This window comes from Macaca nemestrina, chromosome 4, assembly GCF_043159975.1.
Source record: "Macaca nemestrina isolate mMacNem1 chromosome 4, mMacNem.hap1, whole genome shotgun sequence".
In the NCBI taxonomy this organism is placed as follows: domain Eukaryota; kingdom Metazoa; phylum Chordata; class Mammalia; order Primates; family Cercopithecidae; genus Macaca; species Macaca nemestrina.
In genome coordinates this window covers 91,706,853-91,778,941 of record NC_092128.1, presented here as the reverse complement: position 1 = coordinate 91,778,941, position 72,089 = coordinate 91,706,853, and the positions used below count along the sequence as shown (strand labels likewise).

Here is a 72,089-nt window from a genome sequence, read left to right as displayed (position 1 = left end):
TCAGAGTGCGTTTTTCCTAAACTCGCCTTCCCCTGGAACACTCCTCTGTGACCCAGTTGCTCTACCTCTGATCTGCTGCACCCCAGAGGCTGTCACAAGTGTCCCTCCTTCCCAGGAGTCGAACACACAATAGAGAAAAGGCCCTGGCTGGGAGGTTCAGCCGCCATTAACCCCTACCAGCTGTGCCTGTGGGGAGCCTTCTGGCCTGAATGTCCTTTCTCTGCGGCTGCCTTCATGCCACTAATCTAACCATTGTTGGGGAGGAATGCTGACAGGAGAAAAGAAATTTTTCTTGTGTCCATGCAAGTGTGTGTATCCATGTGTAAGTGAAGGAAGAGTGAAGGCTAATTTCTATAGTTGGCATGAATGGAGGGATTGCGAAAAAACCTAGTTAAAATGTGTTTACTTGCTTAAAAGCCTGAGTCAATTTAAATAATTTCAGTAGTGTGCTCTATTTTTTTTTTTTTGGGAGGGGGGAGAAACTAGTTACTATTATAATTTTCTTTAAATCCCCTGAGATGTTTGGGCATGTTTAAGACTTTTAAAATTCACTGCCGGCAGGGGAAAAAATTGAATTGAAATTCTTAAAAATACTGGCATAAAGTTACAGACGCACAGAATTACTCACTTCTAATGGACCTTAAAAAATCAGGGAAAGAGAACTGGTTATACAGGTCACATTTCCTTCAGAAAACCATTCACATTTAATGCTTAGGAAAGTTTTAAAAAATCTTTAGGACTGAAATGGGAAGAGGTTTAACTTTATCAACCACAATAGACAGCCACTATTTCAAAAAACAAATTTTGTCTTCAATAAGCTTCACACTTCAATAAAGGAAAGTGATTGTTTCTTTACTTTTAAAGAAGACCTGTGCAGACAGAGCAGACTTGACGTGATAAATTTGCCAACTTAGAAAGGCAGGCAGGTAATAATCATGACCATAATTCTAATGACATTGCCAAGCAAATATCCAACTTATTTGAAAAGTTTATCTAATTTCAATCTTTGAGGATTTCATTTGCTTTTTCAACAGCACTGGCATTGAAGAGAAACTATTCTTAAATTTAGTGCTCCATGTTGTCAGTTGATAAAGTTCCGTAAAATACAACAGTTGGCCTATTTGGAATCAAATTAAGAATAATTCATGTAGAAATGTATTTTCTGGGTAATTAGACTGTATCATAGTAGGGCAAATGTCTGATATAATAAAGCTCTACTTTGCATCTGTTCCTGTGTCTAGACTATGGCAATTACTGGTCCTTATAACAGCAGCAGCAAGATAATGCTCTACTCACAGGTTTTAGCCATTAAAATTCAGGATTATGTTTCTTTGCCCCTTTATTACCTCAATCATTTGATTGTGACAAAATAGATTTAATTTAACGAAGTTATACTTTTCTAAAATTGCATGCATACATTTGCACAAATGGTGAGTGCAGTATCAGGTACATTTGCTTTCCAAAACATTAGAGGTAAATATCCTGGCACTCCTCTCATTAAGGTGCAGTGTGCTTGTTAAGCCAAAACAACAACAACAATAACAACAACAACAGATAAGCTCATATCTTCAAGCACTGTACCTGTTTCTTAGACACTTCTTAGATGCTTGCATTTCTCAAGAAGGAAATCATCTTAGAGAAAAATGAATGTGATGGCATATAGATTGATGGAATAGATGAGAATAACAACGTAGTGTTAATTCCATTCATTGGCTTATTCATTCAGTCACCCATTCAACAATTATTTATTGAATTTCTCCAGTAAGCAAGAAGACACAGTGCCAGGTTGTTTGGGAGACACAAAGACGAATCCCACACAGCCTGCACTCAAGAAGTTTCCTAAAATGTGAGAATTGCTGTGTTATAGAAGTACTATACCATTAAGTAGAAATGTCATAATGCTGTCTGAAGGTGGGTGTTCCAGTTAAGTCATTGCAAAAAAGTCTAATTCTCTCCTCCCCATATGTATTCTTTAAAAGTAAAGAAACAATCACTTTCCTTTATTGAAGTGTGAAATCGATTAAAGGTAAAATTTGTTTTTTGAAATAGTGACTGTCTTTTAGTTCATTAAAAGAGGTTGGTAAAGTTAAACCACTTCCCATTTCAGTCCTAAAAGATTTAGTCATAAAACTATAGCAAGAGTTTTCCTACTCTACCTCAGCCCTGTTTGTATCAGTAGAGGTTCTCACAGGCAAAAGAATATAAATCAAGCCAAGCATACCTTAAAAAATTATCCTTAGGATTTCTCCATATTATCCCAGCTCTTTGAATATGAACTATGTCCCCAGACTCTCTTATCTTTTGTAGAAAGACTATTGGGTGCTTGGAAGACTTTAGAGTAGAGAAATCACTGAAGGGTCTGAATTTGTCTACTGCTTAGTAAATGGCAAAGTCCTCGCATAGTGGTGATGTACCTCTAGGTACAAACCTCCTTTCTCCCTTATCTAAGAGCTGCAGGAACAAGCAATGATTTCTACATATAAGGGATTTGCTCCAATCTATTTCTCTCCTCTATATAAAACTACACTCTTTCAATCCTAAATATTGTAGAAATAATAAGGCATTGCTTCAGAGATTTTCTTTGCCTGGATCGATCAATCAATCAATCAATCAATCACCAAAGACAAGGTCTTCAAATTAACCCAATCCAACAAAAACCAAAAAAAAAAAAAAAAAAAAAAAAAAAAAAGAACAAGAAAATATGAACAAAGCCTTCAAGAAGTCTGGGATTATGTTAAATGACCAAACCTAAGAATAATCAGTGTTCTGAGGAAGAAGATAAATCTAAATGTTTAGAAAACATATTTGGGGGAATAATCAAGGAAAATTTCCCTAGCCTTGCTAGAGACCTAGACATCCAAATACAAGAAACACAAAGAACACCTGGGAAATTCATTGCAAAAAGATAATTGCCTAGGCACATTGTCATCAGGTTATCTAAAGTTAAGATGAAGGAAAGAATCTTATGAGCTGTGAGACAAAAGCACCAGGTAACCTATAAAGGAAAACCTATCCAATTAACAGCAGATTTCTCAGCAGAAACCCTACAAGCTAGAAGGGATTGAGACCCTATCTTCAGCCTTGTCAAATAAAACAATTATCAGCTAAGAATTTTGTATCCAGCAAAACTAAACATCGTACATGAAGGAAAGATGCAGTCTTTTTCAGACAAACAAATGCTGAGAGAATTTGCCACTACCGAGCCACCACTACAAGAACTACTAAAAGGAGTTCTAAATCTTGAAACAAATCCTGGAAACACATCAAAACAGAAATCCTTTAAAGCATAAATCTCACAGGACCTATAAAACAAAAATACAATTTAAAAAGCAAAAACAAAAAACAAATAGCATGATGAATGGAATGGTACCTCACCTCTGAATACTAACATTGAATGTAAATGGCCTAAATGCTCCACTTAAAAGATGCAGAACTGCAGAATGAATAAGAATTCACCAAGCAACTAACTGCTGCCTTCAAGAGACTCACCTAACACATAAGGACTCACATAAACTTATGGAGTGGAAAAAGGCATTTCATGCAAATGGACGCCAAAAACAAGCAGGAGTAGCTATTCTTATGTCCGACAAAACAAACTGTAAAGCAACAGCAGTTAAAAAAGACAAAGAGGGACATTACATAATGGTAAAAGGCCTTGTCCAACAGGAAAATATTACAATCCTAAACATACATGCAGCCAACACTGGAGCTTCCAAATTTATAAAACTATTACTTATAGACCTAAGAAATGACATAGACAGCAACACAATAGTAGTGTGGGACTTCAATGCTCCACTGACCACAGTAGACAGGTCATCAAAACAGAAAGTCAACAAAGAACCAATGGGTTTAAACTACACCTTGGAACAAATGGACTTAACAGATATATACAGAACATTCCATCCAGCAACCACAAAATACACATTCTATTCAACAGTGCATGGAACTTCCTCCAAGATAGACCATATGATAGGCCACAAAACAAGCCTCAATACATTTAAGAAAATTGAAATTATATCAAGCACTCCTTCAGTGGAGTAAAACTGGAAATCAATTTCAAAAGGAACCTTCAAAACAATGCAAATACATGGAAATCAAATAACCTGCTCCTGAATGATCATTGAGTCAAAAACGAAATCAAAATGGAAATTAAAAAATTCTTCAAACTGAGTGACAATAATGACACAATCTATCAAATCCTCTGGGGTACAGCAAAGGCGGTGCTAAGAGGAAAGTTCATAGCCCTAAATGCCTACATCAAAAAGACTGAAAGAGCACAAACATGTTCTAAGGTCACACCTCAAGGAACTAGAGAAACAAAAACAAACCAAACCCAAACCCAGCAGAAGAAAGGAAATAACCAAGATTATAACAGAACTGAATGAAATTGAAACAATGACAACAAAAAAACAAAGGTAAATGAAACAAAAAGCTGGTTCTTTGAAAAGAGAAATAAAATTGATAGACCATTAGCAAGATTCATCAAGAAAAGAAGAGAGAAAATCTTATTAAACTCAATAAGAAACAAAATGGGAGATATTACAACTGACACCACAGAAACACAAAAGATCATGCAAGGCTACTATAAACACCTTTATACAAATAAACTTGAAAACCAAGAAAAGATGGATAAATATCTGAAAAATACAACCCTCCTAGCTTAAATCAGGAAGAATTAGATACCCAGAAGAATTAGATAACAAGCAGCAAGACTGAAATGGTAATTTAAAAATTACCAACAACAAAAAAAGTCCAGGACCAGATGGATTCACAGCAGAATTCTACCAGACATTCAAAGAAGAATTGGTACCAATCCTATTGACACTATTTCACAAGATAGAGAAAGAGGGAACCCTCCCTAACTCATTCTATGAAGCCAGCATCACCCTAATACCAAAACCAGGAAAGGACATAACCAAAGAAGAAAACTATAGACTGATATCCCTGGTGAGCATAGATGCTAAAATCCTTAACTAAATGCTAGCTAACCAAATCCAACAACATATCAAAAAGATAATTCACCATGATCAAGTGGGTTTCATACCAGGGATGCAGGGATGGCTTAATACACACAAGTCAATAAATGTGATGTCCCACTTAAATAGAATTAAAAACAAAAATCATATGATCATCTCAGTAAATGCAGAAAAAACATTTGACAAAATCCAGCATCCCTTTATGATTAAAACTCTCAGCAAAATCGGTGTACGAGGGACATTCATCAATGTAATAAAAGCTATCTATGACAAGAGCACAGCCAACATAATACTGAATGGGGAAAAGCTGAAAGCATTCCCTCTGAGAATGGGAAAAAGACAAGGATGCCCACTCTCACCACTCCTTTTCAACATAGTACTGGAAGTCCTAGTCAGAGCAATCAGACAAGAGAAAGAAATAAAGGGCATCCAAATTGGTAAAGAGGAAGTCAAACTGTCACTGCTGATGATATGATCCTTTACCTCAAAAACCCCAAAGACTCCTCCAGAAAGCTCCTAGAACTGAATAAAGAACTCAGCAAAGTTTCCAGATACAAGATTAATGTACACAAATCAGTAGCTCTCCTATGCGCCAACAGCGACCAAGCAGAGAATCAAATCAAGAACTCAACTTTTACAATAGCTGCAAAAAAACAAAACAAAACATAACTTAAGAATATACCTAATCATGGAGGAGAAAGACTTCTACAAGGAAAACTACAAAACACTGCTGAAAGAAATCATAGATGACACAAACAAATAGAAACATATCCCATGCCCGTGGATGGGTAGAATCAATATTGTGAAAATGACCATACTGCCAAAAGCAATCTACAGATTCAACTGAATTGCCATCAAAATACCACCATTATTCTTCACAGAATTTGAAAAAAAAAAATTCTAAAATTCATATGGAACCAAAAAAGAGCCTGCAAAGCAAGACTAAGCAAAAAGAACAAATCTGGAGGCATCACACTACCTGATTTCAAGCTATACTCTAAGTCCATAGTCACCAAAACTGCATGGTACTGGTATAAAAATAGGCACATAGACCAATGGGACAGAATAGAGAACCCAGAAATAAACTCAAATACTTAGAGCCAGCTAATCTTCGACAAAGCAGCAGAAACATAAAGTGGGGAAAAGACACCGTTTTCAACAAATGGTGCTGGGATAATTGGTTAGCCACATGTAGGGGAATGAAACTGGATCCTCATCTCTCACCTTATACAAAAATCAACTGAAGAGGGATTGAAGACTTAAATCTAAGACCTGAAGCGATACACATTCTAGAAGATAACACTGGAAAAACCCTCCTAGACATTGACTTAGGCAAGGATTTCATGACCAAGAACCCAAAAGCAAGTGCAATAAAAACAAGGATAAGTAGCTGGGACTTAATTAAACTAAAAAGCTTTTTGCACAGCAAAATGAACAGTCAGCAGAGTAAACAGACAACCCACAGAGTAGGAAAAAGTCTTCAAAATCTATACATCTGACAAAAGACTAATATCCAGAATCCACAATGAACTCAAACAAATCAACAAGAAAAACGCAAACAATCCCATCAGAAAGTGGGCTAAGGATATGAATAGATAATTCTCAAAAGAAGTTACACAAATGGACAAGAAACATGGAAAAATGCTCAACATCACTAATGATCACAGAAATGCGAATCAAAACCATAATGCAATACCACCTTACTCCTATAAGAATGGCCATAATCAAAGAAGCAGAAAACAGTAGATGTTGGCATGGATGTGGTAATCAAGGAACACTTCTACACTGCTGATGGCAATGTAAACTAGTACAGCCACTATGGAAAACAGTGTGGAGATTTCTTAAAGAGCTAAAAGTAGAACTACCATTTGATCCAGCAGTCCCACTACTGGGTATCTACCCAGAGGAAAAGAAGTCATTATACAAAAAAAGATACTTGCACACGCATGTTTATAGAAGCACGATTTGCAATTGCAAAATCGTGGAACCAGCCAGGCGCAGTGGCTCACATCTGTAATCCCAGCACTTTGGGAGGCCGAGGCATGCGAATCGCCTAACGTCAGGAGTTCGAGACCAGGCTGGCCAACATGGTGAAACTCTGCCTCTACAAAAATTAGCTGGGCATGATGGTGGGTGCCTATAATCCCAACTGCTTGGGAGGCTGAGATGGGAGAGTTGCTTGAACCCAGGAGGTGGAGGTTGCAGTGAGCTGAGATCGTGCCACTTCACTCCAGCCTGGGTGACAGAGCAAGACTCCATCTCAAAAAAAAAAAAAAAAAAAAAAGTGGAACCAACCCATATGCCCATCAATCAACTAGTGGATAAAGAAGAATACAGTAAAGAATATGTTTAATAAAAAAAAAAAAAAGAAACTGTGGTATGTGGAATACTACTCAGCCATAAAAAGAAATGAATTAACAACATTCACAGCTACCTGGATGAGATTGGAGACTATTACTCTAAGTGAAGTAACTCAGGAATGGAAAACCAAACATCATATGTTCTCACTGATATGTGCGAGCTAAGTTATGAGGACACAAAGGCATAAGAATGATATAACAGACTTTGGGGATTTTGGGGGAGGGTGGGAGGCAGGCAAGGGATAAAAGACTACAAATAGGGTGCAGTGTATACTTCTTGGGAGATGGGAGCACCAAAATTGTGCACCAAAATGGGTGCACCCAAATTTGTGCTTGTAATCACAAAAGTGTTTAAACAGGCAAGTAGCACACCGTGAAACATGGAAACACTACATTAAAATGAACTAGTACAATAATATTCCATATAAAAATATTTGTCTATAAAAAATGAAAAATTAAGGACTTTTCATTATAGAATTTTATTGAAAAGAATTTAATCTTTAAGTCTTCTTTAAATCATAAGTTGCAAACTGTATGGCAGCAGGCAGAATTCAGCCCATAGGTATGCTTTATATGTTTTTTGTTTGTTTGTTTGTTTTTGAGACAGGGTCTCACTCTGTCACCAAGGCTGCAGTGCAGTAGTGCAATCTGGGCTCACTGCGACCTCCGCCTCATGGGTTCAAGTGATTCTCCTGCTTCAGTCTCCAGAGGAGCTGGGATTACAGGTGCCCGCCACCATGCCCGCTAATTTTTTCTTGTATTTTTAGTAGAGGCAGAGTTTCACCAGGTTGGCCACGCTGGTTTCAAACTCCTAACCTCAAGTGAGACACCCACCTCAGCCTCCCAAAGTGCTGGGATTATAGGCGTGAGCCCCTGTGCCTGGCTTATATGTGTTTCTAAATTAATTGCCAACAGTTAAAAATAGAATGAATTCCCATAAAAATTAATGCACATTTCTGGCTCCTCTTGAAAAATCTGAAGACCCTGGATCACTGGGTCCTCTGGCCCTCACTGAATTATGACAGGCTGCACCTTTAAGACAAGCTTTGGATTTTTCCATCACTGTTGTTGCCCTACTGCCCTAGGCTGTGGGTTTCCAAATCCTGCATTACATAGTAAGGTCTCTTTGTGTATTTTTCTTAGGATTCGAATTATATGAATTTGTCAAGCTAATATCTTCCCTAGAATATATTCACTGCTTAAAATCATTTTCAATTACATTGTTTACTCATGTGTTCTTAGAGACTCCCGTTTTTATTTTATCAGTGTTCTAATCATCAGGTTAGTAATTTCCTCCAAATTTCACTCCTCTTAATTGGTCAGCCTCTTCTTTCTTCAAAAATATATGAAAATATTCTAGTACAAACACATTTTATCTATTAAATGAATAAAAACCAATTGAAATAGATGATAAACACAAACTCATGTAGACAATCAGCAGTGAAAGTTGTATATTCAATATTAAAAGATTACAAGTTGTATGTTCAATATTAAAAGATTACAAGGCTTCATCATATTCCTCCAGCATATGTGATTTGATTATAGACACTGGATCTCGTTGGTCTAAAATACATTTGTATGATGATGGTTTCCACCAATGACTGGGCCACTTACGTTGTGTGGGTTTAAAAAAAGTAAGAAGATAATGCCACCCCAGCATGCATTGAATTATGTTGGAGACAGCTCAGTTTAGCATGACTTGGAAAGTATTATGCCCACCCTACTACTTCTAGCGTCCTTCAAGCATACTCCTCTGGACATTCGTTCTTGCACTTCTCCACTTGTCCTTGCACTTCTCCACTTGTCCTTGTGCTTCTCCACTTGTCCTAGAATGTTCTCTCTTCATATATTCACATGGTTTACTTCCCCCCTTCCTTCAATCTCTACTCAAGTGTCTTTTCTTTAGAGAGACCCTCCTGCACCACCGTCAAATAGCAGCCCCAATACTATCAACCTACTTAGCCTTTGTTACTATTCTCAATACCATTCATTGCTACCTGACACATAGTTAGGAATATCTGTTTCTACTTCCATGTCCCCTTCTGAATGTAATTTTGTGAAGAAAGAGACTTATTTTATCCCAGTGCTTCAAATAATGCCTAGAACATTGTATAAAATATTTGAGGGATGAATTGCTTGATAAGTCTCTAAGTTATTGCAATTCTATTACCTCTTGTTCCAACATTGGACCTTCAAGAGAGAGTTGATGACCATCCTTGTTCATTAAAAGACAGAGACCACGACATTTCCCCACATGAGTTCAGTTTTGGCTGCAGGGAGAAGCCTAATAACGTGGGATGTGGGTATTTCTCCTATTTTCTATTTGTTATCTGTTTTTCCTATTTCCTAACTGTTTTCAAACTCAGTGCTCTTCACATGTCATCCTCTTCATCACATGTGGATTATTATTCACTGAGCTACTTTTTCGCAAATGTGATTTTATATGATAGTTGGGTAAAGAAAATGTTGATGCATCATTCTAACATCCTCTTTGCAGTGGTTAGCACAGAAGGGGAGAAGTGCCGCCCCCCCAGACACACCCATTCATACATACATCCCACCTTTGAAGGATGGCTAGCTGGCTTCCCTCTTATCAGAATATCATGCAAGGAAAGCCAAGTGGTGAAAAAGAATGGCAAGAGAATTTCAATTCTTTTTCTAAAATACTTTAACTTGTACTTGTCTGTGCTGTGAACATATACAACCCCACAAAGGTGAAACATTGAGGATTCAATGGCTAGTTTTTCAGAAAATGTTGACACAATAGCTACATTCTGAGAAATCAAGAGCCTATTTCTAAAAAGCACATCTAGCAGCAGATTCAAAAGCATGTTCAGTGAAATCACCAACCTTTTTACCCTCCCCTGGAGCCCCTTCAGAGCAGCCTAGTTTATCAGTGAGCTGAGCTGCCAGGAATAGATATATCAGAAGGTAAAGTAGACAACTCATTTTCATTCAAAAGTGGTGATAGCACAGAAGTAACTCTCACCCTCACTCAACTTATTCTGTCATCCTTAACTTGAGAAAATAACTTATTTTTCCCTCAAAGAAAATACTCTCTCTGTCACATGTTATAACTAAGCAGGCTTCTGAAGTGCTTTAGAAAAATACTATTCTGAGCATATTCAATGTACAGAGTCCTTAAACAGCTTAATACACATATAGATTACAGAAGATTTAACATATTGCTATTATATACCATTCATTTGGGACAAGACACTTATGAAGTCTGTATTTTGCTGCAATGACACATAAATTCCCAGATATGCTCTTCCACACAAAGAACTGATAAATGTATAATTAATTAAAGTAAATGTTTTAGAAGTTCCTTTAGAAAAGAGAGAAGGCATATGTCAACCAAGTAACACAGGTTTCTATGATATGTTGTGAATTGGCAGCAAAAACTCAAGTGAAAAAGAACGTTGACATCATGTTCCCTGCAGAATTCCTTGACACTGTGAGCACAGAGACTCAATTGTCCTCTGACATCTATGCTTTGATACTTTGGAGTCCCATTCTGGGTGGTACCATCATGTAAAAGATCCACCTCGTGTCAAAGCATTATTAAGTTAGAATTTCCAAAAATACTTCCCTTTCCCCCCTAATTTTCTAATTTTATGAACATGTCTACAAAAAAGAAAACTAAAAAAAAGTTTGAAAATGTATGAAATTTTTGTAGTTGCTTATGACAAAGTGGAATATTGCCTTATTTGTTATTTCTACAGGATGATAGCTTGTATTCCAGGAACTGGATGGTACACACTATTTCCTGAATGTCCATCTGATATCAAAATAATTTGGATCTACAACTGCGTAATTTCTGTCCAGTTGCATGCATTGAATAGATAACTTTTACATTATACATCCATACCAGGTACTACATAGAAATATTATATTTTAAAAAGTAAGGTTGGTTGTCAGTTTTCAAAGCAAAGATTTTAAAACCTTCTGCTTCAAAGAAGAGTGTAAACCTTTGGAAAACTAGTATCTTTTAGAAACCATGAAGTCTAAGAAAGAAAAAAAATACAACTATTAAAATGCACATACACTGCTGGCTGGCACTGTTGTGACAGCCAGCAGTATCAGCGTCAGTCAATTATCTTCACAAATGCCTCTTGTGCTAATGAGCACTCACAAAAATCAGCAGACTTTTCTGGCAAGGAGAAAAGATCAGTTTCATTGCTTGCAGAACTAATTCAGGGTACAAAAGTGAAGGCTCCGCCATCGCTGCCTCTTTTACTGCTCCTTTTGTAAAGGCTTTTGATGTGCACTGAAGAGTTGGGCCTGTGTTTGGGCCTCTCCATCTCCAGTTCATTGCCTGCCATTAACATACATATCCATATGAAAAGTTCGCTAAGTCACTAACAGCTGTCCAGAAAAGAGTTTGAGAAGGAAGGCGAAAAAGGACCTATTCCTTCTCAAAATGCTGACAATACTATTTAGCCCCTTTTTGGCAATGATATACCTTACTTTTTAAAGCCGCCTTTCACTCAAAAAGGGACTAGGCATAATACAACATTCAAACACATAGTGATTTTCATTTTGAAACAGTCATTTGGTGTATTCAGGGGAAGAAAAGTCTATAGTTACCAGATGCAAAGGAAATCCATCATTCAGGATACATATGTATATGGCAGACACACACACATACACACACACACACACACACACACACACTCATTCTACGTTGTTTTTGCAGGATGTTAAATAACCTCACATCTTCCATTTAACCCAGAGAAAAACCCCCTGCAGCAGATGCTCGTGAGTGGTTTTATGCCCATTGCCTTCTTCAATTTATGGGACTGACAGTTATCTATGGTCAATTTGTTATCAATGGATAGTACGTTACTAAAAAAACATAGTATCAGAACTGTGCCATACATTTTAAAAAAAATTTTTAATACTTTCTCTCTAGAGGGGTTGATTAAAAAAAAAAAACAAAACTCCTATCAGGAAAGAAAAAGACAAACTATAGACATTTGTAGATCATGGTTTTGAAATAGGCGATTTGTATTACACATTTTCAAGTTTGATAATACCGTTTCAGATAGCTACAGTACTGGAAAATTTTCCCGTAACATCTATGGTAAATATTTTCTAAACAAAGTGATAAGGATCAGCAAATACTCATCTTACAAGAGGGAAATAGTTAACTTTCCTTTAAGAAGATGCTTAGGCCAGAGTGGTAAGAAATAAACAGATTTTAAATAGATGAAAAGGGGTGCTTCCCAATCATTTGGTCTGGGGCTTAGTTTTGTCAAACTCAGAAAGCAAGCATGTGATGGATAAATGGTTTTCCTCCCAACCCTGGGAGTTCATGACCCTGAGGCCATCTCCCGCACGTATTGCACCCAACCCGGCCTGAGCTTGAAAATGAGGGGAGGCGAATCTGTCAATTACTGAGGTTTAACATAGTTTACAAGAAGGACATTTTTTTTCTTTCTCTTTCCCGTCCTTCCTTTTTTCTTCTTTCTGAATCAGAACCAAAATCTTAGGGGAAATCGACTAGCTCCCAATTCCGTAAAGATTTTATTCCTGTAAGGATCCTCCCACCATGCAAAAACAGCTTGTGCTATATAAAAACCAAGACTGTAATCCCACTTGTTGCTTTCCCCGCCCTTTTCCCCCCAGTTTCTGGTCTCTTTACAGCAGCATCTCTCCCAGATCAGTCACTAAAAATCTTTAACTTTGCCTATTTTGATCTGAAAATTAAAGCTTATTTATTATGCATCCTGTTTGTTGTCCTTGAAGAACCCCAGCATTCATTTAAAGGGGTCCAGAATGACTTCTTAAACACATTTCTCTCTTTGCTGCAATTAAACAAAGTGGAGCTGTGATTAGTCCTCCACAGGGGGGAAAGAAAAAGACACCCTTGAATCAAAATGCGGGGACCTGGCTGGGCATTATTGCCTCACAATGCAGGAGTTTATTGCTGAAACCTGCTTATCCCAGAGCTCTGCACTCCATGGGAACTTCAGTCAGGTGGAAAGTTATTCTCTTCTCTGCAGCTTGAAGTATCGTAAGACCCGCTAAAACCCCTAAAGCTCTTCCTAGTAACTGAGACATTTAGGATAATCTTTATGAGAGTTTTGCATGAGCTTCTGCTTTTTGTTGCACTTAGAAGGAGAGTTACTGATGAGCTTTCACTGGCTTCTCCCTTTATTTTTTATTTATTTATTTTTTTAAATCTAAGCCAAAAAGCGCCTGTTTAAGTTAAGTACCACCTCCCTCCAGCCCTTGGGAAACCACTCAAGAGGGCTTTGCTTGGCTCTGTGTTCATGACACATAATGAAAACAATTTTACACTGTGGAGGGAAGTATTGAGCAATTACTGATGTAACAGCCACCTGCAGTAGCGAGCCCTGGCTGCAGCATGGCGCGGTTCATGAATATTTTATGGTGTGGTGTTATTTTGAATGGCTGGGGCAGGTGAAGGAGGCGAGGGTGTAATAAGTAACTCTGCTGGAGGCTGTGTAGCTGCTCTGTTTCCCCGCCGAGCCCACAGTGGAACACCAAGAAGCATCCTGACCCCGCCTGGATCGAGGCGAGGGCAGTTGAGGCAAGAGGCTATGACAAGTCACGGTGGGCACCCTTTACAAACCCTTGTCTGCCGATTTTACACACGATGTCCGGCTTGAAAAGCCTTGGAATCAATCTTGTCTGATTTAATTTGATAAATTAAGTGTGGATAAGGATTAAATGAGAATTTTGTAATGGAGAAAACTTGTTCTTACTCTTTAATCCAGTTAAGATAGTATGAGAGAAACCCTATAAAATCTAAAGTGGTTGCTAGAGAAAGCAAAGTTAAAAAAAGAGAGAGAGAGAGAATTGCCTTTTCACTTGGTAACATTATGTCCACATAGAAGTTGAATGAACGTGCTACTTTTTTTGCTTTCTGGTATTTGCATGTGAAATACATGCAATCCAGATACACACATATCTACCATCATACATGTATATTTTATGGAGGACCTAGAAATACAGGAGGGAAATAAGAATTGTAACATGTTTTACATAATAAAATATCGCTATTGAGATCATTAATGAATAGGTGGAATATTTTGAGTATCACTTTCTTTTTCAAACGTTATTTTTCAAACAGGAAATGTCAAGATTTAAACTGAGTATCATAGCATAAAGAATACATTTCTAGCATTTTGGACTTGGCTTCCTCCTGGCATACTTAAGATTTCAGGCACAAAAATCATATTGTATATGACCAAGATATAAACAGTCTAAAAATTATTTTACATAACAGTTATATGTCTATAGAATGGAGCTATATAAACAAATACTGGTTATCTAGACAATTGATGGAAATTCAAAACAATGCTGTATAAGACTCCATTAAAATTCTTTTTTTAATTTGTAATTTTTTTAAAGAATGATAGAGTGTGCTTTTGAGAAAGCGCCTGAGAAGGTTGTACATTAGACTTCAGGCTGATTATCTTTTCCGTGGAGAACATGCTTAGAAAAAAGATACAAAAGATTTACAGACTCCTTGGGCATAAATTGGCATAGACAACAGAAATTCTGACCAGAAGCACTGAAGGAAAATGTAGCCGAGTCGACATTCTGAGAATAGTGTGGGGCAACAGAGGAATTGCTACAGTGACAATTTGAAGATTATAAAACATACTCTTTAATCTTTTTGTAAGCGATACGTTTATAGGTGTGCTCATAACATTTCATAACATTACATAACATTAATTTAGAGCTTGTTCCAGAATGAAACAATGTGGGGATACGTTAAAATTTTCACTTTAACATTCACCTTGTAGTAAAATATTGAAGTATCACTCCTTCCAGTGGTTGACAATCCCATCTGCACTTCAAAAATTATAAAGTCAGATGCCAAAGATGATAAGTGTGTATACAATCTGGACATGAACCACTTTATCAAATGGCAGTACATTACCTAAATTCTAATATTATTTAGTATTGGCATTATTATCTAATGTGTCCATTGGAAGAATTATCTCAGCTTGCTTGACTTACCATTTATTGTCTATACATAAACTACAATGACAGTTCTTTTTAAATATTGATACTTTTCATTAACAAAGAGGAAACGATGACATCAGATGATCTTGAGAAAACATGTCATTGTGAGCCACCTCTCTCCACAAATTGTTGAATTCAAGAGCAATGCATAAAATACCAAATAGTGTTAATAACAGTAATAGTGATAGAAATTAACATATATTCAAGAAACTCCAAAATATTTAGTTTAATCTGACTATATGTACTTTTTCTGCTTCATAATATATGTTAAAGGTGCCGTGATTAGCAATTTTATAAGGATCAAATTATAAACATGCAGTAAATTTTAGTTTCTTATAATTAGATTTTCACTTTAAGAGATGTTAAACTCTGTATGTAAACGACATTATTTAAAAGCCACCCTTGTAAAAGAAAATTGCTGTTTGACAATTCTATAGAATATTTAAGAAAGGTAATTACACTGCTCTGGTTGTTAAAGATGCAGGTGTTGAAAAAAGTCACTGTTTCTGCTTTTGCATAAAACTCCGATGAGGAAGAGAAAAGAGACATGATGACATGACTCGACTGCCAAATCTTCATCATCAGAATATTGGTTCGCATTGTCTCCTTCTCCTCTCACAAGTAATACAATAATAATCAAAAAAAAAAAAAAAAAATCCCAGCCAATCCACCAAAGCTGAGCAGCTGTGATGAAAGAAAGCAGATATCTCTTTAAAATTCACAGGGGCTCTGTCTGCTGTTTTCAAATCAGATATTGAAATAAAATGTCAACAATAAAACATGGGGCCATTTAAAAAAATCAAAGGCTATACAGTAAAAGAGGGACCAAAAAGTGAATCACAGTAAAAATTTGTCTTGATTGACCCAGTTTCACAGAAATGCTTAAGTCTTTTTTGCTCATTTATTTACTCAAATAGAGTTAACACTCAGATGCGAATGTAATTTTGAAATTACAAATTTAATTAAACCATGAACTAAATTCTTTAATTCAACTTCTTTTGTCTTATAATGTTAAGAAATACTGGACCTTGTGAAGCCCTAAATGTCTGAATTTTATTGAAGAGTAAGACAGTTTTCATGGACTGTAGTATTTTAGACACAGAATTTACATGCATGCACATGTGTGTGCTCTTGCAGACACACACACATTCTGAGTGGCCAGTGTTATTGGAATGGATGTTCTCAGGGATATTGAATCCCTTAGCTTGACAGCAACCACAGGGCCTTTTCTGCATTTGAACATATATAAAGGCTTTGAAAGACATTTGTGTCATCATCTTTTTATATTGAATGAGGAACAGAAGTTAACAGATCATGGGTCAATAAAAATTATACTGTAAAAAGATAAGAACACAAAGGTTTTAGCTGTCGGGCGCTTCATTCTCCTCTTGGCTTTTCCTAGTGCTTTAGAACAGATGCTGAGTTTCATTTGAATTGAGAAAGAATAGGCAGGTGCCATAATATTATTTTTTAAAGTCCCCAAACTATTTCCATATTTAAAAAAAAAAAAACCACTTTGGAAAAGAACAAAAAAGTCACACCACTTTCTTGTACCCTTCCTGAAAGGACACCCAATTAGTCTCATGTTCTTAAATTTACTGGAGATCTTTTGTGTCTATTCTTGTTCCCATCAGAAGGTTTCCTTTTCTACGTAGTAGCTGAAGTCTTATCCCTTCTTTTCACCTTTCTTCAATGTCTCCAGCCACTGAGATCCTCCATCACTTACTGCCTATCCTTTAATTGAGTGGACTTATGTTCTTACTTAACCCTTTCAAATGTATGCGTAGACTACAGTGCAAACAGTGCCTCCCAGAGCTGTGCCATACAGTAGCCCCTTAATACATGATCTCTGCTCCCTAGCATAAATTCTAGTGTCTTCATGGCAAAGGGCATATTTTTCAAATTCTCAGCCCCTGTCTTGCTTCTTCAGTGCCCTTCCCATACCTGGTAGTCAATGAAAACAAACTCGCCAATTTGGAACTACTCCATTTCTCCCCACTCCATTTTTATATAGCAGCCTAGCTTCACAAAGTGCTTTCTGCAGATAACAGCTACTTAATTCCCTTTAGAACCTTGCCAGAACAGCAGGGAAATATTTTCATCCTGATTATACACACAAGGGAACTGAGGCTCCGGAAGTAGGCACATCTAAAGCTGAACTCGGTCTCCTTGCCTGACAATCCAGTGCTTTTGCTGCTCTCCCACACTGCCTCTCCCTTTGATGCTTGTTTTCACATTGCTGAATCATTGGAATTTGACTTAAAGTTAAGTGAAAAGCGCCTGTGTATTGGTCATGGCAGGGTTTGGGACACTGCTTCTCCTAGGCTAGGGCAGGGAGTCTGAGGCAAAGACAGCAAAACAAAACAAAAAAATGGCTGCTGCTATATTGCCTTTCTTGAAAACAGGCTGGAGTCAGGGCTGGGCAGGAGGTGGGGAAGGAGGGAATAGGGTGCCCTTGTGGTTGATAGACTGAATGATTTGAGATCCTTTTGAAGCAAGTCGGTCTTAGTGTTCCCCAACTACCTCTTAGTGACACCTATCGTTGAAGAAAAAAAATTGCTATGGGCATCTAGGCATAATGGGAGTAGCTTTAGACACTGGGTAGTTTACCTGCTCCTGAACAGAAATACTGTCTGACAAACTTGATGGGCAGAAAATTTGAAGCTTCTTCTATGGTACTCTCACAAAGGAAACTGGCTTTCACCTAATGATGAAAACATGTTGGTTATGATTTCTCCTTTGAAGTCCAACTTCCCCAAAACAAGTCTTCAGGAAATAGCATGTAGGTGTCATGAAGTTTTTATTAACCTGTATAGAGCAGCTGGCCCCCAGGATTTACTCTGAATCTTTTTAAGACAGAGCAGCTGCACCATTTCATGTGAAAAACATCTTTAGTCTACACTATACCAAAATTCTAGAACATTCTGTCGTTTTCTGGGGAATGCAAATTCTACTTCATTTAAATTATCTCACCTCACCTTTACCCTCACTCACAGTCACAGAGATTATTTGTGTTCTTCAAACATGAAACTGGTTCCTGCCTTAGGGTCCTCGTACTTATTCTTCCCTTCCAAGGGAATGCTCTTCCCTGAGGGATTTGACTCATACCATCTTTTCGTCCAGGTCTTAGCTTGAAAATCACTCTTCACAGAGAGGACCATTTATAATTGTTCCTCAATTCTCAAAGCATCTTATTTTAATTTTCTTATGAATGATGAGTATTTGAAACCTTTTATTTATCTTTTTAATGCCTTTTTCCTACTGCCCCAAGACAGTTTTATCTGCCTTTTTGACTGCTGATTCCCAATGCTTAAAACAGTGCCTGTGCCACGTACCAGGTACTCAAAACCATTTGCTGAGTGTATGCTAATGAACTAATAGCTTGAGTGAAGACTTCACATAGTATTGCATTACCTTGCATTTATTTAGCACTTCACAGTTTACACAATGCACTCACTTATCTCATTCATTCTCCTGATAATCCTGTGAGATGGGCCAGGAGACATGAACTATGCCCCAAGACACCTGAGGTTCTGAGAGGTTAATGAACTGTGTTTGGTACTGGAGAGCTGATATCACACCCTAGGTTCTCTGATGACCCTGATCTTTCCACTACCCCCGGAGAAAAGATGGACCTAGGAAGAAATAAATCAGTGGGGTCAATTTTGTCCCAGGTTGTAGGTAAATCGAATACCAATGTCCTCTATAATTTTCACTGAAAAACAATACAACAAACTTGAATAATTAATGGATACAAAAATATGAGGCATAAGGTAGAGATGGTTAATGACTACAAAAATACAGTTAGATAGAATGAATAAAATCTAGTATTTGATAGCACAATAGGGCGACTATAGCTAACAGTAACTTATCATATGTCTTAGAGAAATGAAATAGTGGAATTGGAATGCTCCTAACACAAATAAATGATACATGTTTGAGGTGATGGATACCACAATCCCCCTGATTTGATCATTACACTTTGTATGCCTGCATCCAAACATCACACATACCCCAGAAATATGTACAACTATTATGTATCCATAATAACTAAAAATAAAATTTAAAAATAACTTGACTAAATATATACCCAGACATGATGGATACAGAGAGAGAGAGAGAGAGAGAGAGAGAGAGAGAGAGAGGATAGATAGGTAGATTCATACTTGACTAAAATCTAGGTCACATTGACTTCACAGGTATACTTTATTCAATAAATAGCTAAACTTGTATTTATTGAGTAAATGTTTAATGATTCTTGATTGCATGCTCATTCTTAAGGTTTAATTAGAAGATATAACATATTAGTCTAGGGCAGAATTTTAAGAGGCACCATAGCAGAATTGCTATAGCTTTAGCAACAGCATATAGCGTATTTAGTACAACATATAGCCATGTTGTACTTGCCAATCCAGCAAAGGACACTGTTAGTGGGATATTAGGCATAACATTTCTTAATTTCTGGTGTTATAAAATAATAAAATGTTTAAAAGATAGAAATCTAAATTCTAAGATGTTTAATGAAAATTACTTCTGTATAATAAATAATGATACGGACTCTTACAGCTGGAAGGAAACTGTAATTTAAACCTCTCATTTCACAAGTAAGGATGCAGATGCTAAAGAGATTAAGTAGTTTATCCAAAGTCAACACTAGGTTGATGGTAAGAGGTGAGTCTCCATCTCAGGTATTTTTTGCTTCTGTTCCAGTGTTCTTTCACTTCAACAAATTGTGTCTCAAATATCCAAATCAAAGGAGTTTGAACTGAACCATTATTCAAAAATAAAAAGCTTGACTCTTTAATGTAAATGTAACTACTCATTATCTCTTAAAAAGTGAGGGATCAATTCTTAATGATGAACAAACACTTTTACTTCTACTTACCACAACTATGTTGTATGAAAGGGCATGATTCCCAATTTTTGATGGAAAACTGTAAAGAAAAAGAAACACATCTGTGTCAATCAACACTTCTATTAAATTTCTATTCCATTCCATCTTAAGAGAAAATGTAGCAACTTTGTGGATTCTCTTGAAGCAGAAAAAGCATTCCAGAATAACGAAGTATTTTAGATACCAAATCAATACTTGCCACATTTGAGTGATACAATGATTAAACATTCCATTATAAATAAGCAAGAAACATAAAGTATTCTCTAGATAGTAAAGAATGGGTGGGACTTGATACTTCTGTCACCATCCTTCTATATTGTGGGAATTTATAATGCAATAGCCAACACTATGTAAAGCCAGAGAATGTTATTTTTCAGCACCACGTGAGATGCATAATGCTGTCTGATCTGTTTAAAAAAAGACTATTTAGAGGCAAATGCTATAGCTCAAAATGTTATATAGCATTTGGTGACGGTGGGTAGGTTTATGTCATAAGAATGGGGAAACCCTGTTGATTCAGGGAGAAAGATAGTGGAAGATTTTTCTTGTTGTTATAAATTAAGTTACTTCAGACTTCTGACTAAGCAGATTATTGAAGACCAATACATCCCACAGGAGATGATAACCTGGACATAAAATGAAGAAACCCATAAAGAAAAACTGATCAGACTCTCGATGCAAGGGTCCCAGCTTTATTTCAACCTATCAGCCAAGGTGAATATGAAGGACTATAAAGGGAGACTTGGTCATGATTAGGGGAAGGCACACCCTCAATTATGTAAGGAAACAGCAGCTATCAGTGCAGTTCTGTGACATGCGTTTCTATTTAATAAGTAGATTTATTTATAGTAGTATATAGTATATTTTCACTCTAAATAACTTACCAACGCAGTCACAAACCCTTCATTTTTGTTAAGAAAATGAAAGATGCAATAAATGTTAAGATATTCACTCAGGGACAACATTTAAGCAGTCTTCAGTCATGGTCTTGCAGAGCCGGTGTGGTCAGATATACTAGCCTGTGGTTTAGGAAGTCAGCATTAATTGGGTTTGTTCCATATCTGTGATTTGAGAAGTAGCAAAAAAAATCTGACAAGAAGTTTACAATTAAACTTTAGATTATAAATTAAGTGACCATTTTTCATGTGGTTTTGGGCAGATTAATCTTTGCTTCTTGCAAGAATTAAACAAGAAGGCAGATTTGCTCTGTGAAGAATCATAGCATCACGGTCAAGAGCACAGGCTTTGGATTAAAATCAAACCACATTTGATTCTTGGTCAACAATTATGTATTATATGATATTGGGAAAATGATTTAACCTTTTTTTGATGCCTGGCACATACAAGTACTTCAGTTATTATTACTAAGAATGACAAATCAGTTTTATTAAATATAAATTAATCAAAATTGCATGTAAGTCCCAAGAAATTTGTGAGTTTGTTACTGTAATCAGAGTTAAATAAATGCTTGCTATGAATGACTCACGAAAGAGGTGAGTTTTAGAGTTTTATAGGAGAAAAATGTAAATTCGTCTTTTTTTTTTGAGATGGAGTTTCACTCTTGTAAGCTGAGGTCTAGATGGTTTTTGCAGTAAATTTTTTAAACAAGCAATGCTCAATAACAAAAGTTATTACACAAAATTTTCTAAATATTAAAAAATTAATAACACTATTGAACTCTATAAAGCTAAAATTAGTTGTATATCAAATCCATAAAGGCATTTTGGAAAATAAAAATTGAAGGCCAATCTCAGTAATAAATATATATACAAAAATTCTAAACTAATATGATCAAAAGTACTCTTACAGTATTATAAAAGGATAAAAACACAACAAATCGGGTTTATTTCAGGAATGCAAGGTTTATATAACACTCAAAGATCAATGTAATTCATATTAACATAATAAATGAAAATAATTTTCTTATTAAAAAACTTTAAAGCCTACTCATGAAAATTCTTAGCAATATCTGAGAATATAAGGAAAATCTCTTGATCTGGAATGCATTACTATTTACGAAAAAGGAAGAAAAGCCAATAGTACCATCATAATTAATGGGAAAATATTCAATTCTTTCCCTCTGTGTTCAGGAAAAGTATAAGTATGGCTACTGCCCCCACTTCTGGTCAACATTTCATGAACTTAAATATATTGCTTTATAGAAAATTATGCCCAAACCTAATGACTTAAAACAACAGCATTTTTACTATATATCATAATTATTTTTTACTATATATCATAATTCCTTACCGAATGAAAGTCTCAGAGTAGTTTCATTTTATTTTATTTTATTTTAAATTACATAACCATTTATTAGTCAATTAGGCTACATATAGTTTTGCACCATAGCCAATAACAATTTTGTGCATGATGTTTTGTCTGCATTTTCTATTTTTATTTTTTTATGTTTGAGTCATACAAAAGTGGAATTAGTAGGAGAAAGGGTATGAATACTTTATTTTTTATGTGGCAGTTCAGGGACCCAATAGGGCAAGGTAAAAGCTGCCAGTTCTAGTAATGCCTATCCCCAAAATTGGCCCGACTTCACCTTTGCCATGTTCTATTGGTCAATCAAGTATAAAGGCCATTAGTAGATCAAGGGAAGAAAGGCAGGAAGAAGAGAATTAGATTCAGTTTTTAATTGGTGGTTATCTTTCATTGTCCTGCCCACAGAAAGGAAGAAATAAATCTGTTATTAACTGAATTTGACATTATCATCTGTATAAAGTCCAAAAAAACTACAACCTATTGGAATCAGACAAGAAATTTGGCAAGGCCACTAGTAAAAGGACACTATACAAAAATCAATTGTATTCCTATAAATCAACCAAAAAACATAAAAGATAAAATACTAAAAATATCATCTACAAAAGAATAAAATATATAGAGTACTTGGTAGCAAAACATACTAAGGATATTCCACACTAAATACTGCAAAATATTATTGTGATAAATTAAAGAATATCTACATAAATGGAGGCATATGCCACGCTGATGAATTGGCATGAAGACTGAATCGTATAGAGATGTCAATTCTCCTCTGATGGATCTATAGTTTCACTGTAGTCCTAATCACTCTCCCAGCAGTATGTGTATGTGTTTGTGTGTTTGTATTTTGAAAAAGCTGATCCTAAAATGTATGCAACATGTAAAGGGTTAAGAATAGCAATTTTGAAGAATAACATAACTTTAGAACCTGAACTACCATATTTAATAGTGACTAACAGACAGGTATGAATGCAAGAATAGACAATAAACCAATGGGGAACAAATTAGAATTCAGAAACAGACCCAAACACATCATGACACCTGATGTTTGACAAAGCTGACACTGCAGTGCATTGGGGAAAGGATAACAATTATTTTTTTCAATAAATGGTGCTAGGTCAATTGGATATCCATTTGAAAACAAATAAGTGTTGAACTTTTATCTCACACAATCCACAAAATTCAATTCTAGTTGGATTGTAGATCTAAATGTGAAAGGTAAAAAAATAAAGCTTTTAGGAGAATACTTAGGATCATATGTCATGACCTTGAAATAGGCAAAGATTTCATAAACACCAGCCATAAAAGAAAAAAAGAGTAAGTTAGATTACACTAAAATTAAAAACTTCTGTTCATCTAAAGACACCATTATGGGAGAAAAAAAGCAAGCAACAGAGTGGGAGAAATTATTTGCACCACATATATCAGACAAAGGATTTTTACCCAGAATATAAAGTACTGCTGTGAAATGACAATCAAAAGCAAATAAGCCAACATGAACATGGATATAACTGAGTGGTATGAAACAAAAGATAACCAAGTACCCACAGGAAAACAGAGAAATGCAAATACAAACTGCAAGAAGACACCTCTACATGTTTACTAGAATGGCTAAACTTGAAATACAGGCAACAAAAAGGGCAGTAAGAATGCAAAGCAACTGAAAGTAACTTACACACATCTAATGGCACTGTAAATCAATGCAACCATGCTGATCAGCTATTTGGCAGTATCAACTAAACTGAAGGTATACAGGCATATCTTATTTTATTGTGCTTTGTTTTATTTCAATTCTCAGTTACTGCATTTTCTACAAATTGAAACCTTGTGACAATCCTGTATTGAGTAGATACATGGTGCCTTTTTTACAACATGTGCTCACTTGATGTCTCCCGGGTCACATCTTGTTAATTCTCACATTTCAAACTTTTTCGTTATTGTTATGTTTGTTACGGTGATCTGTGACCAGTGATCTTCAATGTTAGTATTATAATAATTTTGGGGTACCACAAACCATTCTCTTATGAGTCTGTAAACTTAATTGATGAATATTATGTGTGTTCTGACTGCTCCACTGACGAGTCATTCTCCCATCTTTCTGCCTCTACTTGGGCCTCCCTATTTCCTGAGACACAACAATAATGAAATTAAGCCAGTAATAACCCTACAGTGGTCTCTAAGTGTCCAAGTGAAAGAAAGAATTGTACATCTCTCACTTTAAATCAAAAGCTAAAAATTATTAAGCTTAGCAAGGGAGGTATGTCAAAAGTCAAGACAAACTGAAGGCTAGGCCTCTGGCGCCAAGTAGCCAAATTGTGAATGCAGATGAAAGGTTATTTTTTCCTTTCTTTAAAAAATTGTTTTAAAAATTGATATATCATAGTTGTACGTATTTTTAAGGCACGTGTGATATTTTGATACATGTATGTAATGTGTAAAAAGTTCTTGAAGAAAATTAAAAGTGCCACTCCAGTGAAAGCACAAATGATAGAAAGCAATACAGCCTTATTCTGATATGGAGAAAGTTTGAGTCAAACCAGCCAGAGCATTATTTTAAGCTAAAGGCTAACCCAGAGCAAGATCCTAACTCTCTTCAATTCTACAAAGGCTGAGAGAGGTGAGAAAGTTGCAGAAAATAAGTTTGAAACTAGCATGAGCTGGTTCGTGAGGTTTAAAGAAAGGCACCATCTCCATAACAAAAAAGTGCAAGGTGAAGTAGCAAGTGCTGATGTGGAAGCTGCAGCAAGTTATCCAGAAGATAAAGCTAAGATATTTGAAGAAGGTAGCTACACTAAACAACAGATTTTTAATGTAGACAAAATACCCCTCTTGGAAGAAGATGCCATCTGGGAGGATTTCATAGCTAGAGAGAAGTCAGAATGTGGCTTCAAAGCTTCAAAGGACAGGCTGACTCTTTAGTGAGGGGCTAATGTAACTGGTGACTTTAAATTGAAGCCAATGCTCATTTATCATTCCAAAAATCCTGGGGCCCTTAAGAACTATGCTAAATCTACTCTGTCTGTCCTCTATAAATGGAACAACAAAGCCTGGACGACAGCACATCGGTTTGCAGCATGGTTTACATAATATTTTAAGCCCACTGTTGAGACCTACTGCTCAGAAAAAAAGATTCCTTTGAAAACACTACTGCTCATTGACAATGCTCCTTCTCACCCAAGAGCTCTGATGAAGATGTACAAGGAGATTCATATTGCTTTCATGCCTGTGAATACAGCGTATGTTCTGCATTTCAGGAGCCAAGGAGTAACTTGGGCTTATTATGTGAAAACTCCGTTTTGTAAGCTGCTGTAACGTGGTGATTCCTCTGGTGGATCTGGGCAAAGTAAACTGAAAACCTGAAAAGGAGTCACCATTCTAGATGCCATTAAGAACATGAGTTAGGAAGGAGGTCAGAATATCAACATTCACAAGAGTTTGGAAGAAGTTGATTCCATCATGGATGAATTTGAGGGGTTTAAGACTTCAGCAGAGGAAGTCCCTGCAGATGTGGTGGAAATAGCAAGAGAACTGGAATGAGAAGTGGAGGCTGAAGATGTGACTGAATTGCTTTAATTTCACAATAAAACTTGAAAGAATGAGCAGTTGCTTCTTATAAATGAGGAAAGACAGAGGTTTCTTGAGCTGGAATCTACTCCTGTAAGATGCTGTGAATGTTGTTGAAACGACAACAAAATATTTAGATTATTACATAAACTTGGTTGATTAAGTAGTAGCAGGGTTGGAGAGGATTGACTTCAATTTTGAAAGAAGTCCTACTGTAAGTCAAACGCTATTAAACACCATTACATGCTACAGGTAAACATTTCATGAAAAGGAAAAATCGATGTGGCAGACTTTAATGTTGTCTTATTTTAAAAAATTGCGCCAGCCACCCCAACCATCAGCAACTACCACTTAATCTGTCAGCAGCCATCAACATTTAGGCAAGATCCTTCATCAGCAAAAAGCTTATGACCTGCTGAAGGCTCAGATGATCATTAGCATTTTTTAGTAATAAAATATTTTTAAATTAAGGTATGTATTTTTTTTTTAGACAATGCTATGGCATACTTAATAGACAACAGTATAGGGTAAACAACATGTACTGGGAAATTAAAAAATTTGTGTGACTCACTTTATTGTGAGCTTCACTTTATTGTGGTGGTCTGGAACCAAACCCTCAGTATCTCCAAGGTATGCCTGTATATTCCTGTAAAAGCATAACTAACATTTCGTCCTGCTAATATAATGAATAAACAATATGTATCACATGACACAGAGAAAACAAAATACTTTTCACCCAGAGATACAGCAGGAATAATAGGCACACCTGTGTAGTTCTGGGCCTCAAAATAAATGAAACCTTGAACATTTCCTGGAGCCCTTGCCTGCCCTGTAAAAATAGCTTTATTGCTGATTTTGTGATGCTGATATCTGAAGATAGACCATGATCTTCGCAGACAAAATAATCATATAGAAATGTTGCTCTTTTCCCACCATGAATTGATGAATCAACTAATGTAAACTTGCTGATTTTTTCAAACAGTTTGCTCATTTTAAAATTTTTTTTTTTTTGAGCCTTCTGGAATCTGAGTCCTTTGCGCTACTTTGCAAATAAACTTTTCTTCTTCAAGTCTGCAAGTCTTCTTTTGACAATCTTAAAACACACTAATCAGTTCCTAGTTCTACAACCAACACTACAAGCGTAAGTTTAACAGACATGTATAAGACTGTTCACAGAAAAACATGAATAAATTCATGTGGTACAGAATGAATAGACTAGACTAAATAAATGAATTGTAGTTTATTTGTTCAATGAAATACTATCCCACATAAGAATGAGCATGACACGTTGTTGTGAGGAACAGCTCAGCACACATAAGGTTGACTCAGTGTCAGTCCTGCTTGTGTGGAAAACAGAAGCCATGTATGTGAAAGAAAAAGTTTCTTTCTGAACAAGTTCCTTAGAATCCTGAGTGACTCCAAAAATCCAGAAAGACTTTGGTCAGGGATGATGTGAAAGGGTGGGAGTGGGGGTTAGTAGTGGTTGAAATGGTTGGAAGAAAGAGAGTTACATTTTAATACAAATAAAAGAGACTTAAGCTTGTAGAGAGAGGAAGGCAAAGGAGAATCAGCATGTCCAGGCATGGTTTTAGCCTTGCCAAGGCTGATGAGCAATAAATCTTCAGCTACTTACTTGTCTCTTCTAATCCGGCCCACGATTAAATTGATTAGCTTAATACATCTCCTAAACATTTCATGAATGTAATGTCCTTCAATGATAAGTATGAATATAACTGAAGCAGGTTATACAACTGCAGATTTATCTAGTTAGAGCTTCTTAACCATAATATGCAAGTGCATGAATCATCAAATGCCATTCAATATTTGATGATCCAGCTCCTATATATGCAGGCACTAGAAACACAGAATAAAACATAAGATTTGGGCCGGGCACAGTGGCTAACATCTGTGATCCCAGCACTTTGGGAGGCTGAGACAGGCAGATCACGAGGTCAAGAGATCAAGACCATCCTGGCCAATATGGCGAAACTCCATCTCTAGTAAAAATACAAACATTAGCTGGGCGTGGTGGTGCCTGTAGTCCCAGTTACTCAGGAGGCTGAGGCAGGATAATCACTTGAACCCAGGAGGCAGAGGTTGCAGTGAGCCAAGATCGCGCCACTGTACTCCAGCCTGGCGATAGAGTGAGACTGTCTCAAAAAAACAAAAACAAACAAAAAACCCATAAGACTTGGTTCCTTTACTCAAAAGAGCTAAAAACATACAACAAGAGATAAAGTTACCACATATGAAACCAGTGAGTGGGTGTAAAAATTACATTTCAGTGTCTATACCTTGTGTTAAGGGCTAGTACTCAAATGTCCAGCAGGGGATCTCAGCTGAGATAAGAGCCCATGAGGTGCAGCACCAGGAAGCATCTGTGATAATTTTGTAACAACATCACTGGAACTGCATACATCTTTATGCTACAGTAATATTTAGACCACCTGTGGTATTAAATGTAAGGTTTTACTTAGGTGTGGGACTAATCATTATTTTCCAACATACCTAAGTGGGATACGAGCTCGATGACCTTGAGCAAGAAAACCTCTGGATAATTCTAGATTTTGGAATTCATCTTGATCAAGTCACTCTGGCAGCTTTTATATGAAATGAAAGGTCAGTAACACTTAGGATCCCTGGCAACCTTGCTATGGGGAGTCCTTCACTGATTGTAACACAGAAAGAAATTGTGTCCACGTTCTCACTTTAAAAGGGCACACTGAGTTAGCACAAGCCATGAAAATCAAGATGGTGCCAGAAGTATTGAATTTCCAGCTCAAAACCAACACAGCAACAGCCAGACGTGAAGTCCAGCTTTGGGATGGGCACCTGGGTTTTCATTCTCTTGGCAGTAGCAAAGATTATAAGGATTCACAAGCATTTGTAAGGGCCCCTGGAGGGTTTCAGAAATGTTTGGGAAGATTCACCATGAGAAAAATCTAGGTTCTCTTTCAGTGCAGGGCTTGGAAGCATTCATCTAAGTGTCACTATATACATTCACTCAACAAACAATTTATTGAGAATCTGTTCCCATACCTGGCAGGATTCTAGTCTTTGGGGATATAACAGTGAATAATATAGATAAGGAGCCTACTTTCAGAGAGATTATATTCTAGTGAAGAGAGAGGGAATGTATAAACTTGAAAACAAATACAAAGGTTACAGAAAATATTAATACTTCTGAAGAAAAGTTAAATGGTAATGACATGAGGAGTGCCTGGGTTAGGGTGAGTCCTTTAGTCAGGGCTGCTGGCCAGACCACTCTGTGAATCTAAATGGTGAGAAGCAGGCAGCAGTATGAAGATAAGGGAAGAAAGAACACCACAGCTTCAAGAAGCCTTGGACATGTTGGTTACAGTAGCATTTACTTGGGGGAATTTACTTGACTCCTTGAGTTTATAGACAACCGTCATAAAGGTTCCTGGGGAAGTCCTATAGTCTTTGATGTATGCTAATGGATGCACTGGAATAGCAGGAGAAAGACAATTAGAGAAATTACACAGGGTCAGCATTGCTCTTGCACTGATGGCGTATCTGAAGACAGCCTATCCAAAGACCTCCACAGGTCTCCCAAGCTTTACCTCCACAGGCACATGCAGAGCTAAATTAATCACTGAATCTCTGCAGCTCCAACAGTATATTAATATTCCTTTACCAATGGCCTCACATTGAATGTTACTACAGAGGCTTCATGTTTTAGTGAAAAGATGTGAAATTTTGAAGTTTGAAGACTTGAGTTCAGGTCTGGATTCTACCTGATGAAACTGAGTAAACTTAGACAAGCTGCATAATCATTCTGGTCTCAGGCACTTTATCTGTAAGTCAGAATGATACTAAGATCACGGAGTTATCGCAGTGATGACATGAGATCAATATTTATAAAAAATTGTTGTTCATTCAAAAACATAATGCTAATATTTGCCTTCAGAATGTATTTAACCTGAGCCAAATCCAATCGCAAGGTGAATTGACTATCCTCTTAAATATCTGCTACACCACAGATACATCGTTTATATCTCTCTTTCCTTAGGAATTGACAACCAAGAAGAGCTGACTGGTATCTCCAGATGAAGCAGCTGACTCTAGCCTCTCTCCAAAAGGACAAGTGAACTCTCAGCTTCTCGCTGGGTTTATCCAGTGCGTCATGTGCAAGTTCAGGGCATGAATCCATTCAGCCTAAAGCAATTCACGTTAGAAATATTTGAGCCACACCTCTGTTCATTCACCTTAGCTTCCGACAGAGCCTGTGGCCATTCCTGACTCATACTTCAATGTGTTCAAATGAGAGGGAGGAGGACTACAGTAGAATGTTACCTGTGACAGTGGCCAAGGACCACAGCAATTCAGATCTACTCACTGATAAATAGTAACAGTAATAGTACAGTAATAAATAGTAACAGATAATAGAATACTTTTCTGATCTTCCTCTATGGTTTCTTTTTTCTTTTTTAAAAAATATTTGAGTTAAATCTTTCCAAAAAAATAAATCACAGGGCTACCCACCTCTGAAAGGAAGGTGCACCTAGACAGTGCAGTCTTGTAATGAACGCTTCCCTTTTTAGTATGAAGCAATTGAAATGCAAAAAAAAGGAACGTCCACAGAAGACTTAACCCAAGTCTTGAGACTTGCTGTGATTGAGAGGAAGCTGTGATTTCTAGGCCACATGTGGCTTGCCTGGCTTTTCAATAAGACTCATGATTTACTTTTATTTTAATTTGCAAGGATTTTTAATTAGATATATTTATTAAATTTTTTAAATACTTTTAAATGGATACATAATAATTATACATATTTATGGAGTACATATGATATTTTGATACATGCATACAATGTGTAATGATCAAATCAGGATATTTAGGATATCCGTCACCTTAAATATTAAGCATTTCTTCTTGATGGGCACACTTTAAATCTTCTAGACATTTTGAAATATGCAATAAATTATTTTCAACTATAGTCACTCTACTGTGCTATTAAACACTAGAAGTTATTTCTGCCATCTAACTCTGTGAGTTACCCATGAACCAATCTCTCTTTATCCTCCCCCTCAACCCTTCCCACCTTCTGGTATCTATCATTCTATTCTCTGTCTCTATGAGATCAAGCTTTTCAGCTCCCACACGTGAGCGAGAACTTGCGGTATTTGTCTCTCTGTGGCTGGCTTACTTCACTCAACGTAATGACCTCCATTTCCATCCATGTCACTGCAAATGACAGGATTTCAATATTTTTCATAGCTCAGTAGTATTCCAAAGTGTATATATATACCACATTTTCTTTATGCATTGACAGAAATTTTGGTTGATTCCATATCTTAGATATTGTGAATACTATTGCAATAAACATGGGGTGCAGGTATTTCCCATACTGATTTGTTTTTCCTTTGGATAAATATGCAGTAGTGAGATTGCTCAATCATATTGTAGTTCTATTTGTAGTTATTTTGAGAATCTCCATACTGTTTTCCATAATGTCTGTACTAACTGACATTCCCACGAACAGTGTATAAGAGTTTCCTTTTCTTCATATCCTTACCAACATTTGTTCTTTTTGATCTTTTGATTGTAGCCATTCTCAGGTGAGATGATATTTCATTGTAGATTTGATTTGCATTTTCTGGATGATTAATGATGTTGAGTATTTTTTCGTATACCTGTTAGTCATTTGTATGTCTTCTTTTGAGAGGTGTCTATTCAGGGATTTTGCCAATTTTAAAATCAGATAATTATTATTACCATTATTATTGCTATTGGGTTGTTTGAGTTCCTCTTATATTTTGGGTATTAGTGCTTTGTCAGAAGAATAGTTTGCAAATATTTTCTCCCATTCTACAGCTTGTCACTTTGCTCTGATGATTGTTTCCTTTGCCACACAGAAGGCTTTCAGTGTAATGTAGTATCACTTGTCAATTTTTGTTTGTGTTGCCTGTGCTTTTGAAGTCTTAGCCATAAAATCTTTGCCTAGACAAATGTGCTGAAATATCTCCCCTATGTTTTATTCTAATAAAATAAAGTTTCATAGTTTCAGCTCTTATGTTTCAGTCTTTAATCCATTTTGAATTGATTATTTTATATGATGACAGATAAGGGTCTAGTTTCATTCTTCTGCATATGGATATCCAGTACCATTTTTCCAGCACCATTTATTGAAGACACCGGCTCTTTCCCAATGTATGTTCTTGGCAACTTTGTCAAAATCAGTCAGCTGTAAATACATGGATTTATTTCTAGGTTTTCTATGCTGTTCCACTGGTCTGTGTGTCTGTTTTTATACCAACACCATCCTGTCTTGGTTACTATATTTTTGTAATATATTGTGAAGTTAGGTAGTGTGATGCCTCCAGCTTTGATCTCTTTGCTCAGTATTGCTTTGGTTTTTCGGAGTATTTTGTGTTTTCATGCAAATTTTAGAATTATTTTACCTGTGACAGTGGCCAAGGACCACAGCAATTCAGATCTACTCACTGATAAATAGTAACAGTAATAGTACAGTAATAAATAGTAACAGATAATAGAATACTTTTCTGATCTTCCTCTATGGTTTCTTTTTTCTTTTTTAAAAAATATTTGAGTTAAATCTTTCCAAAAAAATAAATCACAGGGCTACCCACCTCTGAAAGGAAGGTGCACCTAGACAGTGCAGTCTTGTAATGAACGCTTCCCTTTTTAGTATGAAGCAATTGAAATGCAAAAAAAAGGAACGTCCACAGAAGACTTAACCCAAGTCTTGAGACTTGCTGTGATTGAGAGGAAGCTGTGATTTCTAGGCTACATGTGGCTTGCCTGGCTTTTCAATAAGAATAGAAAATAGAAAATATTTATGTGAAGAATGTCACTGGAATTTTGACAGAAATTGAATGTGTACATTGCTTTGCGTAGTATGGTCATTTTGATCATAATAATTCTTCTGTTCTATGAGTATGGGATGCTTTTCCATTTGTTTGTGTCCTCTTCAATTTCTTTGAGACAGAGTCTTGCTCTGCTGCCTAGGCTGGAGTGCAGTGGCACAAACACAGTTTACTGTAGGCTCAACCTATTGGGCCCAAAGTGGGCCCAGCCTTCTGAGTAGCTGGGACTACAGGCACGCACCACCACACCTGGCTCCTTTTTTTTGTTTTTTTATAAAGATGGGATCTTGCTATATTGCCCAGGCTGGTCCCAAACTCCTGGCCTCCAACAGTCCTCCTACCTTAGCCTCCAAAAGTTCTGGGGTTACAGGCATCAGCCATTACACCTGGCCAGTCTTCAGTGTCTTTTATCAATGTTTTTCCTGTTTAGGGCTTTCACCCTGTACATCTCCATTGGTTAAATTTATTCCTAAGTATATATATTTTTTTGGTTTGGCAGCAATTGTAAATTGGATTATGTTCTTGATTTCTTTTTCAGCTGGTTTACTATTAGTATGTGAAAACACTACTGATTTTTATATGCTGATTTTATATCCTGCAAAATTACTGAATTTGCTTATCAACATTACTGAATTTGCTTTAGAGTTTTTGGGTGGAGTCTTTAGGTTTTTCTATATATAAGATTATGTTATCTACAAAGAAGGACAATTTGACTTTCTCTTTTCCAATTGGGATGCCTTTAATGTTTTTTCTATTGTCTGATTATTCTGGGTTGGACTTCTAGTACTACGTTGAATAAGAGTGGTAAAACTAGTCATCCTTGTTTTGTTTCAGTTCTTGGAGGAAAGGCTTTCAGCTTCTCCTCATTAAGCATAATGTTAGTGGTGGGTTTGTCATATATGGCCTTTATTATATTGAGTTATGTTTCTTGTATGTCTAATTTGTTAAGAGTTTTTATCATGAAAAGAAGTTGAATTTATCAAATGCTTTTTCTGCATCTATGGAGATGATCATGTGGTGTATTATTCCGTTTCTGCATTGCTCTAAAGAAATATCTGAGGCAAGGTAATTTATAAAGAAAAGAGTTTTAATTGGCTTATGATTCTGCAGGCTATACAGGAAGCATGGCACCAGCATCTGCTCACCTTCTGGTGTGGCCTGAGGGAGCTTTCACTCACGGCAAAAGGTGGAGCAGAAGTAGCATGTCACATGACAAGAGTGTGAGCAAGAGAGAGAGAAGGAAGAGGTCTCAGACTCTTCAACAACCAGACCTTGAGTGAACTGAGTGAGAATTCACTTATTACCACAGGGGTGGTGCTAAAGGGTGGTACTAACCCATTCATGAAGGATCTACCCTCATGATCCAATTACCTTCCACCATGTGATTCCCAGTGTTGGAGGGAATCACATTTCAACATGAGATTTGAAGCGGACAAATATCCAAACCATAACATATGTTTTTGTCATTCATTCCTTTGATGTTATTTATCACATTTATTGATTTGTGTATGTTGAACCATCCTTGCATCTCTGGAATGAATCCCACTTGATCATGATGTAATATCTTTCTGATATGCTGTTGCATTTGGTTTATTAGTATTTTGTTGAGGATTTTTGCATCTATGTTCATTAGGTATATTGGCTTTTAGTTTTCTTTTTGTGTGTGTGTGTCCTCTAATTTTGGTATCAGCATAATGCTGGCCTCATAGAATGGAAACCAAAAGGAGGTAGCAGTATATAAGTTATATAAGGCAAAAAACATAAATAGGGACAAAGAAGGTCATTATATAATAAGAAAGGAATCAATTCAGCAAGAGGATATAACAATTCTAAGTGTATATGCATATAATACCAGAACACCCAGATACATAAAGCAAATATTATTACAGCTAAGGAGAGAGATAGATTTCAATACATTAATAGCTGGGTTCTTCAACACTCCAACACTCCCTTTTTTTCACTTTTTTGGAAATTGCTTGAGAATAATTAGTATCAGTTCTTCTTTATAAGTTTGGTAAAATTCAGCAGTAAAGCCATCCAGTCTTGGACATTTCTTTCTTGGGAGACTTTTTATAACTGATTCAATCTTACTACTCATTATTGTTCTGTTCACGTTTTCTGTTTCAATCTTGGTAGGTTGTATGTGTTCAATAATTTATCTATTTTCTCTAGACTTTCCAATTTTTTAGTGTATAGTTCTTCATAATTGTCCCTAATGATCATTTGTATTTCTGTGATATCAGTTGTAATATCTCTTTTTCATTTCTGATTTTATTAATTTGTGTCTTCTCTTTTTCTTGGTTAGTCTAGTAATATCATCTTTAAAAAAAACACAACTTTTTGTTTCACTGACTCTTTGTAATTTTCTTAGTCTCTATTTTGTTAATTTCTGCTCCAATTTTTATTATTATTTTCCTACTATTAATTCTGGGTTTGTTTTTTTCTTGTTTTTCTAGTTCCTTGAGAAGCATTGTTAGGTTGTTTATTTGAAACTTTTCCAGGTAGTTGCTTATTGTTATAAACTTCCTACTTTCGCTGTATCTTATGGGTTTTGTATATTGTGTTTTCATTTTTATTTGTTTTAAGATGTTTTTAAATTTCCTTCTTAATTTCTTCATTGACCCAATGGTCATTCAAGAGCCTGTTGTTTAATTTCCATGTACTTGTTCAGTTTCTAAAGCTTGTCATTACTGATTTTTAGTTTTATTCCAATGTGGTCTGAGGAGATACTTAACAAATTTCAAATTTTAAATAAATTTTGATATTTGTTTTATGACCTAATATATGGTCTATTATGGAAAATGTTCCATGGGATGATGAGAAGAATGTATAGTCTGCAACTAACTGTTAGATGAAATGTTCTGTAAATGTCTGTTAGGTCCATTTGGTCTGTAGTGCATATTAAATCATTGTTTCTTTGTTGATTTTCTGTCTTGATGATTTTCCAGTGCTAAAAGTGGAGTGTTGAAGAACCCAGCTATTATTGCATTGCAGTCTATCTCCTTAGCTGTAATAATATTTGCTTTATGTATCTGGGTGCTCTGGTATTGTATGCATATACACTTAGAATTGTTATATCCTCTTGCTGAATTGATCCCTTTCTTATTATATAATGACCTTCTTTGTCCCTATTTATGTTTTTTGATATAAGTATAACTTATATACTGCTGCCTGTTTTTGGTTTCCATCTGCATAAAATATATTTTTCAGCCCTTCACTTTTAGTCTATATGTGTCTTTACAGGTGAAGTGAGTTTCTTGTAGGCAGCAAATAGTTGAGTCTTTCTTTTGCTCCATTCAGCCAGTCTGTATCTTGCAATTTGGGAATTTAAACCATTTACATTCAAGGTTGTATTTGATAGGTAAGGACTTACTGCTGTCATTTGGTTAATTGTTCTCTGATTGTTTTGTATAACCTTTGTTTCTTTCTTTCTCTTTTATTGTTTACCTTTGCAATTTGGAGGGGGTTTTTATAGTGGCAACTTTTGCCTTTTTCTCTTTTGTGTTAACTACCATACCAGGGAGTTTTATACTTTGTGTTTTTGTGATAGTAGATATTGTTCTTTCACTTTCAGATGTAGGATTCCCTTAAGCATTTCAAGTAGAGCTGGTCTAATGGTGATGAATTCTCTCAGTTTTTGCTTGTCTGGTAAATACTTCATTTCTCCTTCATTTTTAAAGTACAACTTTTCTAGGTGTAGTATTCTTGGCAGGCAGATTTTTTCTTTTTTTAGGACTTTGAATATATTATCTTATTCTCTCCTGGCTGGTAAAATTTCCACTGAGAAATCCACTGTTAGTCTGATGGGAATTCCCTTATATATAACTTGATGTTTTTCCCTTGCTGCTTTTAGAATTCTCTCTTTGTCTTTGACTTTTGACAGTTTGACTATAATGTGCCTTGGAGAAGACTTTTTGAGTTGAATCTATTTGGGGATCTTTTGGCTTCCTATATCTGAATGTCTATCTCCTTCCAAGACTTTGGAAGTTTTCAGTTATTGTTTCATTAAATAGATTTCCTATGTCCTTGCCTATCTTTTCTCCTTCTGGAATTCTCAAATTTCAAATATTTGGTTGCTTTTTTGGTTTCTCTTTTGTCATGTAGGTTTTCTTCTTCCTCATTTCCTTCCTTCCTTCCTTCCTTCCTTCCTTCCTTCCTTCCTTCCTTTCTTTTTCTTTCTTTCTTTCTTTCTTTTTCTTTCTTTCTTTCTTCCTTTTTCTCCTTCCCTCCTTTCTCTCTTTCTTTCTTTCTTTCTTTCTTTCTTTCTTTCTTTCTTTCTTTCTTTCTTTCTTTCTTTCTTTTTCTTTCTTTCTTTCTTTTTCTCCTTCCTTTCTCTCTCTCTTTCTTTCTCTTTCTTTCTTTCTTTCTTTTTCTCCTTCCTTTCTCTCTCTTTCTTTCTTTCTTTCTTTCTTTCTTTTTCTCCTTCCTTTCTCTCTCTCTTTCTCTTTCTTTCTTTCTTTCTTTCTTTTCTTTTTCTCCTTCCTTTCTCTCTCTCTTTCTCTCTTTCTTTCTTTCTTTTCTCTTTCTTTCTTTCTTTCTTCCTTCCTTCCTTCCTTCCTTCCTTCCTTCCTTCCTTCCTTCCTTCCTTCCTTCCTTCCTTTTTCCCCTTCCTTCCTTTCTCTCTCTCTCTTTCTTTCTTTCCTTTTTCTTCTTTCCTTCTCTCTTTCTTGTATCACTGGATTATTTCAAAAGACCTGTCTTCAAGTTCAGAAATGCTTTCATCTGATCTAGTCTATTGTTGTAGCTCTCCATTGTATTTTTTGTTTCATTCAATGAAGTCTTTAGTTCTGTATTTTTTGTTTGCTTCTTTATCTCTCTTTTTGTTAAACTTCTCATTAATATACTGAATTGTTTTCCTGATTTATTTGTATTGTTTATCTGTGTTCTCTTGTATTTCACTGAATTTCTTCAATATCATTACTTTGAATTCTTTTTCAGATAATTCAAAGATTTTATTTAAATTGAGATATGTTACTAGATAATCATTGTGCTTCTTTGGAGGTGTCTTGTCTGCTTTTTCATGTTTCTTATATTTTGCTGATATTACATTGATATCTCCACATCTGATGTAACAGTCACTTCTTCCAATTTAATGATTTGGCTTTAGTAGGAAAAGATTTTCTCCTACTAAAGTAGATGTACTATCATGTTGGTTGGGTAGGGTGCTTGGCTTTGATTCTGGGTGGGTATAATAGTATGATCTCTGTATGATTTCTTTGGCTGTTAATCAGCATCAGTGGTGTCTGTGTGTTCCTTAGTGACGTAGGCTGCTCTAGTTATTGGAGGCTGTGATGAGGCTTTGCTTGGGATGGAAACACCAGGCAGGCTGATCCTCAGGCACCTGTGGTGGAACAGATATGCCAGTTCTCAGGCCCCAGAGTGACATATGCAGGCACCGGAAGAAGCAGGTACTGGTGGGCCAGTCCTTGGGCCTCTAGGTAACTTGTTTGGGTGCTGGCCGTAGCAGAGGGTGAGGTAAGCAGGGGGCTTCTTGCACCCTCAGAAGACGTGTTTGGTGTTGACAGTGGCAATAGCCATAACAAGCCAATCTTTGGCTTTCTGAGTGGCACATTTGGGTGCCATCTTGGTGATAGTGGACTAAGTGGGCCAGTCCCCAGTTCTCTAGGTGAGACAAGCTGATAGGTATTAGTGGCAACTGTGATAGGCTGTGTGAGCTTATCCCCAGGCCCCTTTCAGCATGTTTGGGTAGTGGTGGTGGGCAGTTGGACCCATACTCAAACTCCCAGAAGATGTGCACGGGCACAGTCATGGTAGATAGACAGGGGCTGATCCCCAGGCCCCTGGATGAGAAACCAGCAGTGGCAGCAGTGGGTAGGACAGACCTGTCCTCAGGCCCCTGAATGGTGTAAGTGGGTGTCAATAACAGCATGCTGGGCAGATCAATCCCCAGATCCCCTACAATGTGTGTGGGTGCCAGCAGTGTCAGATGGAATGGATCAATCCTGAAGCCTTTGGCCAGCACACTCAAGCACTGTCAGTGGTGGAAGTGAGCAGAATAGAGCTGTCTTCAGACTCCTGGGTGGTGTAAGCAGGCACTGGCTGCAGGAGGCAGAGTGGACCTTTCCTTAGGCCTTGGGACAGTGCCCAGGTGGGCCAGTCCCCAGACCCTGTAAGGGTGTATGCATGTTTTCAACAGTCCTGCCATTGAAGTGCACAGGCTCCTGTCAGTGTCAGTGGCCTAGGCAAGTGGCTCTCAGGTTCTGGTGAGCACATGCTTTGACTCCCTTTGTCTTGGTGGCATTCTCCCTGGTGTGCTCCACCACCTACTCCCTTGGATGTAGGACACTGCATGGGCTAGAATGCTGGAGACTCAGTCACACTGCTGGGTCTAGCTGGCATCGTGATACTGCAGCTTTCTGGGTGAATGTTGGGGGATGTCAGCAGGGCTCCAGGGATGTGGAGTTATTGGGCCCAAGCGCGGGATATAATCTATTGTGGGCTGGGCTCTCAAAATTGCACCATGCTGCAGCTGCTTGGGTCTCAGTGGTTATGTGGAACCCAGCATAAACTTTCTCTCTCTGGAACAATGCCTCTGCATAGTCTCTAGCAAGCTCCCTGTAGTAGTCAGAAGGCCTGTGAGGGTCAAGGGGCTCTCCCATGGCTGAGGTTGCAGGAGTGTGCAGTAGGAATGTGGACCACTGGACATTTCTCATATTTTCCCTGCAATAGGGAGTTCCTCCTAGCCAGGCAGACTGATTTGCTTCCTTCTCCTCCTTTGTCTCAGAGGTTTCCTCTCACTTCCTTGCTGAAATCATTTCTCTCTCAGAAGCTCTATTCTAGGTGTGGTTACATACTTGCTGTTTGGCTCTTCTTTGTGGAGGAGGTGAGTGCCAGGTCCCTCTAGTCACTCATTTTGAAGCTTCCTCTGAGGATCTAATTTCAAAGCAAAGGGTTCAAGAGGAAAAAGGCTCCCAGGGGCTCAACATGATATATAAAGAAACTAGATATTTGTCTTCCAGCTGGGTGGTGCCAGAGGTCATGTCACCATACATAAAGTTGAGTCCTGGCATCTGGCTTTTCTGAGAAGTTGTGGCATTTGGTCTCATTATTCACCTGATGGATTTGTTTCTGCTTATTGCTGCTGTCACACATTACCACATACTTAGTGGATTAAAACAACATAAATTTATTCTCTTACATTTCTGAAAGTCAGATGTCAAAAATGAGTCTTATAGGGCTAAAATCAAGATGCTGGCAGGCCTGATTCCTTACAGAAGATCCAGGGGAGAATTGATTCCGTGGTCAGTTCAGTTTCTAGAGGCTGCTGGCATTTCTTGGATTGTGGCATATCATGACAATCTCTATTTCCATGGTCACACTGCCTTCTACTACTCACTTTGATATCCTGCCTCTCTCTTAAAAGGATCATTGTGATTATATTGGACCCACTTGGATAATTCAGTATAATTTTTCTATCTCAAGATCTTTAGTTAAATCGAAACTACAAAATCCTTTTTTGCCATATAAGGTAACTTTCACAGAACCTTGGTATTTGGATGTGGACATATTTGGTGGTTACGGTTCAGCCTAGCACACTTGGGATGCCTGGTTCAAACCATCCTGCCTACCTGAAAATGAGGGACTTTTCCAACCAGGGGAGGAAAGCTCATACTGGCTTAAATTGAGGGGAAGGTAATCACATTTTCTTTCTTTCTCTATTCCAACACCTTGGTTAATCCTTGACATGCAATAGGTGCTCGAAATGACAAATATTGCTATTGTCCCCCAGTATGCGTTTCATACCTTGTCCTTTGTCAATAGAATCCTGTTTTACCTGAGGACAAGGCTACTTACCAGTAGGTGTTTTCAAGTTCTGGCTAATGGAAACAGAAGAGATGTGTACCACTTCTAGATTATACTCTTAGAGTGAAGCAGAGAGCCCTTCTTCCCTTTCTCCTCCCCTTCTCACTGGCTAGAATTAAAATATGAAAATGGAAACTCTGGCCATAGGGTTAGCCCATGAGGTCGAAGCCATGAGCTGCAGATCAATTAGGTAGACAGAACCTGGATCCTCCACACAGTAAAACAGCCTTGGACTGTTTATGCTCAGACTCTTTACAGACAATTGAATTAGAGAGCAATAAACTTTTCTCTTGTTTGGACCTTTGTTATAGCAACTAAACTCTTATCCTAAAATAGCGCTCTATGTATGAAGTTAATAATGGAACAAACAAATTTTATCCAAAGCTTTGCCACAAATTGGCTATATGATCTTACAAAGATCGGTTTGCCTCTCTGAACCTTAGTTCCTTTAGCTGGAAAACAGAAAGGATAATAATATGCACATGATGTGTTGCAAATATCAAATGAAAGGGGACATGTGAACATCATTTTTGAACTCTAAGGCACTTGACAAATATAAGGGTTGAAAGATTAAAATGTAATTTCTGATTTCTCTTCAAACATGCTTGGCTTTTTAACATTTTATTGTCTAAAAGGCTCTGCCAATTTTCTCATTGACTTTCATTATTTAATAAGGTCACCAATATAATTTGTAGAATGTATATAAATTTTTTTCTTCTAGGACTTAATAAGTCTGTGTTTATTTTGGATGGGAAAAATGGGGTCCATTTATTTTTATTCTCTGAATTTGTCTTTGTAAAAATGTTTGCCAACCACAGGCTTAAAAAATGTCTATTCTTCTGTTAGTGACTCTGTGCAAGTGAACATGGTTACCCAAGTGCAGATTCAGAAAGAACAGCTTAAAAAGGGAATTTGAAAGGCTGCATGTTGGGGTGGGTTAGAGGGCAAGTTACAGAAATTAGGACTGGCTGTCCACAGAGTGTGAAAATGGCAAATAACTGACCTTTCCTACACAAAGAAGGTCTGGAGACATATTATGTGGCCCAGGGAGCAGGCAGACAGTAGATTCTGATGTTCTCAATGATGCATTTTGTCTTCCAGCTTTAGCTCTCTGGATTAAGCCACAGTTTAAGTTCCATATTCAGAAAGGGCTAATAGCAGAGTTTGAAGAGTCCAATGGTGAAGGGAGGAGACCGGCTGCTGGGCATTCCCTCCTAGGCTCCCATTGGCCATTTGGTACCAAACAACAACTCCTTAAACCCTTCTCTTGACTTTTTGATTCTTCTTTATCCTTCGTTTTCATTCCTTACCATTCTAGCCTCTATGGGACCAGAGATGTAGCAAAATAAAATGAGCATTTGGGAGCCAGAGTGGATAATAATGAACTCTTACATTTTGAAATGAACAGCACTTAAGTAAAAGCATTATCAATGTTCAATATAATGGGAGAGTAAATGAATATATGGTTTATCTGGTTATTCCTTTCTTCATGCATATAAAACTCACATTTGCATTTTTTTCTTTTCTTAACAAAAGTTCTTCATTGCCAAAATTTTACTATGTTTTGTGCAAATTTAAAGACAATTCTTAATAAGCAATTAAATTTCAAGTTTACAAGTCAGTGGTCACACAGAGCTTTCTTCTGTTCCTTTTGTGTTTGGCATATATTGGGCATCTTTTGGGAGCTGTTATACATGCAAAGAATACTTCTTCTGGATGAATAATGAACTAGTACCTGCAAAACCACCCAGTACACTGTAATTATAAAATGGAAGCTCATAATTCGTGCATGGACCACTTCTTTTATGAGTTACTTGACTTTCTTTACAAATTTTCTTATTGTAGAGGCTCTGTCTCCTGGATCTACCTTTAATAACAGTGATAATCATAATAACTGTAATAATACAGCATTACTTTCTAATTAAAAAGAAAATTTCTTCTCAAAAGCTCAAAGCACTTCACAGACATTATCTCATTCATTCTCATAACCTGTCTGGGCTGCTTGTTGGTCACTAGCAACATCACAGTAACAAAAGGGTCATATTCTACTTCTTAATACTCTTATAAGGCCAGGATGGCAAGGGGAACCTTCAGACTTCCCAAAACCTGGAGGAAACTATTTGTCATTTCTAAGAAGTCTTCATTATGCAACTTTAGACATCAATAATGAGATACAAACCATGACTCGCCACCTGCACCTTGATGGAAAGGAAACTTTTAATGGTTTTGGCATGTACTTATGATCCAGCACCTCCGAGGACACAATGATTTGCAATCCCTTTTTTTTTTTTTTTTTTTTTTTTTGAGACGGAGTCTTTCTCTGTCGCCAGGCTGGATTGCAGTGGTGCAATCTCGGCTCACTGTAACCTCCACCTCCCGGGTTCAAGCAATTCTCCTGCCTCAGTCTCCCGAGTAGCTGGGATTACAGGCATGTACTACCACACCCAGCTAATTTTTGTATTTTTAGTAGAGATGGGGTTTCACCATGTTGGCCAGGATATTCTCGATCTCCTGACCTCATGATCTGCCCACCTTGGCCTCCCAAAATGCTGGGATTACAGGCGTGAGCCACCTCGCCCAGCCCAATGATTTGTATTCTGTGTCAATGGAGAGCCCCCAAGGGGAAAAATTCACCCTAATTGCTAATCACCTGCTATTGCTACTATTTCACAATGTGGAGCCTAATATGTTGATCAGTCCTCCAACATCGAGGTGAGCAAAGTGTGGCTCATAGACCAAATCTGGCTAAGAATGGTTTTTATTGTTTTAGATGGTTACACATAGAGAGGTTATATGTCATTACATAGTATCCTAGATTTTGCCTCTTGGTTCCTAAAGTTTATAGTGTTTACCATGTGATTATTGACTTAAAAATTTTGCTAACTCCTACTCTAGAGGATAGGACTGACGTACAGAAGCCTGTACTGTCGGAGGTGAGCAGATGGGTCATGCATGAGGCCTCCCAGAAGCAGTCGAGAGAGTCCGTGAAGCTGATTTATAATGCAGTTGTTAACCTGGTGGAAAAGGATACATGATTGTTTATGCTCTATATGCCCATTCAATTTCAGTAAATTTTTTTTTTTTTTTTTTTTTTTTTGAGATGGAGTCTCGTTCAGTCGCCCAGGCTGGAGTGCAGTGGCACGATCTCGGCTCGCTGCAAGCTCCGCCTCGTGGATTCATGCCATTCTCCTGCCTCAACCTCCTGAGTAGCTGGGACTACAGGCGCCCGCCACCAGGCCTGGGTACTTTTTTGTATTTTTAGTAGAGACGGGGTTTCGCCGTGTTAGCCAGGATGGTCTCGATCTCCCGACCTCATGATCCACCCGTCTCGGCCTCCCAAAGTGCCGGGATTATAGGCGTGAGCCACCACGCCTGGCCAAAAATTTTTTTCTTTGATCTTAATTATAAATTTTTCCAGAAAGCTTATTCTGCATATCTCTAATATGGCTGTGCTGAGTGATATTTCTTTGTTTCCTCTTGAAGGTCTTAAGAGGTCTTTAAACCATTTTACTGCCACACAATTGCTGAGATAGTCACACTTACTGTGTTTTTAACTGTATGTCTTGCTTGTGTCTGACTGCTTTTACTAGAAAAAAATGATTAAAAGCGTAGCCAAGACACATCCTGGAGATGTTTACTAGTGTTTACAGTCAGTAAATAAGCAATGGGTGTGTAAGTGTTCTAATGTTCACATGGTGCCTTGCTTTTTATAATCTCTGTTTTGGATTAAGTCATTGCCTAAACTCCAAGGCATTTACTATTCTGAAGCTGTTTAGAGACAGAGGTTGATAAGGATCCCCAAAAAGAGGACCAGCTGGTTGATGGACCTGGCCTTCCATGGTCATAAAAGACTATTGGGCCATTTTTTCTGTGACTCAGCCTGGCACTGACCTCTCTGGTCTCTTAGGTCCCCATATACCTCTAAGGTTGGAGTTTTCATTGCTTTTTTTCCCATCATGTACATTCTTTCTCACTATTCACACAGTTAGACCCAAAATATGACCAAATAAAAGAAGAATTTGGGGACCAGCTAATATTGAATACTTTTATAGTTTGAGATCAGCCTTATTTTAACAATGACTTTACAGACAACAGTGGGAGAGTGATTTTTAGGCCTGATTTTAGGATTTTGTGTTCTGTTGGCTGCACCCTAATTAAATAAAGCTGATCTCTGGAAATAAAGAAAAGACAAGGTTGAACACAAGTACCTCCCGCACAGTTGTGCTTAGAATGTGAGTATGATGCAACAGCAAAGTCAGTCTTACTTATGTGCCTGGATAGTGAATACCATGGAATACTTCATCTTGTCCCCTCCTGTGTTACAGAGTAGAAGGTATGAGGTGATATGCAGCTGCTGAAGGAGTAGTCAACAGACTGAATCAATTTTATGTGATTTTGAGAATCATGTTGGCTGTAAAAAGGGATTAAGCTCCACTTATGGCACCCTGTAAACTCAGATAACATATTTGATGGTGTTGGGAGCAGGCCCCCCAAAATCTGGCCATAAACTAGCCCCAAAACTGGCCATAAACAAAATCTTTGCAGCACTGTAACATGTTCATAGTGGCCTTAACATCCAAGCTGGAAAGTTGTGGGTTTACAGGAATGAGGGCAAGGAACACCTGGCCCACACAGGGCAGAAAACTGCTTAAAGGCATTCTTAAGCCAAAAACAATAGTATGAGCGATCTGTGCCTTAGGGACATGCTCCTGCTGCAATTAACTACCCCAACCTATTCCTTTAATTCGGCCCATCCCTTCATTTCCCATAAGGGATATTTTTACTTAATCGTATATCTATAGAAATAGTGCTAATGACTGGTTTGCTGTTAATACATACAAGGGTAAATCTCTGTTCAGGGCTCTCAGCTCTGAAGGCTGTGAGACCCCTGATTTCCCACTTCACACCTCTATATTTCTGTGTGTGTGTCTTTAATTCCTCTAGCACCACTGGGTTAGGGTCTCCCTGACAGAGCTGGTCTCGGCAGATGGCAACAGATAACAGAAGACAGGAAAGTTGTAAAAATAATTACTGGAAATAAATGATAAAGTTCTATTTGAAATTTTAAACAGTAAGCTTTCATATGACACCAAAGGCATAGGTAATAAAAGAAAAAATGGATATATTGAACTTAAAATTAAGAACTTTTAAACATCAAAGGACACTATCAAAAAAGCAAAAAGATCACCTAAAGAATGGGAGAATGTATTTGCAAATCACATATTGGCATTAATATCTGATATATAAAGAACCTCTACAACTCAACAGCAACAAAAATAGCAAACCAATTCAAAAGTGAGCAAAGAACTTCAATGGACATTTTCCAAAGAAGGTATACAAATGTCTAATAAGCACATGAAAATATACTCAATATCATTAGTCACTAGGAAAATGTAAATCAAAACCATGATGAAATACCACTCCATATCTACTATGATGACTATAATAATAATTTTAGAAAAAAAAAAAACAGAAAATAACAAGTACTGGTGAGGATGTGCAGTAACTGGAACCCTTGTGCATTGCTAGTAAGAATGTAAAAGGGTGCAGCTACTGTGAAAAACAATTAGATGGTTTCTTAGACATCAAAGATAGAGAACTACCGTATGACCCAACAATTCCACTCCTAGGCATATATGCAAAAGAATTGAAAGCAGAGACACCAACAGATATCTATATGCCAATGTTTACAGCAGCATTATTTACAATATCCAGGAGGTAGAAACAACCCAAGTATTTATCAACAAATGAATGAATCAGCAAAATGTGGGATATACATTCACTAGATGATATGGTTTGGCCTTATGCTCCCAGCCAAATCTCGCCTTGAATTGTAATAATCCCCACGTGTTGTGGGAGGGACCCAGTGCTAGGTAATTGAATCACGGGGGTGGGTCTTTCCAGTGCTGTTCTTGTGATAGTAAGTCGCAAGAGATCTGATGGTTTTATAGATGGGAGTTCACCTGCACAAGCTCTCTTGCTTGCCACTATGTATGACATGCCTTTGCTTCTCCTTTTCCTTCTACCATGATTGTGAAGCCTCTACAGCCATGTGGAACTGAGAGTCCATTAAACCTTTTTCCTTTATAAATTACCCAGCCTCAGCTATGTCTTTATCAGCAGCATGAGAATAGGCTAATACACTAGATTAAGTTATAAATAGTAATGAAATTTTGATATATGCTACAACATGGATGAACCTTGAAGATACTAGGTTTAAGGAAATAAGACAGATGTAGAAGAACAAATATTGAATGATTTCACTTATATGGAGTACCTAGAATAGGCAAAAGAAAGTAAAATATAAGTTACCAAGGACTGGGGGTAAGTGAAAATGGGACCTTACCAGTTAATAGGGACAGAGTTTATGTTGGGAATAATGAACGGGTTTGAATAAAAATAGTGGCGATGGTTATACAACATGGTGAATGTATTTGATGCCACTGACTTGTCCACATGGTTACAAATGGTTAAAGTGCTAGATATTTATGTTATGTATATTTTACCACATTAAATAAATTATAAAGTAATCTTTACTATTCACTTTAGCACTTGTCTTCTGTCACAGAAACGATTTTTTAATTCCTATTTTGGGCTGCAATCTTATCACTAAGAAAGTTGTTTTCTAACTTGAAACTGACAGCAAAGCTGCCTGAAACAGCAGCTGTGATGCTGCACTCCTCTCCGGGAAATGGAACCTTGTCTGTAGTTATAATTTCAGCACATGTGAACTGAGCTTGTAATATGTGTATTATAGAGCAGAGCTACAATTCATCTTAATGATGGTATGTGAAAGAACATCTCGGCAGGGCACCTTAATGAAATGACAATTGGTTGAAGACTTAGAAGATTAAAAATACCCAAGACTTTCAGAAGCCATATCTATTCTCATTTGGATCCTTTAAGAGATAGTGTAAAATAATGCTCTCTGCCAAACAATGAGAAAGCTTATAGAAAATAGAGTAAAAATCCTTTTAATATAGTTTTGAGGATGCATCCATTAAAAATGTCTAATCAGAAAAGTTAAATATAAGAACCAAATTCTCAAGTTAGAATATATCATAGAGACACCTTTCTGAAAGAAACTTATTTAATAATGGCCTGAAATATTGCTCAAAATACTTAGATTCTCTTAATGTAAAATACTTAGACATTATACATACATTCTTTCCTTTAACCCCAAGAACAGTCTTATGAGGCAAGTGGTAGTAAATCCACTACACTGATGAGAAAACTCAGAGATATGAAGTAAATTGATCGGAGTTCATAGTAGTTAAGGCTTCACTATGATTAAGACATAACTAATATCATCTAATAGATAATCATCATGTTGATAATTACTATAAAGAGAAAAATTATGTCAGGTAGAGCCTCCTTTCCTAGGCCCAACATATCAAAAAAAGACAGGAATCCTGTATTCTTTCCCTGGCTCAATTATACTGGATACCTTGAGACAACTTCCCTGCTCCAGTTTTTCACCGAGTTACCATTGAGTACCTGCTTATTTCAAGTACCGTGCTAACCATCTTTACATGAGTTATGTCTTCTAACTGATTCAACCAATTTTTGTTTTCCTTGTGCATAGTTAGCAGAAACGAAAAGTATAATACTATCCTATGTGAATGATGATATGCCATTGTTGACTGATAGCATTACATACTACTATGATATATTATTAACCAATAATATTCCTTGAATTTTTAAAATATTAAATGTATTCACCAATCTTTAAAAAGTTTAAATTCATTATTTCAAAATTGACAAATTATTTTTAAATTATTATGCAATAGATAATGAGAATCACATTATCTCATATTGTATTTGCCAATAACTGTGACTAATGTTTGTATATCTTTTTTTTCAACTTTTGTTTTAGATTCAGGGGGTACAAGTGCAGGATTGTTAAATACGTCTATTGTGTGTGCTGAGTTTTGGGATACGAACGATCCCTCATTCGTATCTGTTTCTGTTTCTGCATACCAACAATGCATAAGTATTGCTTTTTCCACAGCTTTGCCAACATATGTTGTTTTATTGACTTTTTAATAATAGCTATTCTGACTGGTGTTCAATGGTATTTCATTGTGGTTTTGATTTGCATTTCTTTGATGATTAGTGATCTTGAGCATTTTTCCATATGTTTGTTGGCTGCTTGTATGTCTTCTTTTGAGAAGTGTCTGTTCATGTCTTTTGCCCTTTTTTTTTTTTTTTTTTTTTTTTTAGACCAAGTCTCACTCTGTCTCCCAGGCTCAAGTGCAGTGGTGTGATCTCAGCTCACTGCAACCTCTGCCTCTTCGGTTCAAGGGATTTTCCTGCCTCAGCCTCCTGAGTAGCTGGGACCACAACACACCCAGCTAATTTTTTGTATTTTTAGTAGAGATGGGGTTTCACTGTGTTAGCTAGGATGGTCTTGATCTCCCGAACTCATGATCAGATTTTGGCCATTTTTTTAATTGATTATTTGGTTTTTTGTTAATTTAATTGTTTAAGTTCCTTGTAGATTCTAGATATTAGACCTTTGTTGGATGTGTAATTTGCAAGTATTTGTATATCTTTTCAAAAATAGGGTATTCTGGAAACTTTCTAACATTCATATGACCTAGTGAATTACAGCTAAAGGCATCCTATCAAGTGTATTCTTAAAGTGCCAAAAATGTAGCAAAAATACATAATTAAATCTACTTTGAGTTCATCTTGTGCTTTTTGTAGAGCCATGATTTAGTATATAATAAGGGACCTAGAAACAAATATTAGCATACAATTATAATCTTGTGGATAGGCTGGGAATTTTATCTAGAGGAAACGAGTTAATAGTCCAGGATTTAAAGTATAATCTTGTCCTACTGTGCACTGTGCACTGGTAAGCCTTCAGGTTTTACTGAAGCCAGCGTACATGGAAAAGGGATTGCTTGATTCTTGTATTGTTCTCTATATTAAGGCAGAATAATTTGCCTTAAACTGTTTTTATTATACTCCTTTGCCTCTTTCTGTTCTTCCTGGCTCTGACTTCATGACCCAGATCTGCCTGTGCCCTCACCTTGGCTCTCATGCTTTCTCTACAGCATTGCTTCTGCTTTAACCTTCTGTTGCCTTCTCTACCATAATTTAGGGTTTCCCCTGACAAGTGAAGCCTGAGTCTCTTTGCATTAAGATCCTGTATGGCCCTGTTTAGACCCTAGAGCACTATGATTTCGTACTTTTATCAGCATAGTGCTACCTGTGGGTTTGTGCTGTCCTCTGAGCAGAATCTAGATGTGCTAAATATAATTGTTGTGATGTCATTGTATCATAGTTATCCTGAACTCAACATCATAAATGAAACAACTTATTTAAAATCAGATACTAACACTTAATCTTCAAAGGAGAACGAATTATTTTTACCATATTAGGTTATTTTGTTAACAAATACTCACAAACACAAAATTATGAGTTGTCGGATGAAGTGGAAAACTGGATTTTGACGGCCACTATATCATCTGGGAGACCAGTTGAAAACTAATGAATTACTATGGTCAAAGGACTGAGCATAGTGTCTGTGCTCAATTTCCTACCTGGCTGAGAAATCCTCTCTTCTTGACTTCAGTTATGTTGCAAAGATTAAGCTTAGTAACAATGGTTAGGTGTGATGGGTAGCTATAAAATTTGGGGACTAAAAGATTCATCATACTGATTGAGAACTGAAGAGTAGGTTAAAGATGAGGAGACAATGGTTTAAAGTAAATATGCAGCTGCTCAATATGATCTTGGAGAAATGCTGATGAGACCTCAGCCCCTAGGGAGGAAGAGAAAAACACAGATTAACTTAGACCAGTGCTTCTCAATCAGGGGTGATAGTTACCCCCCAGGAGACATTTGGCAAAGCCTGGAGATATTTTTGGTTGTCACAACTGGGAGCATGGGGCATATGCTACTGGCATCTAGTGGGTAAAGGCCAGAAATGCTGATAAATATCCTGCAATTCACAGGACAACCCCACAACAAAGAATTATTCAACCTGAAGTCCAGCATTGGTGCCCAAATTGAGAAATCCCAGTGTAGAGAAGAACACTCTGAAGCCATCAGGCTGGTATTTCAATGATACAGTTCAAACAAAGAGCTTCATGTGAACACAGCTTGCAGAGTATAAGTAGAACCTGGACCATGTATTGTCGTCTCTGCTGTTTTCCTTTTCTCTGACATATTAAATCTACTTAGTAGGTATAGTGTCCTTTGTGATGTCTCTATTCACCATTGGGTCAAAATCTTATGAACGTTTCTAAAAAAAATCAGTCCCAATAAAAAGTGGATTACCATCTCATGAACATTCTCTCCTAGATATCCATATATTTTCATAGGGGATAAAACATCAAGAGTCACAAAGAATGAAACTCTAATCATGGAATCTAAGTCCGAGCAGACTCAGTGTAGAAGGGTTGGGTTTGAGGGGAGAGGTTAGAGGGGGTAGGGCTGGCGCCTCTCCCATATGAGTGACCCTTTTCTCCAATGAATATGAAGTTATCCCGTACTAACTTTAAAAGTGATATTGGGCATAATATTTCCAAATAGCAGCCAATGGAAGGGACATCTATTAAAGACCACAGTCATCTGCAAACAATAAACAGCCTCAGAATAACTGATTTCTTAATAATAGTAACATCACCATTTTGATGAAAATAGCAACTATGTACTTTTTCTCATTAATTCTTTAAAATATGTAATTAGGGAATGTGATTTACTTTTTAAGATTTCTATCCAAATCAAAGCATTGAGAGGCCCCTTTAGTTATGTTAAGTGGTCTGTTGTTCAAAACAAGTGATACTACACCTCTGGACTCTTTCTTTCTTTTTTTTTTTTTTAAGATGGAGTTTTGCTCTTGTCACCCAGGCTGGAGTGCAATGGCATGATCTCGGCTCGCTGCAACCTCCGCCTCCCAGGTTCAAACGATTCTTCTGCCTCAGCCTCCCGAGTACCTGGGATTACAGGCATGTGCCACCATGCCCAGCTAATTTTGTATTTTTAGTAGAGATAGTGTTTCTCCATGTTGGTCAGGCTGATCTCGAACTCCTGACCTCAGGTGATCTGCCCACCTCAGCCTCCTCCCAAAGTGCTGGGATTACAGGCATGACCCACCACGCCTGGCTCAACCTCTGGACTCCTGTGCTCAAGATGTTATATTCTAACATAAAATAAGCTTAAAGTAGCAAATATGCATATAACTATAGAAACACATATACAAAATATAAAATGTTAAAAATTAGAATGGTTATGAAATTGGCATAAAATAGAAAAATGAAGTGCATAAATATTTTGTGATTTCTAGGGCAATGGGGTTCAAAATGCCTCCTGCTGAGCCTGATCCTAGAGCTACGCCATGGAAGCATGAGGAGAGGAGGGAGGTACAAGCTGGATTAGCACTGCCTTTATCTGTTTTGTATGTTGTATTTTGACTTTTCATGTAAAATTTTTTTTGGAAAAGCGATTCAGTTTAAAACACTTGAAAACTGATATTCTAGGGTGTCTCCAGTGGGGAGAATATACTTCAACAATTAACCCTCAAAGACACTTAAAAAGATCCTTAATTTGTTTGAAGTTTTAGAATGAACATACCACAAAAAGTTCAGAGAGATGGAAGAAAATTAAGCCACGCAGTTTTACATGTCTGGTTTGTTGGTAATAACTGGAGAAGCCCCTAATGGAAGACTCGGTTGCTCTTTCATCTGTGTTATATTCCAAATCAGCTCAGATAACTTAATTTTCTTAACTTACATGTGTATGCATCTGTCTTCTCCACAACACTCGGCTCCTGCAGGACTTGGTCATGTTGGCTCTGTTTTTGAATTTCTAGCACGACCATAGTGACACACACATTACCAAGCCCTCAGTGTGTGTTTGTTGAACTGAATTTTGTCATGAAACAAGTCTAGGTGATCATACTTCTGCCTTCATGTAGAATCCAAACAACATTAAACACTGTCGCTGTTTTTCCCCTTTGTTTGGAAGACTTGTCTCTTGGCCAGGACAAAGTGCAACTTGTTTCTCAAAAGATAGAGGTACTTTTTTTTTGTTTTTTTTTTTCAAAATTCCCTGAGGAAAATACACTGCAAATATGATTATTTAACTTTTTCTGTATTTAATAACTAACAAAGACAGAAATCAACATTTCTCAGTCTAAAGGACTTATCTTTTCATACCCCAAAATTGGGGAAGCACTTACACATGTAAACAAAATAATGGGAAATAATTCTGCACATGATGAGCAGGTTGATGAGAAGCAAAGCAGTTTCACAATTTTTAGTGAAAGCAATGAAAGCCTAGGTAATTTTAGGGGTTTTGGGCCAAGTTTCAGGTTCACATAAACTCCACACCCCAGGTGTACAAGTCTCCCCAAAAGGAGAAAAGGACTACCACCACCAAAAAAATGTAGGTTACACAAATCTGCATAAACCAAAACTAATAAATTTCCACAATTCTAGAAATATGACTACTTATTTTGTTTCCTTTTAATATTTGTGGGAATCAGATAAAGTCAACCAATGTATCCTGAAAGTATAATTTTTTGAAAATAACATGATTCAAACTTATTTACTTATGTTACAGGACTGTAATCATCTAAAGCAGTAGCCTGCTGTTCGTGCTAACAGCCACAGAGGCTGAAACTTTATGTAAAAAGGATCATGGAGACTAACAACAAAGAAAAATATAAATAACATGGAAGAGAAAGGATAGTCTCAGTTTCTATTAGAAATATGCTGCAGTTAGCCTCTAGGAATTTGAGATTTCCATAGCATGCTCTGAAATGTATAACCCTTACATTCACTGGCTGTTACTCTTCACCTCTTTCCTAGCTTTTGTCTGTGTTTTACCCATTTCTGGCTTCATTCCCCACCCTCTTCTTTCTATATTTTCCCTTCCATCTCTTGCTTGAGCTAACCTGTGTTTTGTATTTCTGCTCATTCAAACTCCATCATGAAGTCAAAACACACACACACACACACACGAAACGCACAAAAAAATACAATTCCAAAGAGTTCCTACTCATAATGATGATTACTCACTCACTTGGTCTCAACACAAATCTTAGTTTTTCTTCTCAGCATTAAGAAGCGGATTTAGTTATGAAAGTCAGACAAGGATTTTAGTCCATTAATAAAATATCCAAAAGGGACATATGCAAGGTATACTGAAACACAAAAAACTATATAACAAATATTAAAATCAGGTAATGGGAACACATATTGGCAATATACATTTTTTCTCCTTATAAAAATAATATATAGTCTTATTGAAAATTTAGAAAATGTAGCGAAGTATAAAAAAGAAAATTAAAATCACCAGTAATCTTACCACTAGAGATATATTCAATGCTCGTCATTTGTTATAGTTCTTCCAACCTTTTTTCCCTACATGATTATATACATGTATAAATACACATATTTAAAAATAAAATTGGGAACTTATTCTATATATATAGGTACACATACACATATATTTAATTATACATTCAAATGCATAGGTAAAATTCTTTAAGCAATTTTAAACATCCTAGAATAAATTGGCTTAAAAAGAGATTTTTTAAAAAGCAAAGCAGAACAAAACATACTTCTGAAGGAATTTGCTATGTATCCTTGAAGTATAGCTGTATCACTGTGATTGGTTAAGAAGCTATAGCATGGGTCTAGAATGGCGTTGCTAATGAGATAAGGTCACGAGTTCAATCTCTGAATGGGTGGGTTTAGCATCACACTTACAGAAGCTCTATTTCGTGGCACCAGAATACACCCCAACACCAAACAGTGGTTTCATAAATGCAAACTATTGCTCAAGAGATGGGCACCCTGAGCGTGTGCATGGCTAGTTAAATCCAGCATTTTATAAACCTACGTGGGATCCAGAGCCCTTAATTTAGAGTGACAACATTTCCCATCCTGAAGAATTACTATCCCACAGGACACACTTTAGGAAATTTTGATTGTAGTATTTAAACATCCCAGTGTGATAACATATGAGGATACTTTTGATCTGGTATCACCTAATTTTAGAGACCTCATGGGGAAAAGCCTGGATTCTGGAATTAGATAAATTTGAGTTTGATACCTGTTCTGTTTCTTATTAGTTGAATAGCTGCATACAAGTTACTTAACCTTTGTAGCCTTGTTTTCCTCCTCTGAAAAAGAAACTAATAATAACAAGTTTGCTTGTTGTAGTTGTGAGGATTAGAAACACTGTAAATAAAGATTTATCAATATTAGCCTTCAGTACATCCTGGATGTCATCTTTATTGCTGCTGTTGCCCTTTCCCCCACATCTACTCTATTTCCCCATACAATCCCTCTCCTGGAGCCTAGTGATTCCCCACAAGCATCCTGCCAAGCGTCTGCAAGGTATGCCACCCCATTTTGACAAATGTGCAAACTTAATTTTTGTTACAATAGAATGTGCACTGTGTTTTGCCATGGCCTGTCAGATGGAATGTTCAGCTGGGAGGATGTGGGGTGTCCAGTAAGAGGCTAAAGCAAGTGTACTCTAAAGTGAGATTTACAAGCCTACAAGCCTCGTGAGTACACCTCATCAGGGAAATAAACTACACTACTCCAACACAACCACATTGCTGAAGAGGAACCCTTTGTGTGGTGAGATAACTGTGGGCACTTTTATATATGCTGAGAAATATTCTATACAGGAGTACCAGTTGGGTTACGATTATTGCTGATTTGTTTAATGTCACCATATATCTTTTTATCCCTTAAAGAGTGCTACCCACAGTTCTGGGGTGCTATGAAGGAAAGCACTTGAGAATCACTGTCCTAGTCACTTCAATCCACTTATGATCCCTGGACACACCAAGCTCTTTCTTGCTTCTTTGATTCAGATCAAAACAAACATCAAAAAGCAATTGAAAATAAAAACTCTTCTTCTTGTTTGTCTGGTAAAATCTTACTTTCAGCACATGCCTCAAATATTTATTTACTGTCTAAAATCCAGGGTAGGGGCAAATTATAAATAGTAACCTAGAAGATAGAAGACAAATACGAGAATATAATAATACTATAAAAAATTTAGAAACGATAGGGAACTTGGGGAATAAAATAGATTTTCAAAATATGAGTGTTTAGACTCAGTGCATGGTTCTCTGTGACAGAATTTACACATTACTGGGTCCAAAGAAGCAAAAACACTGCTCCCCTAGGGACTGTGGCTGCAATGTTTAATGAAACTGCGCACAAGAAGTGTCAAGGCACTTCAGTTCATTGCCCAAATGGGATGTGCTTCTCCCTTTAGTGGGTAGGGAATATAGCAATGGCCTGAAGAACATGGACCCAGGACAAGTTGTTTAGTTTTTCTAAATTAATAATTCTTGAGAACAAATCGTGAAAAAGAAGAACAAGTCCTGACTTCAAAAGTTACACCACATGTTTTACATCTTTGTTAGTTATTTCATTGTTTAAAATGACCACTCTAGTGTAATGCTGAAGTCATTTCTACTGTTCTAAGCTCATGAAGGCTGTCATGGGTCTTACAGAGAAAACATGTGTGTTATATACACTTCATTCAGGCATGAGTTATAGTGCTGTTGGCTGTGAGTTCAATGTCAATTAATATGTATATATTAAATAAGGTGCCTTTAAACAGAAACACACATAAAACAAAGTTATATATTGATAGATTGATGAAAATCCTGTGGCCAGAGATTCAAAGGAACTTAATCTAATATTTCTCCTAGGAGCAATGGTTCAGTATTTGCTAATTCAGTGTTTGTAGTGACTTGTATAGAACATAATTATTGTGAATAACATGAATGGACTGTATTTCCACATACAGTCTCCCTGTGGCCCTATGCAGTTCACAAAAGTAATCATTTTGAGTGTTCCTCAAAGCCTGCAGGTCCTTTGACAGTCTAGCAGGCTCAGTCTCACCTTTTCAGGTTTGACAAGCTGCTATGGATTGAATTATGCCCCTCCACCCACACCAAATTCATATGTTGAAGCCCAAACACACGATGTGATGGTATTTAAAGATGGGGCACTTGGGAGGTAATGAAGTTTAAATGAGTTCTTCAGGGTAGAACCCACATGATGGGATGGGATTAGTGCCCTTATGATAAGACACCACAGAGAGTCTGATTACTTTTTTTTCTCTCTCTCTCTCTCCTCACACCCCAGAAAATAAAGCTTGTATGAGGACATAGTGAGGAAGGCAACCACCTTTAACCCAGGGAGACATGCCTTAGCAGACATTGGCTCCACTGGCACCTCTATCTTGGACTTTCAGTCTCCAGAAACATAAATTCCTGTTGGGTAAACCACCCAGTCTACGGTATATGGTTATGGCAGCCTGAGCAGACTAAGGCAGAACAGGATCCCCACATAAGCAACCAAGTAAGAAGTTCCAAATCTACAAATGTATGATATGTATGATTGTTGTTTCACTAAAAATGTATGAATTCCCTGTCTTCTCCCTTTTTTTTTTTTTTTTTTTTTTGAGATAGAGTCTTGCTCTGTTGCCAGGCTGGAGTGCAGTGGCACAATCTTGGCTCACTGCAACCTCCATCTCCCAGGTTCAAGTGATTCTCCTGCCTACTCAGGAGGTAGCTGGGACTACAGGTGCATGCCACCACTCCCAGCTGATTTTTGTAATTTTAGTAGAGATGGGTTTCACCGTGTTGGCCACGATGGTCTTGATCTCTTGACCTTGTGATCCACCTCCCTCGGCCCCCCAAAGGGCTGGAATTACAGGTGTGAGCCACCACACCCAGTCTCTTTCCCCTTTCTTGATCAGGGCCCAGGTAGGGTCAATCAGAGTGACAATTCAAGCCTGGCTAACAAATAATCATGCTAAACCCATGTAATTAATAGGATGAGTATGAAATGAAATCTCCAGATCAAGAGGCAAAGGAACTGAAGAAAGCTCACGTTTCTCAGATTTGTCTGTCAGTGGAAAAGGAAGAGAGAAAAATAAGCTAACATGCTGGGCTAGAATCTGAAAAGGCAATTAGGAGATATATCCCAGAATCCCAAAGAAAAATCATTTCACATTTCCACTGACCTGGATTAAAACTACCCAACCAATAAATATAGAGGTACACCTTTTTCTCCAAAAATAATAAACATTTTTTTCTGATTATAAAAGGTAAGAATAATCATTGTGAAAATTCAAACAATGCAAGGAATCACAGAGGTTATCAACTGAAACTCCATCCATAGGAGATAACTGTTGTTTACATTTTAGTGATCATTCTTCCATATAATCTCAAGAATATGTCCCAGATATCAAGAATTATAAAGCACAATAAACATTTCAAACATATGCATAAGATTTAATTGCATTTACAAATCATAACTTATTTTTAATCACTTACGGAAAAGCAATTAGATTTTTCCCTTAAGCAAGACTGCAGTGAATAACCCCATTTGTGCATCTATGTACACTTGTGGAATTATCTTCTCTGGCTAAATTTCTAAAAGAATTATTGCTGAGTCAAAGTAAATGTATATTTAAATTTTAGATATATATTTAGAAAAGTAATCCTTTCCTAAGTCTGTCAATGGCATTGAGAAAATTTAGTGTGGCTCAGGTACTGTGTTTGAACTAATAGACTTGTCACACTCCTCATCTCTTTGAGTTTTCTGGCCAAAAGGAAGTCTCTGATGTCTGTGGTATGAAAGACATACCATTTACATTGGCCACCATTTACATTGCAAGTAACTTTCTCTCTACAATGCCTATGCCAAAATTCCAAGGGGCCTACTTTCTACCAAAGCCTTATTCAATTATGAAAGTCCAGCTAATACACAAGCTGTGAATACAGAAATATCAGTAATGAATTGAAAACAGCCTTGCAAAAGATGTCTTAGCCATTTCTAAATTCATCTCATCTTTACTCATAATTGTTTGTGAATATAATACATTCCAAATATTTGTTTTAGGTATTTAAAGTTCTAAAATTTTTGAGTTACCACAATTTTGTATTTTCAACACCCTAACATAAATCTCCACCTGGATGTCCTATAGGCATGGTGGCTCACACTTGTAATCCCAGCACTGTAATCCCAGCAGATCACCTGAGGTCAAGAGTTCAAGACCAGCCTGGCCAACATGGCAAAACCCCATCTCTACAAAAAATAAGCCAGGCAGGGTGGCACACACCTATAGTCCTAGCTACTCAGGATGCTGAGGCAGGAGAATCGCTTGAACCCAGGAGGCAGAGGTTGCAGTGAGCTGAGACTGCATTAGTGCATTCTAGCCTGGGCGACAGAGTGAGACTCTGTCTTAATAATAATAATAATAATAATAATAATAATATTTAAGTGGATTAAATGTATCATGGGCTGCCACAAAAACACATTATTACTCATTTTCACAATTCCGCATGGTAAAAATTATCTCATTTTTATAGATGAGAAAACCAAAGTTCTTCAATAAATGATTTGCCTAAGGCCACCCAGTCAATAAATGAAGGGAAGAGAAACTATTACTATTAAAACCCTACTATATGTTAGTTGTTTCATATACCTCTTTTTTTCATGTAATCCTCATAGTAACCCTGTGAGGTAGGTGTCATCTCTAATGTTTACATGAAGAAATAGGCTAGAAGGGTTTCCCATTCATTCCCTTAGTTTTCTAGTACATAAGACAGAGTGCCAGGCACACGGTAGGCAGAAGTGAATGAATACTTGAGTGAGGGTGCCCCTCAGCAAACTCTGGACTTCCACATAGACACAAAATAACCACTTAACTGTCTCATCAAACTTCTTATTTTGGTCCAACTTCATAAACAATCTTCAAGAAAAATATCTTACATTTTTAGGTCTAAGAAACAAAAATTTAAAAAAATACAAGTGATCACTTTCAGCTGATGCCTCTCAGCTCTTTGAGAGCAGTCTCCTTGGTAAAGAATTATGGTGGCACTATATGGATGGTGGCAATGGGGGGAATAAATAGTAAGTATATTATCTTAGTACACATTTTCCTCTCAAATTTCATCTTAAAATAATTGCACATTATTTATGAATTTCAAAATGTTATTTCATTATTTCATGATCTCCATAACAAGTAAAGACTAATGTTCTAAAGAAGATAAATACGACAAATAATTTCAAGGCCAAATGTACGTCGCTTCTAGATTAAATTTGCAAATCTATTCATTTAGTATGCTCAGTTGGGAAGATGGAGATACAGACTTAGTCCCTTAAGTGACCTTTCCCTGAGAAATAATTAATTGGCATGTGCTAGGCTTTGTTAAAGAAAGCAAACACCCTTCATGAATATGAATTTAATGCCTTTGAAGCACATAGATCCAGATTTTTTTAACAGTCTCTCCCTTCTTTTTAGACTTTGCAGTTTTGAAAAACATAACAAAATTTTGCATTATTTCTGTAGGTTTTCACAAAAAGCTTCTGGAACCAACCTTCGATTGATGGATTTCCATGAACAATTATTGGAGCTATGACTTTTGAGCAGGATGTTTAGAATGTGTCCGAAATGAGCAATATCTGAAGAACACTTGATTCCCCACCTCCACTCACAGAAGCCAGACAGAGTTTTAGACAAAACGAGATGCTTAGTTTCTGCAGCAGACAGAAACATAGATTGTTATAATGTTGATATTTAACACAGAATACAGATAAGGCAGGGAACATTCCACCTTCCTTGTCTTCTTCTCCTGAGGGGCAAAATGCAAAACCTGAAACTGGAGGACACGTTTGGGAGCCTATGGGAGAAAACACAACACACAACCACAAAATGGAAGCATTCTGGGAAAACTCTTGATGTACAAGAAGTTTTAAAGCTGTTGAAATCTACAAATACAATTCTTTAAATGTCTGGTAAAAAAGCCTTAGATGAGAAACAGAAGGATAGAGGGAGATGATTGAGAGGGAGATGGAAATGGGGAGGTGAAGAAGGGAAGGAGGGGAAGGAAGGAGAAGAGGTAAGGGAGTCACAAAGGAAGAGTGACAGAGAAGAAAGTTAACCTTCATGGAGTGTATTGCATAAGGCAAAAGGTGTGGTAGTTATTATTTGCCCAAACTATTGAAGACAAATGAGTATATCTCCTGATGAAAAAGGAGAGAGATGGGGCAGGGGGTGTAGAAAAGAGAGAGGCGGGAGTGGGGAGAAAGGCAGAGAGAGAATTGATCTTCATAGAGTTTATTATACAAGGCAAAATGCTTGGAATTATTATTTGTTCAAACTATTCAAGACAAATGAATACATCTCCTGATGAAGGGGGGACAGTGGAGAGAAGGAGACAGACAGAGAGAATGAGAGAGAGAGAGGATGACTCTGTCCATTTTAAAGTTAATCAGTATCTATGGTGATGTATTTCTCTAAAATAATAAAAGGAGGGCAGCCCTTTTATCCCCTTGCCCACTTTCAGATGAAATATACATAACATAAGACAGGGCCCCTGGCAAGGAGCCACAGGAAGAGCACCTGGAAGATTAAAGCTGTGGCCATAACATTAACAAAGTACAGACCACACTGAATTAATGAGCGCTGGAGATAGACATTCAGTGGAGTCTTAATTTATTTTCCTTTTCTAGCTCATCCTTTAAGAAAATGACAGTGTCTTCTTATCGATTTTACACTCAGAGATCAATCAGAATTGCCCTGACTCAGACAAAATTTACAGCAGTCTCTGACACCGCCCGGAGCATGTGGGCCCAAACAGACATTACAAGGAAGCAATAGATCATGTTTGTATGTAGAGCTTGACATGCTTAAAAATAAGCTAATCTGTAGTGGAATTTCCTTCTTTTTGACAAGTTGCTCTGCCCAGTTTCTTCGGCCTCTTGTTATGAATTTCTCTCCCGGCTCTACTATTAATTATAACATGCGAAAAGGATTCATGTATTTAGACCCTGAGGGAGGTCATCTGATCTGCAGTTTTAGATAAAATATAAACTAACAGATCACTCCTACTTAAACAATGTGAAATGTCACTCTGAGGCACTCCATTAAAAAAAAGCTAGAGGTGTTCCGTCAAGAGCTATGATCAATTCTGACAACCCAACAATATCAGGGCTAAATGATGGGCCTGTACATTCCTAAACAGCCCCCAGTGGAAATTGCTGTATCCGGAAGCTCTTTTGTGCAAGTAACTAGCTGTATTAAATGCAATAATTACAGAAAAGACACTGACTGTGGCGCTCGGGCAGTTGTTGGCTCAGCTGACTTGTTCCCACACCACCATTTATCTTGTAACTGGGGCTGCGTGTGCCCTGACTTGACACATTGGAGAGAAAGTCTATGGAACTTCCCCTTCCAAGCCGGCAAGAGACTCTGGGCTCACCGTATGCCAGTGGAGAGGGTTATTTGGTGCGGCATTTGCTCAACAGGAACAGAGGAAAAACATGAAAACAGTTACTTGGGGGAAATGTATGTTGTGTGTGGATCCCGCTAGAATGGGACTGTATCTGCCAACAGCTCAGATACAGAGAAAGCACCCCCTGGGTTGATAAAAGACCCGCTTCTATCCGTGGCACTTGATGTCTAAAGCTCTAGCAGATACAGACACTGGATAAAAATAATGAAACGGCCCCAGGCATATATTTTCCTTACTCTTAGTTGACCAATGGCATATAATAAGATAATTTTGTGCTATGTGCGTACTTGGAAGGAAGTAAAACTAGCTAGGTATCAGATACTATCTTAATAAAGAAAGTGATTTGGAACAGTTGGGGAGAACCCACTCATTTGGCCATATTACACATGAATTAGAACTAACCTAAAGGCGTCTGTGGAGAACAATATAGTTATTCTCTCCTATTGGGGAGAAAGTCGCAACTCCTAGAGTTTGATTTCCGAGGTTACTTTGTTTGTAAAAAACTAGAACATATCAATCTTAGAAATATTCATGTTGTTAAGAAGGAGGTGACAAAGACCTTCTCTAACTTCTTGTAAAAGAAAACACTATTTCATTAAGGGTCAAGATGTTTAAAAGAGGCTTTTTTCTTCCCCTATGAAACACCCACACATGGACCCTGATGCTTTATTTTGCCAGGAGATAATAAATATCCATTAAATCATATGGAATAGCAACAAATATAATTTGAAACTATTTACTGAAACACTCATCGGTGCCAGGCTCTGATAGACCCTGGGGATACAGACAAAGTAGTTAAGGCTGAATCTCGTGGGAGTAAGAGACATGTCAAGAATTATACATTGGGATAAATGTTTCAATAAAAGTGTGTGATGCTGTGGAAACATAATTGAGAGGGATCAAAACCGCCACAGAGAAAAAGGAGTTGTTCAAGAAAAGTACCAAAGAGAACATAACATTTTACTTAGACCAAGCTTGTCCAACCTGCCGCCCATAGACTTGCATGCAGCCCAGGACAACTTTGAATGTGGCCCAACAAAAATTTGTAAACGTTTTGCGATTTTTTTTTTTTTAGCTCATCAACTATCATTAGTATTCGTGTATTTTATGTGTGGCCCAAGACAATTCTTCCTCTTCCAATGTGGCCCAGGGAAGCCAAAAGATTGGAAACCCCTAAGTTAGAACACCTCTGCCTTAGACCTTGAAGGATGATCAGAAATTTTCCAAGGGGTCCCGGGCAGAGTGGGGAGGAAAGGCATTCTTGTCGTTGGGAAGACCATGAACAAGAAGGATATGGAGGTGTGAGAGCATGTGCCGAAGTCCTGAGATACTAAACAATTAGGGAGACCAGTGAAAAAAAGGATGATAGAGGAGTAACTAGAATTGAAGCTAAAGTCAACCCATGTATCTCACAGGACATAAGCAACAGGGAGCCTGTGTGTATGTGTGTGCACGCGCGTGCACATGCACCTGCCCACATGTGCATGCTTAGCAGGAGCTTAGTATGACTGTTTCTGGCATGTTAACTCTGGCAAAAGTGTGGATGCTAGATGGGTCCATTAAGCAACTGGGCGCAGAGAGGCAGTGAGGACATGGCTGTGCTAGCCCAGGCAAGAATCATTGTGCCATCATCTTCCTGCAGGTTGGCTATATTTATACGTTCCCCACATGTTTTCATTCTATCTGGACGGATTAACTTTTCTCGCTCAAAAATTTTGTAACTCTCCATTTTTTCTCTACAATAATTTTGTTGTGCTTGTTCTAGATAAAGATAACAGACCCTTGATTTTTGGAAGAGTGAATGAAGTGATTGAGTACTCACGCTGTGGAGCCATGATGATTCCATTCAACTCTTAGTTCCCCCTCATAGCAGTGGTTTGACTTTGGACAAGTTACTTAGCTTTGCTGTGCCAGGGTGTTGTCCAATGTAAAATGGTGATGATAACAGCACCTATCCTTTAGGCTTGTAAGAATTAACTAGTTCACATATTATGTGTTTAAAATAGTGTCTAATTTGCCAGATCTCTTGTGTCAAATTGGAAGGATTTCAAAACGAGCGCAATGAAAAAATTATCTAGACGTAAATATTATAATATGATCAAATGTGTTAATCAGTGATTTCAGGGAGGTCTCTCTGACTGCTCCAAATAATTTTCTTTCTTAAGATGGAAATTCTGATACTTAGCTGGTGTCCTTCCAGGCAGATATAAATATCTTGATCTATATACTGCTCTACATATTGATTTGGATCCATTTTAATACACAATGAAGGTGTTATAAAATATCCTGGAGCTAAAAGGTGAGGTTGCTGAGTCATGTTAAGACCCAAAGAAAACAAATAGGATGACAAGAAACCTCCAAGATGAGCACGACACAGTCGTATGCCTTCCCCACTAGCCAAGCCAGAGAAAAACCAGCTGGATATTGCCTGGCAGGAGCAAAGACTCTCCAGAGAGGAAATATTCTGGAAGACAAGACAAAGACAAACAGAGCCAACACGGATTGCTTCTGAAAAGCAAGTAAGAAAATAATGTGAATGTGGTATTTGATCACTGAACTTTGACTTCTTTACAGGTATCAAGGAACATGCAGGAGAAACCCCAAACACACTAGTGCGAACAAGTGGGGCTATGGTCTTTGTGTCCTTTTAGGTTTTTATCTTTTCCTTTTACGGATTTAGAATTTGGCTTAGCCAGCTCTGTTATTTTACACTTTTCATCTGATGGAGAGTTCTGAAAGATGTGTCAGACTTTGTTAGTGTCCACTCTCACACCCCAGGCTAAGGTCTGTGTTTCCCACACTGCACGTAGACTTTTATTTTATTATCTATTCCTGTCCCCACTCCCTTCTCCAGATAAAAAAAAAAAAAAAAAAAAAAAAAAAAAGACAGTAGATATCTCCTAGTGGCAGCAAGGATCCCTGAAAGCAAAGCCTGGAAGAGAAATTCATTTTTCACTTTTTTTTTTTTTTAACCTTTGCAGAGTTATTTACTTCTCTTGTTCTCTAGAATATTACAAACTATTCTACCTGTGAGTGAACTCAAATTTAGTTTCCAGGCAATAACTAAGATATGTTGAGGATATCAAATTCTATCACATATATCTTACTATCATACAATACCAGTGATCTACAAGCTGATGTAAGCCACTTGATACTTCTGAAGAAAATTAAGATAAAATCAAGAGGCTTGCTTTCCAAATTTATTCTTGTTTTGAAAACCAGCTGAACTAGTAAATTTCACATTTTGAAGTGTGGTTTAAGAGACACCTGAAACCTCAGATAGTACTGAACCCCATATATACTATTTTTTCCTATACACACATACCTTTGATAAAGCTTAAGTTAGGCACAGAAAGAGATTAACAACAGCAACTTAAAATAGAACAATTACAACAGCGTACTATAATAAAACTTATGTGAATGTGGTCTCTTTCTCTCTCTCAAAATATCTTACAGTGTACCATGGGTAACTGAAACTGGAAAGCAAAACTGTGGATAAAAGTGGACTATTGTAATAATTGTCTAGCACTTAAAACAGTGCCTGGCACATGGCATGAATTCAGTAAACATTTATTAAATGAATGCATCTGATTTATAAAATAGCAATTAATTATATTATGAATTTGTAGCTATTTTTCTTTTTTTATTAGCACAAGTTTGCCAATAATTCGCTTGGGCATATGTCAAACATGTCAGTTAACATTTCAGTATCTACCATCATTTGGAAAAAAACTAATCATCATAAAATGGATGGCACAACAATATGGGTATCTATTACCTTTAGATTTGTGAGGCCTGGAGAATCAGTCTTTGTTTTGCAAGTGCTCAATTTCAAATAATTGAACATCGGCATTTTACGTTATCATTCCAAAGTGATGGCTAGGCAACCAGTACTTTTGTTCTGATATAACTCTCAGGCATGTTAATCACTGAACTTGCTTCAGTTTCCTTTGATACATGAGGATTGATTTTTGCAGATGACATTGCCACCTCAACAATGCTTTAGGTTGTGTAGATATCAAATGAGTTGTATACTCATCATGAAATACTGGTATGGGAAAATCTGTGCATATATAGGAAAAAAAGTAAATATAATACTTCTTTTACTTCTAAACTTTTCACTTTAGTAAAAAGAATACATAGGTGTTTTTCCTTGCCCAGCCAAATTGTAATGAGTTACTCTTCCTTTTTTTTTTTCAATCTAGCTTCATGAAAAATATTAGAACCAATTTATGTTATATTAAAGAAAACTACGTATTTTGTGGTTAGCATTCTAGAATAATGCTTTCTCCTTTACTGTGACTTTATGACTTTTTGCTTTTACATTATATATTTATGTACGCTATAGAGTATACATAAGTTTCATTTTTAAACTTCTGAATTAAATATATAAAGCTCCATAGAAGAAATAACTATTGAAGAGCTAAATTGGCATATGACAGTGAATATAACTGGCTCCCCAATCACAGAATTTAATCGTTTTGCTATGTAGCATGTAACCATATCAGTATAATTTAACTCAGTGCTACTGTATATAAATTGCAGAGATCTGGTCCATGGTCTAAGTTGATGACGTGAAGTTATATCAATTCATTCATTCTTTAAAAAAAAATCCAACTCACAAATGTATATTGAGAACTACATGTGTTCTCAATTTGTGTCAGCCACTGCACTACACATGATATGTAATTTTATTGGAGCCTATTTTTATTTTCATCCAAAGAGATATTTCAGTATGTTCAATAACTTTCCCATAAAATCCTATTTCCATTCACTTGTTCTGTCATGTCCATGTGTCCTATGAAATCATTATTTTATCAATTTGATCTATATATCAATTTGATATATCTCTATCTATCTATCTATCTATCTATCTATCTATCTATCTATCTATATCATCTCTTCAGAATGAAGCTCTAATATTTTACTCTGCCCTTGGCCATTTAAAGCATTCTCTCTGTGACAAGAGATAGAAAAAAAATTTGTCTGAAGTATTTCCTAAATTAAGGTCAAATAACCAACCCCACTTAATTTCCTCTCATGTAAAATGTTTCCTGTTTACTAATCAAGTTTGTTTGCCTTCTTTAGCAGCCTAATTGCTACTCACTGGTATAAGGTAAACAACCCAAATGGGTAACTTGAAGAGGCACGGGGTATGTAGAAAATTATTTAAATTCATTAATTTGCTGTAAGTCCCCTCCGAGAGGTTTGCTTACTAGCCCTCTGCACCCCTTGCCTTTTGTTCTCTCACTGATTCAGGTTCTCTTGGAACTTCAAGAGAAGTTATCGATATATCACATGCATAACGTTGCATGGGATTTTGTCTGTGCTAATCATGCTTCCTGATGCAAATACTCAGAAATCATCTTAATTTAGGAGTCAGATCTTTTAAAAAAAAAAAAAAAAAGAGTGGACTGATAAATTCTGTCTAACTGAATATTCTTGGTAATATTTTATTTTATTTTTTCTTATCTCACAAATAATACATGTTTATTATAGAAAGTACAGATAAATAAAAGCCCAAAGGCATTCATAACCTTAAGCTCACACTCAGAAATAATCACTGACAACAGTGAATACAATTCAGGTCTTGTTATGAATTCTGTTTATATATATTTAAATGTATCTATGTTTGCATGTATCTATACTGATTTTTTATGAGATACAATAATGTGAAGCTATTTTGCATCCTTTTTTTAAAAATAAATACTCTTTCATGAACACCTTTCTTACTTGATAAATACTTTCCCTATTTTGTTTTTTATTATGGAAGGGCTATACTCTATTTAGTCAAGCTTCTATAATTAGTTTTTTATGTTATATTTAAATCTTTCATATTATAATCTACTAACATTTTCATAGATAAATTTTGCACGTAATCTTTATTATTTTAGGGCACTTTTCTAGAAGGTAAAAATATTTGGTGGAATAAATTGTTGGTAATTTTTTTCAGGGGGCTTTTCCACCTTTTTCAAGAATAACTAAAGGACTGAAACTGGCCCACTAAATATCTATTGAAGCATTTTGCCTTCCTGTGAAGGCCAAGTGAAAACCACTTGGAATTTTTTGATTCCTGCTTTCTTTATACTCAGGGGAGCCCCAACTTTCTTGGGAGATCATAAAGACAGAATGAGCAACAGATGCCGAGAAATAAAGATTGAGCTCTACAAAATTGCCATTTTTGTAGGCCAAAAATGGCTGAGAATGGGCAATTTCATGTAGTTAAATGACTATCCAGTAGTGCAAAACAGCTTTTCCTCTTACCCTCCGTGCTTAGAGTGTTTTGCTATTATGATGTGTTTTCAGTGCCCTGAATCAATTTTTATTTTGGGGTTTATGATACAAAATATTGCTTGCCATTTCAAAAGGAGTTAACTAGCTTTTGTACAGCATGTGCATTAAGTCAAGTAAACTGTACCTGAGAAATTTAAAAGTAGGTTCTGAGTATGTTTTTAACAATCCTGAACCGTATTAAAAGAGAATACACATGCTCAAACTTAGTTTAAAGATGTGCATACTAGTTGCGAGGGTGTTCTATTTCATTTTAAGGGAACGACTATTTCAAAACATCTGGGTATTCTGGGCCACCTAAATAGATAGATGCTAGTGGTTATACCCTCCGTGCAGAATTCACAATTATGGAAATTCCACATTGGCATGCTGTGCGGGCTAACATAAAGGTACTGTAACGTACACCTATGAGGGAAAATACAGAACTTTCATGCATCAAATGAGCAAGGCTTGACAGGCAGTTCCATTTTGATATGGGTCATGCTGCTGACAACTACCGCACTTTTTAAAGGTTACATTTTAAAGGTTACATTAATGCTGAAGTTGTGCATGAAGATGAGTATGCTGTGTAACCATAAGCTTTATATTTCATTCATCTCTTGTCATCTTAAAAATACAGTTAGTGATACAAATGGGACATAACATTTTGAAGAGCTCACTTGGTATGATAAGGACTTGCCCAACCAAACTACCATTTTTTTCTGAGTAGTAATTCCATTAAGGGAAAAAAATTACTATGGCCCGTTTCTTTCTTATTTGCTTTCCATCACACCACAATATTATGAAACAAATTGCTACTAACAGTGAGGCTGTCATATCCAGGAGTGAAATTGGTGAGCCCATAGAGGCCAGTGATTGGCACAACAGCACAAGTTTCTTTTTAACAATTACACCACTCAACAAAATACCAATGTTTTAAAGGGCTTGACAAAGTCATTCACTAAGATGCACCCCATTCATTCGTTGAACATTGGGATGTCCTCATGGAGCTTCCTTCTAGAATTTACCAATAAGCAAGTCAGAAATTCAATAGCTTTCAATCAACATTTCTGCCTATAAATTGTTAGGTAACTCCAAGAGCATTAAATTTCACAGGGCCCCGGTGTTCTTATCTATAAAATGGAGATGACAATGTCCAATTTTACTATAAATATATGTGGTACTACTATCAACCTGGTGAGGGATGAATCTTAAAATTCATACCTGTTAACAATTTGAGACTTTTTATAAATCTCTCCCCACTTTCCCCACATTTTACTTTAAGACATATCTTAAAAAGTAATTCATTCATTCACTCAGTATTTCCTGAGCACCTCTTGTGTGCTAGGTACTGTGCACACGATAGAGAAAGCAGGGAATTGAACAGACATAGCCCCTGTCCTCGTGGAGTTCATTCTGTGAGGATAAGGGTGAGCATAATTTAAGAAAGACATAGACTCTTTCGTTTCATTCCTAACTCTCATTGCTCACCGGTAGTCCATGGATCAAAGTTTAAGATTCAGTTGCTGAGTTGAATCCCTTTCAAAGTCTGTTCACTGCAGGCCCACAGCTCTTCAGCGGGGAGCTGAATGAGGAGTGGAGGCTGATGAGCAGAGTATAGGAACCCCCCATCCAATTGCTCGGGCACATTCTCAAGCCACCTGTAGCATCACTTGCAATTTTCAGCCCTTGAAAATTGTAATCATAGAGCTAAAAAAAGTTGGGTTATCTAATGCAATCCCACACCACATAACAGAGTTTGAGGCAAATAGGACACACACACAAACACACACACACACACACACACACACACACTTCTTTTTAATAAAAGAGAAAAGAACAGAAAGCCTCAGAATGCATACCATATGGTAAAGGTAAGCTCATGAAACTGTGTGAATGTACACACATATATATACACACACATATACGTATATTGTATAAATACATATGTCTGTGTATATTTGTGTATACATGGTCATGAATAAAATGTATTTCTTTGCATGGGTCATGATTAAATGCCATTGATATGTAGGAGTCCTTTGCCATTATTACAAGTTGAAGACTCTAATAACAGAGGTATAGAATTCTCCTTCCTTCTCTGGATGATACTTTCTTTTATTTTTATTTTTATTTTTTTTGAGATGGTTTCTCACTCTATTGCCCAGGCTGGAGTGCAGTGGCACGATCTCCGCTCACTGCAAGCTCCACATCCCAGGTTCATGCCATTCTCCTGCCTCAGCCTCCCGAGTAGCTGGGACCACAGGCGCCTGCCACCACGCCTGGCTAATCTTTTTGTATCTTTAGTAGAGATGGGGTTTCACAGTGCTCGCCAGGATGGTCTTGATCTCCTGACCTCGTGATCCGCCCGCCTCGGCCTCCCAAAGTGCTGCGATTACAGGCTTGAGCCACCGCGCCTGGCCTGGACTATACTATCTAGTTTTACCAGATCAAGATAGCCATAAAGCATTATATGTTGATTGCAAGTTATATTTTTGCTTAATAACTATTCCTGGTTTCCTCAAGAGTCTCCTCTTTGACAATTTCCAGACCTTTCTGCGTCCTGGGTCTTGTCAGTGACTTTCTTAGAATGAAATGGCCATAATTAAAAATAAATCTCTTGCTAGGACCCATTACATAATGAAAATGAGGGGCCTCTTCTTCAACATTTATGAAAAATTGCAGAACAATGACTGTAGAACATTAAACCAAGCATGGAATCCCTTTAGGCAAAGGACTCTGTGCAACAGTACAGGTTGTATGCCTATGAATCTGGCCCAGCCTCAAGGTACAGGCTGACTACTACAAGGTGCTCTAGGACTTTTGAGGCTGGTGTTTCAGTGATCATTCCTCTATTATTGCAGCTCTGACTGCAGGAGCTTGTTATTTCCAGAGCGAGCAGTGACTGCAAAGGTTCCTCCCCTGCAGAAACTCCATCTGGTCTCCCAACACACTGGGAAGAACTCAGCCTGCTTTGTGCGTGCTCTTTCGCCCTGGTCATACCACCCCCGTGCATCTCTGCTCCTCAAGCATGGAGGTCTTTGATGTGAAATTTCATGCTCAATCTCATGGTAGCCAGACCCATGAGTTATGCGGTGCTCAGGGTTCCAGAGACTGCAGGGTTCATTACTCCTGGCTACTGGGTTCATTATAGAAATGCTTTGTTCAAATAATGAGTTGCTCATTAAAATGCTGTAAGTTGGTAAGATGTTCCTAAAATAGATATTTAAAAAAATTTCAGTAAGCATTCAAAAACCCAATACTTCACGAAGACTACATACGATATAACTTAGAAAAAGTGCAGTGGAAGTCTAACTCACATTTAAATATACTAAGATTATTTCATTCTAAAATAATGAAACCATTCAGTTCTTTATCTTAGGAGGACATCATAAGTCAGAAAGTCTCAATCCTTTTGAAAAAAACAAAAACAATCTAAACTGTAAATTCTTTAAAACAGAGGCCAGTTAAAATTTTAGATTAAATATTCACTGAATGTCAAAATGCAGTTTAGGGACCAATGACAACTCTATTCTTTAAAAGACACCATTGTTAGGAAATCTCCCTTACATCTATTAAAATAATAAGTAGAAATAAATATCAGCACATGAAATGTCATGTTATAAATGTATTGGCACACTTCTTAAATGGACTATTTTAAGTTAAGCAAGTCTCCATCTAATGTAAAACTTTATTCTTGTTTTCCTTTTTTTTTCTTCTTTCCTCACTGCCATTTAAACGTTGATTTTTCTCAAATTGACTTACTTAATTAAAAGAAAA

General features: G+C 37.1%; 1 long non-coding RNA gene across 1 annotated transcript; it reads left to right on the top strand.

Annotated features, from left to right (window-relative positions):
• Positions 1-13,308: 13,308 nt before the first annotated feature.
• On the top strand, positions 13,309-60,575 carry LOC139362536 (uncharacterized). The gene is made up of 3 exons (XR_011621669.1): positions 13,309-13,350; positions 56,881-57,096; positions 60,098-60,575. It is a non-coding gene; the product is annotated as an uncharacterized lncRNA (long non-coding RNA).
• Positions 60,576-72,089: the final 11,514 nt, after the last annotated feature.